This window comes from Drosophila bipectinata, chromosome 3L (genome assembly GCF_030179905.1).
Source record: "Drosophila bipectinata strain 14024-0381.07 chromosome 3L, DbipHiC1v2, whole genome shotgun sequence".
Lineage (NCBI taxonomy): Eukaryota > Metazoa > Arthropoda > Insecta > Diptera > Drosophilidae > Drosophila > Drosophila bipectinata.
In genome coordinates, this window is record NC_091738.1 from 9,429,952 (window position 1) to 9,480,916 (window position 50,965).

General features: G+C 41.2%; 6 protein-coding genes across 6 annotated transcripts; 5 read left to right on the forward strand and 1 right to left on the reverse strand.

Moving 5' to 3' along the window:
* The first annotated feature begins 7,255 nt into the window (after positions 1–7,255).
* Positions 7,256–8,576, forward strand: LOC108120681 (uncharacterized). The gene has a single exon (XM_017234425.3). It carries the CDS (start codon positions 7,374–7,376, stop codon positions 8,490–8,492), a length of 1,119 nt encoding a protein of 372 aa, XP_017089914.2. The 5' UTR covers positions 7,256–7,373; the 3' UTR covers positions 8,493–8,576.
* Positions 8,577–20,159: 11,583 nt separating this feature from the next.
* LOC108120874 (uncharacterized) lies at positions 20,160–20,946 on the forward strand. Its single transcript, XM_017234717.3, has 2 exons — positions 20,160–20,394; positions 20,450–20,946. The coding sequence occupies exons 1-2, from the start codon at positions 20,280–20,282 to the stop codon at positions 20,809–20,811; spliced, it is 477 nt and encodes a 158-aa protein (XP_017090206.2). The 5' UTR covers positions 20,160–20,279; the 3' UTR covers positions 20,812–20,946.
* Positions 20,259–22,207, reverse strand: LOC108120872 (ketohexokinase). The gene is made up of 2 exons (XM_017234715.3): positions 21,820–22,207; positions 20,259–21,764 (listed from the first exon to the last, which is right to left on the reverse strand). The coding sequence occupies exons 1-2, from the start codon at positions 22,138–22,140 to the stop codon at positions 20,967–20,969; spliced, it is 1,119 nt and encodes a 372-aa protein (XP_017090204.2). The 5' UTR covers positions 22,141–22,207; the 3' UTR covers positions 20,259–20,966.
* Positions 22,208–22,319: 112 nt separating this feature from the next.
* On the forward strand, positions 22,320–23,342 carry LOC108120873 (ketohexokinase). Its single transcript, XM_017234716.3, has one exon. The coding sequence runs from the start codon at positions 22,320–22,322 to the stop codon at positions 23,301–23,303; it is 984 nt and encodes a 327-aa protein (XP_017090205.2). The 3' UTR covers positions 23,304–23,342.
* A 22,109-nt stretch (positions 23,343–45,451) lies between these two features.
* On the forward strand, positions 45,452–46,176 carry LOC108120684 (V-type proton ATPase 16 kDa proteolipid subunit c-like). Its single transcript, XM_070280171.1, has 2 exons — positions 45,452–45,603; positions 45,655–46,176. The coding sequence occupies exon 2, from the start codon at positions 45,665–45,667 to the stop codon at positions 46,136–46,138; it is 474 nt and encodes a 157-aa protein (XP_070136272.1). The 5' UTR covers positions 45,452–45,603; positions 45,655–45,664; the 3' UTR covers positions 46,139–46,176.
* An 863-nt stretch (positions 46,177–47,039) lies between these two features.
* On the forward strand, positions 47,040–47,815 carry LOC108120677 (V-type proton ATPase 16 kDa proteolipid subunit c-like). Its single transcript, XM_017234422.3, has one exon. It carries the CDS (start codon positions 47,146–47,148, stop codon positions 47,623–47,625), a length of 480 nt encoding a protein of 159 aa, XP_017089911.2. The 5' UTR covers positions 47,040–47,145; the 3' UTR covers positions 47,626–47,815.
* The last annotated feature ends 3,150 nt before the right edge of the window (positions 47,816–50,965 follow it).

Here is a 50,965-nt window from a genome sequence, read left to right on the forward strand (position 1 = left end):
CACACAGAGAATCAGGGCAGAAACAGGAAGTGGAATCGGAACGTAAAAATCGAATTTCAAATATTTCAGACCGGAATTTAAACATGCAAACTCGAATGGCAAAAAAAAAAAAATGCAAAAAATACGCAAAAAAAAGGGATAAGTCCAACTTGTATGGAAAATAAGAGAAACAGGAAAAAAGGGGCTTATGGCGGATTTATTTGGCAACGCACGTGTCTCCGTAGTCCCCCAAAATCCCAATGTCTGGATGGCCCATGCCATTTCGAACTCTCACCCACTCCCACACATACCCACCTCCGATCAAAAACCAAAAACCCCGAACACACAAACTGAAAAACAAACACTGAGGCACGCAATCCAAATATTACCGTGAGCACTCTCAACTCAAAAGATACAAATTTGCAAAATACACACACATCCTGCAGCGAGGACCTGTTCTGTTATTGGAATGAGGTCTTCAGGTCCTGTTTCTTTTTGTGTTAAGGGCAGATTGAAATCCGGTTAACAGGACTAGCCAATCATTGGACCATCGTCAGCTGCCTGGAATTTATAAATCTTGCCAATATCTTGCCAAAAAAAATAGACTTAATAATGAAGTTTAATCACATTTGTTAGTTCTTTGAACCACAAAGATATTTATTATTATTTCTGAATAAATAAGGTCATTTTTAGTCGTAGAAATATTACTAATTTTGTTGCTACTTTTTAAGCCAAAATAATTTTCTAGTTCCTCACTGGAAATCCTCCCCTCCACCCAAGGCGCTTTCCAGCGTTAGGACCCAGTCGAAAGCCAGCGGCAGGATGCAGCGCGTAAAGGTCAGCCCAAGGACAAACAGCCAGCTAGATGCACAAAATTCTTAGAATTTCTATTAAAATCGATATTTAGTGCCACATAGAGCAGTGATGCAAAGGACGAAAAGTAAATTAAGTTAAAGAGCCATTTTCAAGCTAGATTTTAGACCCCAAGCTGGATCACAAATTAAACTATCTTTTCTAAAATTAAAAACTATCTTGCAGATATATTAGATATATTTAGTGATCAATTTTTTTTTGGCAACACTGGACTTCAATTTTGGGAAATCGGGCGCGGTACGAGTATTTGCATTAAATTATGCGACGAGTTGCGGAAATGTTTGCCATCAAACGAAAACGGAGGGGAAACTAGGGGGCATGAGGGGCCCCAAAAAGGACGAACAGGAGATGTTACATAAAAAACACACTCACCCAGAGAGAGAGAGAGTGCGGGTGAAGAGGAAGGCACCACCGTTAAGTGCGGCGGAAGCAATTTCACTCTTCAGCACAGGGGAAACCAAAAAAGGAAATAAAAGAAAAGCAGCCACGACATCGCCAAAAAACAAAAAAATAAAAAAAAACGGAAAAAAGAATTTAATAGAAATCCTTCAAACATCTGCGAACCGCTCACTTCACTTTACTTTGCCTTGCAAACACCCTCCCCACACACACACACACCATCACGCACAGAAAGCATCCTTTGAATACCCACACACATGCATAGGTAAGCACGTGTGTGTACTCGCGTTTGTAATTGTTTCCTTTTTTGCTTTATGAGTTTTTCATGTATCGCACAATGTGTCACCATCTCATACTTCAAACATAAACACTATAAAAAATAAATAAATAAATATATATTAAAGCTTACCTTTATTTAGATTGGAGGTTTATAAAAATATATAAATAAATAGGCATATTTTCAAAGAAATCTTATTTAATCACATTTTTTTTTTTAATATATTTATTTATATTTTTTTTAGTGATTTACATCTGGCAACAGCAGCCAGCCACTGCATTTTAATCGCCGTCATTAAGGCAGCAGGGCGGGCGCAATTTTCACATTCACTTTTTCCCCATCAGCCCCCATCCTTCCCCCAAAACACATTCGCTTTGCAGTCCTTAAAAAGGACGAACTCGAGGTACCTGCAGTGTTGTGTGTTGTGTTTGCCGGCAAGTGTTTAGCATACAAGCACTGGCAACTTCAAAGTTGTGCAGCCAGTATTAGGGTAGAGCCCAGAAGACGATTAATGGCAGCTCCCTTCTAATGGCTTTTCTTCGCTTGAAATTGAAACTACCATGCCAGAGGTTGCAACATGATATTCTTCAAAAATACATAGTTTTTTTCTCAAAAGTTTATTCAGTGAATTTATCAGAAATCTCATTGTGCGAACGCATAATGTAATATTTATGTAAATACCAGAAAGCGACCTTGGGAGGGTCGCCCGAAATAATTGTGTCCATTTGTATGGCCAAGCTGTTCATCATCTCCGGCGGCCTTTACACCCTTTTTGGGTTGTGGGATATCTATGCCTTGATGACCAGCATCCCGACAGCTGGGCCATCTTCAGCATCCTTAGCATCTCGCACTTTCCGTCCGCTTAGTTCCGGATGGCATTAAAACAAATCGACATTTTTCGGCGAGAGCACAGTTTATGGGGGCAGCAGCCATCGGTAGATATTGTCGTCGTCCCATCGTCCCATCAGTACACTTTGGCATTTCAGGTCCTTCTTCCTGCCAAGTGGAAACCAGAGGCGTTTGCCCTGGCGCTTATTAACATAATGACCACCAAGAAGATGGAACGAACCACGGGTCCTGGGTCATAAGGCCAAAATGGACAGCGCAGGCAGCCAAGCAGCAAGGACCCGGGGAAAAGTTGTCAAATAAAGCAAAGCAGAGCGGCAATATTTTTACTCATTATGCTAATAAGTCCACAAAAAGTGAAGGAAATTGTTGAAGGGACAAATCTCGGGAAATCTGTAGTCAAGATCTTTGGTTTAAGACCAAATAGAAACTTTCTTGAGTAGGGAAGGACATTCGAGGAGCGCCAAGTATGACTTATTTAAAGTTCTACTTTTGAAACCTTTTCTTAAATGTAAAGATTTATTTATGTTTTTGCTTCAAGTATTTTTCTTAATTTGATGTGGTGTATTTGGGAGATTAATGCTCCACCATCTGGATCTGGGATGTGGCAGCTGAACTGTGGCCCCCGTTTGCCGATCCACATGTTTTCACTTAGAGTCTGATTATTTCCACATTCCCCTTCTCGGTTTTCAGGCAGCTGGCTGCACATTTGCATTTGATTCAGTCTCTGGGTTATGCTATCATTTTTTTGGTAGTTTTTGGAGGCTGTTTTAATTAAGCAGTGCATCTGAAATTGGGCGAGAGAAGATTCTTGGATGTATTTGGCAATTATGCGGAACATTTTCAAGAAAACAACGAACCTGGCCCACATTATCAATAAAATTGTAAAGTAATCATTTCTTCACAGTGTCCCCCAAAACTGGGGGGACTTTTATTGTTTTCATTGTCTGCAGCTTCAGTCCCTCCAGTCCCCTAGTATCTAATGGCTTTGGAAAAGAACAAGTGTCTCTATGGGACCTAGACCCCCTCGCTAAAAGAACAGTTCCACCCCTCTTCCCTGGAGACACGAAGCCCTTAGTGTCCCAGTGAATGCAATATGGTAAGCACTTGACTGCATCATTATATTACATCATTGTTCGTACCCCATTAAATTTTCGAGTTCCCACTACTAATGGATCGAACCGAAACGTAAATGAGTCGAGTCACACGAGTGTAGGATATCCGGTAGAAAGTCGAAAAAATTTTTATGAAACTATAAAGTTATTTTATAGATTATGCTGTACATTGGCAGGGAATTTCTAAAATGCCAGGGGGAGTACTTAATTTCATATTCCATGGCCATTTGAAAAATATTTCCATTCTATTAGCATGAGTAAAAATGCCAGAATAACATAAACAAAGTTGCACAGAAACCGCAGTAGTTGGAAAAGTTCAGAGTGCAAATGCTGAAATAACAAATAAATGAATGAAAGTTGTAGGTGCAAGCTAGTTTTTGCTAACTTGCCATGGGAGATTAACTTGCCATGAATTTCAATTAGCCGAAAGGGTTAAAAGTGGGCCAGGCCATGCCATGCCATGCCAGGCCAGGCCAGACCAGGTACTGGAAACTCATTTCGCCAGAACAGACAAAACCAAACAGATTCTAAGCCATTCCGGGGTGTTGCTTTTTCGAAAAAAACTTCCCAGCAGCGAACCGTTGAGATACCGCTTTGCCTTTTGCCATAGAGATAGATATAGAAAATAAATGAACAAACAAGCATACAAACACTACTTGAAATAATAAACCAAGCCAGATAAAGACATTTCTGGGTGAGAGACGAAAAATAGGCAACACAATAAAAACAAAAAACAAATACTTTAAGCCCAAGAACAGCCGACAAGAGCATCCAGTTTTTCTAGCCCAACCTTTTTTTTTAAATCAAAACAAACCAGCGTGGAATGAAGAAATCCACGCTAAACGTAAACAACGCAACGGAGAGGTGTTCAAAAAATATACCTATATCTGTATATATAAAAAAAAAAAATTGTTTAAAAAATAAAGAAGAGAAGAGGGCGAGTGTGTGTAACTCCGGTAGTGGGCCTCACATAAAACAACCTCCGACAACCGACAACCAGTTTGGCCAGTATCCACCGTTCTCGTCCGGCCTCCGGATCTTCGTCTGCAATTTTCAACCATTTACCTTACCTTACCTTACCTCGGCTTACCTTGCTCTTAGCTTAGCACAATAGCCAAAGCCGCACAACTACCAATCTGCATCTCTTTAGCAAACTGTCCCATAAAATGAACTGAGATGTGGGTATCATACTCGTATAGTTAAAAAATGGCTTTTCGAAAGTTTCTCTCTATATAATCTTAAATTATTGCAATGACATCGTTTTATAACTTTTTAAGGTTTTATAATTTTATTGAATACTTTGTAAAAAGCAGTAGTTATCTCAGCTTAGGTATAAAAATTGTAATCATGAGTCCACCTAATTCAGGATCTCATAAGACGCTTTATTCCTATCTTGTAACTTACTTTAAAAGATACATATGTACATATATTGTTTTAATTTAGCAGATACTTTAAATTTTTGGAATTAATAGGTATCATTAACCTATTAAACATGCAGATATTTATTAATATCTTAAGATACTATACATTCTAAAATATATTCCAAACAAGATTGAAATTCATATAAGATCCTGAAACTAAGCTCCTAAAAACCATGAAAACATTGCGTCCAAAACTAATTAAAAAGTATACCCAAAACTTAAGCTCAATTGTTTTTTTTTTCTTTTAAAAACTTAACCATCGTCATAGCTTCAATAAAATTAAATCGATCCGCGGGGAAATGCGGGCGGGCTGTTCCGAAAGAAAACACAAGAATTGCACTTGGGGAGAGCTTCAAGGAGGTGGTTCAATTAAATACGCACGGAATGGCCAATTGGTAACCGATCTGCTCGAATGTCTGCCATTAAGTAGATAAAATGTGGCGCAATGCGAGCCGATTGACAGCTCCGAGGCGATGTGTTGTCAAAGCTGATGGCAGCGTAAATTAAGCACAAACTAATTAAGTGTGATTAAATTGAATTTGAAGCCAGTCGCATTTATTGCCGCTTGGCATTAGACGTTATTGTTTATTTATCTGTCGGATATTAGGTTTACTACCTCAAAATGTGTGGCTCAGATGGATTATGGTTTTAGTTTTGTTCCTAAAACAGTCAAGTCATTGACGTAGATATGCTGCATCTTGATTATCCAGAAAAACTGAATCTAAACTTTCAAAAGTCTGCTGTGGGTCTGACCACCCGCGCCATATGGTCTACTGGCGATTGAGTTTTTGGAAATTTTCCATAGAGGTTTGACGTGGCCCAAACGTTTCACTGGCAAAAAAAAAAAAAAAAAGTAAAAAAGCCTGGCTTTGCCAACAATTATAACAGCTGACTCAGCAGCTGACTGACGAACCCAGACCAGGCCGCAACCCATCTTCAAACTTGGGGGGCTATGCTGTCAAAATCATATGGCAAGACTCTCGAATCTAAATGTCTTTGTAGGTTTTTGTATCTGAGATGGCTTTTTAGCTACTTATCTTGTAGATACTTTTTTAGCTTCAGAGTATTATTCTTAGATTTTTTAAAAAGGAAGACCTATATTTATATTTTGGTAAATAGTCATACTCCAGTTTAGTTAAAAGTCCTCAAATATAACCTATACTTAGTCTGGGTCTCCAGTTTAAATAAAAGATAGAATACCAAAAATATATCTCTAACTTTTTGCCATCACTCTCTGATTTGGTTGAAGTCGGTTGCTGGGGGCACCTAACTCTTGCCCTGCCCCAAAAGCTTTCCCCCCGTGTCATGTCATGTAGAGAGCATAATGGCACCCATACAACATTAGATAGATTGGGTGGTTGAGGGCGGTGGATGGTGGTGCTGGTTGGCGGTGGTGGTGTAATTACCGGTGAACCCAAGCGAACCACAGTGGAGCTCCAGCTCCAAGTTTGAAGCTTCAACCTCCGAGAGCTCTAAGTGATCTCCGGCTGACAGCTGACGCTGGTACCGAGAGCGTTGACTGATTTATGAAGACACTTTTGCAAGTCGCCCAACTTGATTTTCATAAACCGTTACGGCACTGAGTTTTTACATGTCTGACTGGATGACAAAAAAAAAGATACAACGAATATATGAATACCCTACGAAAAAAATGAAGACAAGGAAGTGTAAAGTTTCTGCAAGGCGAAAAAGAGTTCTTCTTTTTAAAATATATTTTCCATAAATTATTGGGATAAGTATACAATAAATATTTATTTAAAAATGTTAAATCTAAGAGGTCTTAGTATATATGCTAATATATATATAAATATATACATATATTTATCCATAATAGAGTGTATTGCCTAGCCTTTATTTGATTAAATTTCCCTCTACCTCTTACACGAATACTTACAGAAGTGTCTTGTTCGCTTTGAGCCATGTTTGTTGCCAAGCGCCGAAATAACTGGCTGGCTCTTTGTCCGTCTGTCCGCAACTTTTTTTGGTCTTGTCTTAATTTTTTTGTATTTTTTTCGTATATAGTTATTTTTTGTTTTTTGGTATTGTGTATAGAGTATGGTATGGTCTGGTCGGTCTGTTTGGCATCGTTCGGTTCGGTACAGATCGGTTTGGTTTGGTAACCATGATCGCTGGATCTTCCAGTGTGTTTTGGCCCAGTTGCTTGTCTGTTGTTTCGAGTGCGGGGTTAATCGCACAAACATAATGGTAATGGTAATAATCATGTCTACTGCTCCAAATCAGCTGATTGCCTCCGTCCGATAATGATGAGTAAGCGCTTTCCCGGCACCGGGTTTTCTTCCCCAATCTCTCCGAGCTTTACAAATCGTTCCATTTCATACAATTCTCAGTAGATAACTGTCAGGTTAGAAACAAATTACAAATACACAAGGACTGGCGGAAAAACATTTGAAAACTAAAATTAATTTGAAAAAGTCATTTTTGAATTACCAAAATCCAATCACCATGCCGCCACACCTCTCAATCCGCTCAAGCCGCTCTGAACAAGCCCAGACCCTCAAGATCATGGGCGACCTTTGTCGTCGGCGATCCCATGCGGGCGATGTGGTTTCCGACGAAGAGGAGGATCCCCGCCGTCGAGGTATCTTACGGAACACCAGCTGCCGGCAGCACCGGGAGCGTCTTCGCTCCACTCGCCAGACCCACATCCTCCAGGGCTTGACCGTTCTGGCAGCGGCCATCATCGTCCTGGCCCTGTTGCTCTTTCTGGCCCTGGAGATGGCCCAGGAATCGGTGGAATCCGACCCAGTGCAGGTGGTAGGGAAGCAGCCGCCGCAGCAGAAGAAGAGCTTCTGGACCGATGTCCTCGGATTTTTGGGTATTAAGCAGCAGCAGCTTGGGGGCCAAAGTAGCTTGGGAAAAGTCTCTTGCAGTCTAAAGGCTCTGGATATGGAGCGGATCTTCCGCCAGGTGGGCCGGCACGTGCTCAACCAGGAGCAGGCCCTGGCCCGGATGGAGAGGGCTCTGTCCGAGAAAAAAGGCTTCCGTTCGGTAGCCCTGGTGGGTCCCCCGGGCGTGGGCAAGACCTTGACCACCACGGTCCTGCGACAGGAGTTCCCCTGGCCGGCTAACGCCCATGCCTACTCGTGGAGCACCGAGATGGCGGACGAGGTGGGCAAGTTTCGGATGCTGCGCCAGTTCGTCGACGGACTCTCCGACTGCGGTGCCAACCTCCTGATCATCGATAACCTGTCCACTTGCGATCACAGCCTGGTGCCCATTTTCAACCGGCTGATCCTGGAGCGCGAGGGCGACTTGAGCAAGCGGCCGTGGGACAATCAAACGGTCCTGGTGGTTTATGTTATCAATGTGAAGCCTGATCAGTACTGGGAGCAGTATGAGCTCCTGCAGCAGCTCGAATCGGACACGACCATTGTCAGTTTCCGGTTCTTTTCCACTGACGATGTGCTCGATTGTCTGGATCGGGAGCTAAAGGTTCAGAAGCTCTTCATGAGCCCCAAAAGGCAGGCATTGATTGTCGAGGATGCGATATCCAATGTTTTCGAAAGGGGCTGCAAGGACATGAGGCTGCAGATCCTTCGAAACGGAGTGCCCGATCCTTAAAATGTTTTCCCAAGTATTATGTTACTATGTTCGTATATATTTTGCAAAATCAGTAATTAGTAAAAAAAAAAGGAATATAAATGAGCCATTATTATAGACTTCTAAAAGGATAGCTTCGAAATCTGGTAGTTCAGAACTTAATCAATATTTTAGGACACTTTTTTTCTTGTTAAGTTTTTTTTGTGAAATATTTGCCTCCACGAAAATGCAATGCAGATAATTATTTAAGTGCGAGACATGCACAAGATGCATAAATAAAAGTACTGCACCCATTTATCAAAAAAAAATCTCGAGGAAAAAAATTCAATAAAAAAAGCAAAGCAAACAAGAACCAAATTGCATTTGTGTAAAGCATGCTTTGTGTTAGCAAGTAGAGTTATTTGCGAGTAGGATTTCTAGGCCATCAAATGAACTCGTTGGTTAAATAAATAGACAAAGAAGAGTATATTATTAAAGGTTTATTAAGGAAACGGTAGATAATGGTAGATAGACAGGGGACTACTTTTAAAGGTGATTCATATTATGAACGACATATATTAGTATTTAGTAGGGCATTGAATATTCTGCTTGCAATCTTAATCTATGCTGATGCAATGCAAAACGCACACGTTTTCGGCGCAGTGCGTTTTGCGTTTGCATCCAACAGATACTCGTGTTTTTTCCTTTTTTCTTTTTTTTTTTTTGTGAGTACGGTAGCAAAAGCCAACAACCGCATCGAGGACAAGTAATGCCGCTGCAATCGCAGAAAATACAAAAAATACAGAAAAAAACAACTAAAACGCTAAACGAAACGCAGCCAGCGGCTTTTGTAGTTCATGAACGGCCAGCGAACTCGGCGCTCAACGTTATTATCAAATAAAATTCGACTTCTCGACGGCTTGTGGCAGGCAGAAGGAGGGGCAGCAGGGGACAGGTGGCAAGTGGCAGGGGATGGGAGGTAGGGAGGGGCACCTGTAATTTTTTTTTGCCACTGCAATTGCCTGGTCACGTAAGCAGCAATTTCAAACCGAGTGGCTCGAGTTGACGTTGCAAGTTACACAAGTCTACGTTTGATTTAGTTTTTTTGGCAATGCGGAAGATTTTTGTTGGGGATCCGGGATTTGGATAGATTTCGAAATGGTTAGGGAAAATATATATATATATATATACTCGTATAACATTCAACATTCACCTTTATTTTCTATTCTATTCCATGATCGATTGCCCCAGTCTTCGAGGCAACTCGATATGGTCACAAGCTAGACATGCGAAAGCGCTCAAAGTGCACAGAATGAATCGCAAATCAAATAAATTAAAGAAATGCAACAAGCCGACATTGTTAGCCTTCGACTGTGAGCTTGAGCTGGCTCTGGTATCGAAGTTGCAACCGAGTTGCATGAGGAGACAAAATAAATTAAAGAAACGCCGACATCGAAGACAGAGCCGTCGACTGGAATCGAAAATGGGATTGGGTCTCTGCCTGGGCACTTGCAAAAAAATTAATATAAATAATTTCCAATATTTTATGTTTAAGAGTTAGTAACTGCTTCTTAAGACTACTTCATAGATAGATAGTTTATCTAATTTATTTATTTTGCAACCAGTTTCTTTCTTGAAATACTAGATATATTTTTGCCAAGTGTGTGGGATACAAACGATGGAAAACAGGACGTCGACGGCGACAACATGAAACGCCAATCGCCAATTGGCAATTCCATAGCAAACACAACTGACCGGGCCAGGAGGGAACGGGCCAAAAACAGGCCTCCACTCGACTCGGCTCAGACCGTGGTAAGTGGAGTGAAGCAAAGTGGCTAGGCTATCATAGAGAAACGTTCTCCACTGGGCTGGGAACAAAATGAATCGGAGAAGGGAAAGTTGCTGCCTCAACCTGACAGCAACGCATCCGTATCCATGAGATACTCTAGCTATTTAGTCGCACAAAATGTTTCTAATCTGTGCCGTTGCTGACGTAGCCGATAAATACGAGAACGAGTGATATCCCACTCTTACAATTCAGGTCCCCAATATCCAATACCCAGTCCCCAACCCATTTCCATTGCCATTCTCATTCTCATCACATCTCAGAGTCAGTACTCCATCTCCAGCTCCGTCTCCGTTCGTGTTGGCTAGATTAAATTTCAATTAACACCGTAGATACACTCGTACGCGTACAACACGCACAACATCAGCAAAATAGCAAAGGCACCAACCAGCATCCACTGGAGCCGGCGTATCAGTTTTTCAATTAGATTTCGCATTAATTAAACGAATACATCGAAGCGGAAGACGTTCCTTCGCGTTCGCTCTGCTCCGCTTGGTTCTTTCAACAAAAATACAGAAAATAGCGATGCCAAAATGATGAGATGAGGCAGGAAAACATCTGGAATCTAAATTAGTTACATGTCTTCCTGAGCTTTTTCCTGGCTTTTCCTGCAAGAAGCAAAAGGAAACCTTACTCAAAGAAAATTAAACTGTAGTTCTGCTTTAATTAAAGGAAGCTATATCAATAAATAGCTTAATAACCTAAAAAAAATTTTTATAAATTAAAAAATTATCCTTATCTGGTTCATGTCACAGAGAATGTATTTTAATTTTTTTCGTGAAATTGTAACTTTAAAAATCCGTCGATAAAATGACAAAAACGAGGAGCCTCCGTGCGGACATTGTCATTGAGGCATAAAAGCCCGGAAAAACGAAAAATGGGAAGTTCTGTTGCTGGTCGGGTTGTCATAAGAAGGACAGAAAAAAAACCCGAAAATCATTAAATTAACATGACAAATGACAAAGAGCTGATAAGGCATCCATGCAAGCATGCATGCACGCCATTCACAACGACATCGTCCTCCTGGATGTGGGTGGTTTTTTTTTTTGGGGGCGATTTCGACGTCCTCGAATGGCAGTCAACACAATAATAAATCCGTAAATATAATGGCCAAGGATACTTTGGTAATTGGGCAAGCTTATGCTTAACGGCGCTTTAATTTATGCCATGTACCCCACGGCGTTGTCCATCCGCTCTGCACCACCGCTCCAACGACGGAGCCCAACCATCTCACCACCGAAAAAAAAGAACCAGAAGACCCACCCACCCACTGACGGACCCTGGGCCGACCATTAACCGCTCGCCAAGTACACGGGTCTAGCTATAAAATGTCGCGGCCGCCGTCACTTGTTTACGATTACGACTGTTTTCTATGTGCAGGCCAACAGTGAAGTCTGAATAAGTGAGACTCTTTTTAATTGGATCGTACTACTTTTGATTTTTTACACATGTCCCTCTATTCAAGAACTTTTTTTAAAGCTCCTGTTAATTATTAAATATTTGTTCATTTTAGTTATGTTCCTCTGTAGTTACAAGTGTTACGTGTGTTAGCTATGGTGTGCAGGCTTAGCTACGTGTATGCGCTAAAAATTTAACACGAGTATGTATAAAATTCACAAAAAAAGCCATACAACAATGGGCTCTGTTAAGTTTTAAGTTAAAAACTTCAAAGAAATTATTAAAATAAAATATAAAAACTAAATATATCATTTATTTTAAATTTAGAACACGAAGCTGAATAAGTTATGATTTTTGTTTCATAAAAATAATAATAAAACCCAAATTGAAAATATTTCCTGCTTCTTTTCCTTCCATTCTTGAAAATCTTTCAAATTTATAAGCATCTCCTTCAAGAAACAAGCCCTCTCTATATAAATTTTATCATTTTCCATAAACTTTCACCACCCACTGTCGCTGTCCTCTGGGGAGGAGTTACTAATGAAAATGGGGAAAGCGGAAACGGAAGTTGATACACATTTTGTTGTTTTGGTGTTTGGTGGGCACTCGTCTTTTTATACCCTTGCAGAGGGTATTATAATTTTGTCCAAAAGTGTGCAACGCAGTGAAGGAGACATCTCCGACCCTATAAAGTATATATATTCTTGATCAGGATCACCTCCTGAGTTGATATGAGCATGTCCGTCTGTCCGTCTGTCCGTCTGTCCGTCTGTCCGTCTGTCCGTCTGTCCGTCTGTCCGTCTGTCTGTTTCTACGCAAACTAGTCTCTCAGTTTTAAAGCTATCGACTTGAAACTTTGCACACACCCTTCTTTCCTTTGCACGCAGTATATAAGTCGGAACGGCCCGGATCGGCCGACTATATCCTATAGCTGCCATATAACTGATAGATCGGAAATGGTATAACTTTGGTGTTTTTAGAGTTAGAGGGCTAAAAATTGACATGAGAGCTATTTTTGGCAAAATAATATGACATGCCAAATTTCATATGGATCGGCCGACTATATCTTATAGCTGCCATATAACTGAACGATCGGAAATGACCCAACTTTCGTGTTTTTGAAGATAGAAAGCTAGAACTTGGTACACATTCTATTTTTGGTCAGTTAATCCGACCTACAAAATTTCATTAGGATCGGCCGACTATATCCTATAGCTGCCATATAACTGAACGATCGGAAATGGTATTTGGTAGAAATATCAACTTTTGTATTTTTGAAGATAGAAGCTTGGGACTTTTTTTCGATTTTTTATTGTAATTGATTGGTTTTATTATGATGTAATCATAAGGATTGGCCAACTATATCCGATGTTTGCAATATATATCCGGTTTTAGCTGCAAGGGTATATCAACTTCGGCTCCGCCCGAAGTTAGCTTTGCTTTCTTGTTATTACAATATTTGCCGGCGTAGTTGCCGCTGCGCTTTTTATGATTGCTTTGCATATCGTAAAATTAAATGAACGAAAAATGTTTACGTATTTCGGACTCTTTATTACGCTGTTACCTATTTTTTTCTCATTTTTTTTGGGCCATGGCGCGCATTCTATTATCGCATACCGGATTTTTGCCGCTAATTTAAATAAAATGGCAAAAACGAGATGGCAGAGAGGAGTAAAAGTTAAGCTGAAAAGTGGAAAGCTGGCGGCCCACGCCCACGCCCATGCCATTGGAATCAATTAAAAGTCACCATCATCCCAGATGAGAGCCCATTAACCCATCCAGCTGTGTCCTGGCGCGTCAATCCCAGGGCCCAGGACATTGTTAACTTTGAGTGGCGGCAATTAACCAAGAGACGATTGCTTTATTACCTCGTCTCGGGCTCCTCAGCTCGTCTCTGCACAGAATCCTGCATCCTTGGCCGGGAATAGATACTTTGTTAGTGCGCTTAGTAGTTTCGTGTTCATACATAAATTATGTTAATACCATCAAACGAGAGTAACTAGCAATAAAAATACCAAATAAAGCCGGGCACACAGTATGCCGTGCACTTGGCGGACACCGTCAGGTGGAAAAGGATGAGGCAGGCGGCAGGAGGCAGGAGAAAGGACAGCCAAATGGGCAAACGCACCGCTTTATGGGGTCGTTAAAAGGTCCAGGGACATAAAATCCATGGAGGAAATTAAGTTCTGCACGGCGGACAAAGTGAATTTCTGATCGACACTTGAAACTGAAATCGTTCAAGGACTTTGTAACCTACTAATATCCTGATGCCTGTCAGCACCAGACCCGATTTTTTCCTTTTTTTTTTATTTATACATATATAATTTAAAGGCAGATTGTGGCACGTAAAGAAATTGTTAAACATTTTAGTGAGATATTTATTTTTAAAAAGAAAACATGTATTAATTATTTTGTTTTGCACCTTTGGTGGGCTAATCCTTAGATTTTAATTTAATTATTCATTTATGTTGAATTTTTTTATGTGTAATTTTTTTTTTGTATTTTTCAATTGCGAATTATGTTGCCTGGGGCAGGGGATCCATGATTGATATCCTTGTTAGCTGGCAGCAGGTTAAAGCTGGGGAAATTTTACTTTACTACATTTAAATGGCTTTCCTTTTAAAAAATTCGCCTTTTTCCACAGCTCAGTCGTTTTTCTTACTTTTTCCTTTTTTCTTTTTTTTTTTTTGCTTAACTCTTCGGCAATACCTTCATCAATCATTTCTCGCGAAAGCAAACACTGTCAGGCCCTGGATCCTGGGTTTCTGGGTTCGGGGTTCTGGGCTCTGAGTTTCGGGGTCCTGTATCCTGAGTCGCTGTTCCTGGTTCCTTTGGGTCTCGGTTAGCGCCTGCAGTGGATTAGGCAACAAAAACATTAACAACAGCAACAACTACAACAACAATAATAAGGACAACAAGGACATCGGCGACAGGCGCGACAGTCGACGTCATCCTATCCCTTCCGGGTTAACAAATGAATTTCGCGCGTTTGCCCCTTGTGACTTGAAAAGATTCCGAACGCACTGAGAAACTGAAAACGGATTGAACAAGAATCCTTGAATCCTTAAAAAAAAAGAAGGGAAAAAAAGAGTAAGGATAAGAGGAAAAAAAAAGAGTGCGGGTAAAAGGGATAACCAATGACTTTTAGCCCACGTGTGCTGCGACGACGACCCTCCATCTGGCCCACTCTCCACCATCGAGTTCATTTTGGCCGGCGAACTGTGAAAAGGCAGCCAAGCACGAAAATAATAACAAATTCCTGCACAAAAGCAAAGTGAACTGAAGTAAAGTGAAATGTTTTTTTATGTAATGAGCGTAATAATCAGAGAAACATGCGAAAGGATCTCCCACGATTTTGTTGATTGATTCCTAGCAAAACAACCGAATAAAAAAAAGCACACACAATCTTATTAAATCCGAACAGCACCCGAATATCAAAGAAAAAATTCAACCAATAGACAATAATAATAAGGGCAGGAAGCCATTGAAGACGGGTTGTTTAGACTCTGAATGATGGATGGGTTAGGCAAACACTTTTTTACTTCAATTAGGGCGCCATTATTTATTAAATTTTATCTATATTTTATTAACTTTAATACAAGGGAAGAGTAAATCTATAGCCCTAATCCTTTGGCCCCTAAAAGGCACTCGTGTGCTGCTGCGCCACCGATAAATAAGAATAATGTGTGGCAACCAGTTAGAGGAAGCCTCCATAATGACCATGAAAGAACAGTTTATGGTTAAATAAAGGCAAAGCGGCAAAACTCCACATTTTCTAGGCTCAGTCACCAGGACCTGCCATGCCAGGCCACCAGGCCGCCAGTCTACCAGGCTTCACATCCTTTCTGCTTTCCTTTCCCAAAACCCAGCCCAGCTCCCACAGCAGGAGACTCTCCTTCTCGGCTCGGTTATGCAAAGTAATGCAAAATTGCGACGGCGGCCAGCGTCAGCAGCGATTCAAATGCAAGTGGTCCACTTACACACACCATGGGGACAGTGTCTTTAAAAAATGTATATTTTAACGACACTAAATATTGTTAGAAATACATAATATAAGTCTATTTATAAAACATAACTTTTAAGGACAAAAATATTACTTTCATTTTGAGTACCTTACTTTTGTATTAGAATCAAGTTTATTATATTTGTTTATAATATTTATTTTTAAAAATCTATAAATTTTTTTAAACCTATTCACTATCTGTAAATCCTTCTGTATACCACTGTTACAACTCGTTTTTTCCAGCTGTGCTCTTGGCTAAAATGCACGGTTCTGTGTTTGTGTGCGCCTGGGCCATGGCTTTTTTTTATTGGCCCAGCTTGATAACGCATATTTTTGGCTTATTTTGCAGCTTACTGCTGCGGCAGCAATTTTGCCAAACTCACTGCGAGTGTGTGTTGGCCTTTACATGTTCTTTTTCTAGGCATGCCCACATATCTGGTAGGGAATATGGTTTTTAAGATTCCCGGTTGACTTATTGGTAACATGCCTTCAAACTTAAATACTAAACATTAGTTAAGTAGGTAAAATACTACCGACTTTATACTTGAATACTACTATTTTAATTTATAAATTTATAAAGTATTCATAGAGTCTTCTATACCCCACCATTCGGCTTTTCACACAATCATTTTTTGTCGCTGCGGTTTGCCCTTCGCTGCCCGTCTGCCGATAATCACGCTATTGCCCCATCAGCCGGAAATGGGCGCGCCGCCATCTTGTGTCTGCGTTGATAGGGATGTGTGTTGGGAGAGTGCATGTGTGTGTGAGTGGATGTGGTTGTGTGAGCCTGGCGAAATATGCGTGCAAGTGGCATAAAGTGGCAGCCGGGCGGGCCATCTCTTGGATCTATGCAGCGTGCACGGACGGGGTTGCCAATCTGCTGCCAAAGTGCACAGCGTATATTGGATTTGCCAATCATAAACTGAAGCCAACTGCATAATCTATGCAGCAATGCAGTCACACAGACACACACTGCCAGCAAAAATGGGGGCGCGGAAGTATGGAAAGTGGATTGAACAATTTTCGAAAATATTCCGAAGCGCAAAAAAAAAAAAATAAAATAAAAATAAAAAGCGTCTTTAACAACTTTGTGGGGTAAGTTTCGAAAACTATATCTTATAATAAATATTAAAATTTATGGCGGCTAGTAAACAGTGAGTCGGATATTTTACAAACTGAAATGCCAACTCAATCTTGCATATCTCCATAACATTTTAGCCGAATGCTTTTATTTCGCTCTTACCATGGCCCAAAATAATAACAATAACTATCTCTCATATCTGCTTAACAGCCAATGTAGTTAAAAAAGCAAATGTTTTTCACAATTGCCACTGCCATTGTCATGACGGTTATATTCCTTGCAGTTGTTGTTTTTTAGAAAATACTCTAAAACGAGGTCTATTGAAATACAAAGAATTACAAGAAAGAAAAACAAAGTATTGACAGAAATGTACTTAATATTCAATAAGGCTTCAAGATTGAAGTTTTTTTTTCTTCGTCTAATTTCTGGAGTATCCTGGCAGAGTATTTTATAATTCTTTCTAAAGAAGTATCCTTACTTTTTGCTCTTGACTTTGCTGCTTGTTTGTGGAATTGTTTTACATTATTTTCTTCCCTTTTTTGCACAGACAGTGCCATGCCGCTTGCCAAAAACAATTCCCACTGAATTTTTACAGCCGAAATAATTTTTAATTTACATAAATGCCGGTCGCTGGTCTCAATGTATCTGTATGCAACTCAGTTTGCTTTTTCATATTTTTTTGTCAGCTTTTTTTGCCGTCTGCACTCAGAAAATACATAGAAAACGAGTCCGGAAAGCAGTTGCAAGCGTCTTCCGCTCGATCTGCCCTTCGTTCTTTTTTTACGAATCAAATGTGGGTGATGCACTACAAGAAAAGGTTACTAATTTACTAATACTATAAAAACAAATATTATTTGGGAAAAAAAAACATGTAAAACAAGTTTGTTGCCTTAACCATTTAATTTAAACTAAATCTTAAATAAATTTGTTTCAAGTACAATCTTTCTCTGAATTTGGCAACAACAAATTTGCAACGCATAATTCTGGCCCGTACTCTTATGGACAGAAAAAGAAAAGGGAAAAACTTGGAGTTGGCGATGTGTTTATGAGGGTGTTAGCCATGGCCAGGATGCACGGCCAGAAGAAGAATTTAGTGAATGAGGACATTGTAGTTTCCTCTCTTCTCGAGACACCATGTCCTTGTCAAGGGGTCGGACATTTATCGATTTGCTGGACAGGGATTATTTGTGCTGTCTGTAGTTATCTCTGGCTCCTTCTCACCGAAAATTATCAACATCGCTCATACGCCGTGTGGCCGGAGCAAAGGAAATGCATGAAAATTGTCACTTATATTCGTGGTAATTGTTGTTGCTGCTGTTGTCCGAAATGATAAATGACTCTGGCTCTCGGCTCTGGGCAATGGGCCCTCTATTCACAACATTTGTCGACCGCCCTGGAAATCGCCCAACGTCTACATAAATGTATATCTATTAGCATTTATCTTGGTCTCGGGACCGGACAAGTTTTCGCCTGACTCAAGAATTAATCATGTGGCAATTATGCTGTGGCAACAGTTCTTCCTCCCCATCACCATTCATTTGCAGACATATATATAAATTATATATCACTGTGGGAGGCAGTACACAAGAAGGCGAACAGCAATCCTTAGCGTGCGCATAAAAACATACATATAGGTAAAAACATATAAAGCCGCAATATTAAAAACTCTCTTGGTGCTTCTGATCTTAATGATTCATACATCAATCGAAAGGTAATTCTCTATTCGGATAATTTTTGTCAGGGCATTTGCCAATAGTAGGCTATCAGAAAAATTGTGGGTTTTCCTCCATTCCCCACTTTGGCTCTTTCCGATGGCCATAGCTCTGACACTTTCAAACCGATCAGGAAACAAAGTAACATTCAGTAATCAGCGAACCCAGAAGCGACTTTCCTCATTCAAAACATTGGTTAAATATCGTTTTCAAAATTTTCGAATTTTTTCCAAGGGGCTCCCCTATAAAATTGTCGGTTTTCCTAATTTCAGTACTTTTGCCCCTTCCGATGGCCATAGCTCTGCTAATTTGTATCCGATCAGAAAACAAAGTACCATTCAGTAATCAGCGAACCCAGAAGCGACTTTCCTCATTCAAAACATTGGTTAAATATCGTTTTCAAAGTTTTCGAATTTTTCCAAGGGGCTCACCTATAAAATGGTGGGTTTTTCTCATTTCTCCACTTTTGCCCCTTCTGATGCCCATAGCTCTGCCAATTTATATCCGATCAGGAAACAAAGTACCATTCAGTAATCAGCGAACCCAGAAGCGACTTTCCTCATTCAAAACATTGCTTAAATATCGTTTTCAAAATTTTCGAATTTTTTCCAAGGGGCTCCCCTATAAAATTGTGGGTTTTCCTAATTTCAGTACTTTTGCCCCTTCCGATGGCCATAGCTCTGCCAATTTGTATCCGATCAGGAAACAAAGTACCATTCAGTAATCAGCGAACCCAGAAGCGACTTTCCTCATTCAAAACATTGGTTAAATATCGATTTCAAAATTTTCGAATTTTTTCCAAGGGGCTCCCCTATAAAATTGTGGGTTTTCCTAATTTTAGTACTTTTGCCCCTTCCGTTAACCATAGCCCTGCCAATTTGTATCCGATCAGGAAACAAAGTACCATTCAGTAATCAGCGAACCCAGAGGCGACTTTCCTCATTCAAAACATTGGTTAAATATCGATTTCAAAATTTTTTTTGAATTTTTTCCAAGGGGCTCCCTTATAAAATTGTGCGTTTTTCTCATTTCTCCACTTTTGCCCCTTCTGATGCCCATAGCTCTGCCAATTTGTATCCGATCAGGAAACAAAGTACCATTCAGAAATCAGCGAACCCAGAAGCGACTTTCCTCATTCAAAACATTGGTTAAATATCGTTTTCAAAGTTTTCGAATTTTTCCAAGGGGCTCACCTATAAAATGGTGGGTTTTCCTAATTTCAGTACTTTTGCCCCTTCCGATGGCCATAGCTCTGCCAATTTATATCCGATCAGGAAACAAAGTACCATTCAGTAATCAGCGAATCCAGAAGCGTTTCCTCATTTAAAATATTGCTTAAATATCAACAATTTTATAGGGGAGCCCCTTGAAAAAAATTCGAAAATTTTGAAAACGATATTTAAGCAATTTTTTGAACAAGGAAAATCGATTCTGGGTTTGCTGATTAAAAAATGGTGCCTTATTTCCTGATCGGATACAAATATGCAGCGCCATCGATCGATGGCCATCGGAAGGAGGAAAAGTGGCAAAACTGGGGAAACCCACAATTTTGTAGGAGTACGTTGTAAGAAAAACTAAAAAAATAACACCGACTTGTGCTATATTAAAATATTTAGAGAATAGAGATCGCTCTACGATTTTAAATATAGCCTTTATATGTCAGGCTTCACTTTCTGAACACCAAACGGACCATTAACACCGTTTTTCTTGTCAAAATTTTTCATTATAACAAAATTACCCATAGTCGTGGCTGATTTCAAAAGGCAGACGCCCAAAATTGAATCCCAAAATGTCCTTTGTTCGATATCCGCAATTCTTCGTGCGCATATCCTCTCGAGATGGTAGGCGAAAGGTAATGAAAGTATTTGAAAATCCTCTATACATCAACGAGATTCTCTCGGCTGGTAAGTTATACATTTTACATATTATTAAAACTAAAACTATAATAAATACATCCAGCTGGGAAATTTGGAATCGTTGGTAGTTATTTAATTAGTGCCGAGGATAATGCAGTTATTGCCGATGTGGACACTCTACTCTATTTCATTCGAAAGGGTCATACTATTATTGTGGCCGATAACTCTGAGACCATCGATCACATAACTCTCGAGGAAATAGGGGAGAGTCACACCGACGATGAAAATCATGCTTCAACTGGCCTGGAGGAGGCCAAGAAGGAACTATTTTGCCAAATCAAGAGATTCTCAGCCCAGTTTGTGAATGTGGTGAGTGCCTTCACCGATTTCGTCATGGAACTGAGCAAGATGGAGGACCCAAAATCAGCCGCTTTTCAGGCAGGACTCTTAAACATGGGGAACTAGTTTGGCCTTGATATGGGATCAGCCCTATTTGGAAAACTTAACTCATAAATTATTTTTGGCATAAAAACAAATCATTTTGGAATAAATTTTTAACAGCATCTTTAAGAAAAATTAAACTATAGAATTTATATATATTTTTTTTAAAACATTAACTTTTAGGCTCCCTTCCGAACTGAAGTCAAACTGGAGGCATCTGCGGGGCCTACAAACACAGAGGGTCGGAAAAGATACTTCTTGCACAGCCGTTGCTGTTCTCCTCCTATGTTATCCTCATCTTCGCTAGACGCGTCCTTACCTTCCATGACAACAGGCAACCTTAGGGAATCGGGGTTCAATTGGGTAATACAAGTAAAGCCATTGTGGGCCAACTTATAGCTGGCCACCGCATTGGCGAAAGCAACGGCAGCGGCGAGATGCCTCTGCCGGATAAAGGTGGCATAGATGAAGGCGGCTGTGAAGCAGTCACTGTCCCCCACCCGGTCCAGAATCCTTTTCGGCTTTATGGCGGGTAGCTCAAAGTAATCTCCATCGGTGTTCATGCATCCTGCGCCCAGACTGCTCCAAGGCACCACGAAACAAGGACGACGCACGTTAATACTACGCGGCATTCGAAGGCAATTGTTTAGGCTCTTGCACGATTCATGGGGCGTGGTCCAGCCCTGCTGCTCACACACGTACTTGGTGACCAGGACGTAGTCGCACATTGAAATCAAATCGACCATGTCTGAGAAGTCCTTGTAGATCTGCAGGGATACCATAACGCGGTCCCTTTTTTCGCGTCCATTGTTGTATTTCAGGACTAGGTTGATCATGTCGCAAGTGTCCCGAGGATTGCGACCTTCGAAGTTCACCCAGCCATACTGGTCCAGATCCAACATTTGAAAATCCTTAGCATTCACATAGGCGAAGGGCTTATCGCAGTAGGAAATGGTGACGCGTTTGTTTATGCTCTCCTGCCAAGCAAAATTATTCATTAATTAATATCATAAAGTCTGTATTTGTTGTTACCTGTATAATAGTTGAGAAAGGTGGTGGTTCGTCGGTGAAGTGACAGTTATCTATGCCTATGCCCGCCTTTTCCAAATCATCGAGGACCATGCGATAGGTGGGCAGGCGGGACAGGACCCCAAAGAAGTCCACATTGGCGCCCATTAATCGGAGCACAGTGGCGACATTGCTAGAGCGCCCGCTACGATGGAAGGTACCAGCCCTGAGGCGAAAGGCCTCCGTGTCGGTGTCCCACTTATCCACTGTAGCCACATAGTCCACCTCCGTGCAACCCACACAGAGTACGGTCCGCACAGAGCTCAGGGCACACCATTTGCTCATTTTTCCAGATTATTTCGGGATTGGATTTTACGCAGATTTTTTCCTAATTTTGTGTAGTTGCCAAAAGTTTCTAAAATTACTGATTTTACTTTATTGTCACATTAGTTTTTGTATTTTAATGGAATTAAATTAAACAGATACATTTGGCGATTAAAAATAAAAGAAAAAATTTAACAAAAATGGAGAAATCCAAGGAATATGGAAGCAAACTAAGCTGGGCAGCCGGAAAGAAGCTAGTTCTGTGCGTCGGAGCCACCTGCATGGACTATATACTCTTCACCGACTCCTTTCCCAAACTAAACGAAATTATAAAAGCTAAGAAGGGGTACTGGCAACGTGGTGGCTGTGCCTCAAATAATTGCACCATTCTGCGGATACTCGGCGTCAAGTGCGAGTTCTTTGGAATGCTCAGCACCTTGGATCTGTATCAAGTCCTGGTGGACGACATGGAATCCCGCGGTATAATCATCAAAAACTGCCCATCCTGCAAAATGGATCCGGACTTCTCTACAGTATTTTTCTCCAAAAAACTAAAAACCCGGAATATCATAGCTTACAACAACAAGGCCTTTCCCAATGTCACCATTGAGGACTTCCGGAAACTGGACTTGAGCAAGTACGGCTGGATACACCTGCATTGTATTCACTTTGAAAGTACCATGGCCATGGTCAAGGACGTGGTGGCTTACAACGAGGCCAATCCGACCGAGAAGATCACAATCTCGCTGACCATGGACGAGCCCCTGAGCGCGATGTGGCCCCTGCTGGACTATTGCGATTACGCCTTCTTCTCCAAGCGACTGTCCCCGTACAGCGGCTGGGATAGCCCCAAGGAGGCCTGTATCCACATCGACGAACAGCTGCGCATGCGCTGGGGCCTTAACCTTCGTCGTCCCTACGTTATTGTCCTCTGGGGATCCTTGGGCGGCGGCGTTATGGACAAGTCCGGGAACTATACCCACTTTGCGCCTTATACGCCAATGAAAGTGGTGGACGCCCTGGGCGCTGGGGACTGCTTCGTGTCTGGCTTCATCTATGCCATGTACATCCGGGATCGCCCACTGCCGGTGGCCATGGACTTTGCCACCCGGGTTGCGGGCCACAAATGCACCCACACAGGCTTTGATCACATAGCCAATATTCTACTTCCTCCTGTTTTGTGAATTCTTTTTCGGTTAATAAAAGGTACATTTTTCCAAGGACTTGGGCCTGAGAATATATACATTTCGAATAAATGAAAAGCAAACATCCAGTTTCCTGCAAAAATATTGCTTCACAAAAAAGTAAATTCAACAAGAATCCATAAATTCTGGTATACAGCTATGGATGGCATATATGCAGATATATATAAAAGGAAAATAATTCGCAGGATAATAGCAGGGAAACAGGGAAGCAGGGAAGGAGGAAATTGCTGCTTTAACCTTAAACCGTTAAATCCGACCATTCATTACGTATGCGCACCGTTGGCCAAAGATAATAATTACCTTGCCAGACGCTCAACCAAAGTGAATCGGTAATAAATTATCGGATATACGAATATATCTACACCCTTTCTGCCCCACTCCACTGCCATGAAGCCAGCACACAGACTTTGTCACTTTGTGTGCCCATTTCCCAATCGATGGCCAAAAACGAAAGGACCTGCAATGTCATTACATTTTGGTTGCTGAAAAGGGTTTATGTGTACCTTTTGTCGGTTTGCTCTGACAATTTGAAATATTGCCAGATTATTTAAATAAATGACAATTGCTTTTGGCCACTAAATGGGTCAATACAAATGCCAGCATCGGGTCAGATCAGGTGGATGGAGACGGAGGGACAGGCCGGACCAGAAACCAATCCGATAAATTAAATCTACCCAAATGGATTATTATTCGCTTGTGCTGGCACAGATTATGCAAATGTGCTTCAAGCCAAATTCATAATTAGAAACGGCAGAAAAAATGGCATATACCGGGGGGCCCGGCCAGGGAGGTTTGTGGAATTTGAATGAAAATCAATAAAGCCGCTGATTTTTGAAATTTGTTATCGCACAGCTTAGTGCACGGAAAAATGGGTCTTTGACGGGCCTCTGAAGGCAAAAAAATAATAATAATACCCCAAAATAATTCATAAATATTCAAATGAAAAGCCTCCTCCCCCCCGATGCCAAAGTCAAATCGAATTAAGTATAAATTTATACATAAAATCCAAGGCTTTGGACCAAGGAGCGCCAAGTGGTCAAAACGGGCAACTGGCCGCCGTCAACTTCACTTTTGCCGCTTGATTGAAACTCATTTATCATCATAAATTAGGAGGAGTGGGGTTGCAGGCAGGATGCTGGATGTCTGAGAGCTGGGGGAGTAGGCGGGACAGCTGAGATTCATCATACCACCGCTGTGGACTGTAATCTGGCTCAGATTGAAAATTAATGAGGTCATCAGGCGACTCTGCCTCCTGCATACCCAAATAGAAATGCCAACAAAATTGTAAGCAGTCTTTTTTTTTATAAAAGTATATATATATTTTTTTTATGTGCTTTTTTACTGTCACTTTTTTGGTTGGCTTTTGTTGCTATTTAGAAATTTACTTTGCATGAGGACTTCCAAGTCCTCCACCCTCGAGCTGGGCTTCTTCATCCCCGAAAACGCTAATGAGTCACTTTTTAAGTCACTGAAGATGTCAAAACTTCTGCCACTTCTGGGCTTGACAATTAAATGTATTTTGCATTAATGAAAGCCTAAATTTGTGGTCACTTGAGAATGTTTAAACTTTAAAGGAAATTCAAAGTATATTTTTATTAAGAAATTCACATTCTTTTGATTCCATTTATTTACCTTAAATATAGAATTTCATTTTAGCAAAATAAAAGGTCGTCGGACTAATTTATTCATAAGCCTCTGATTGTGTATTGACACTCGAGAAGGACCTGAGACCTGATCCGCGCCAGGAGGAGCCTTTTTGTGCAGCTTCCGGTTTATTGGGCAATTACGCAAGCAGTGCTTTGATTATGCTGCAGCCCGCAATTGTTTTGACATTTAATCAAAGCGAGGAACAAAGCGAGTCCTCTTTTGTGTGGGGACTGAGGATTGGCGATTGGGGATGTCCTCCCGTTATCCTGCCAGCTATCCTGCCATTCAGCCATTCAGGCATTCAGGCAGCCAGGCAGGATGCCCACCATCGTGCTGCTATCCTGCCATCCGGGTGCTCTGATAAGCTCGACTGGACACTTTGGTAATTGAGTGACTTGTCCGATGTGGGATGGCGGTTCAATGTCCGCTTAATCCACCCCTCGAAGCCCTCGATGGTCCTCGCTATACCACCAGCCGGGTAGATCAAAGCAGGTCCTGCTCCTGTTTTCGTTTATTTTGCCAGCATGCTCTCTGGTCGCACAAAATGCTTTCATTTCCTTCTGAATTTCTGGCCAAAGGGAACCGGGATGACAGCAATAAGAAAAAAAAAATAAGAAACACAACTACAATGCCGGCCACATCCTTCGATTATGTCAAACAAAAAGCCAGCAATTTGGATTTAAACAGCGACCTTGTGGCAGAGTGGGTGAGGCAGTGGGGCCGAGGGGATATGGGTATATGGCTTTTGTATGGTCGGTACTTCAATTTACTTGCCACATTTCCGCCAAAGACTTGCCCAACTTTTCTCATTTCGGTTACAGTGTTGTTGTTATTGTCCTTCCATTTCTATTTCAATTGCTAACAAAAAACCAAAAAAAAAAAGAAGAGATATAAGAAGAAACATAAAAATACCAAGAAAACTGACTTCCGTTTCCGTTGACGGAGCTTAACATTGCAGCCAAAAACTTGTGCGTATAGCCTGATTTGCGACAAGTTTCCTGATTATACTTAACAATAGTTTGTTTAAGAATTATAAGTAACAAAAAATGACCACTCCATAACTCCGAAAGGAAACAGTAACCCTAAAACCCTAAGAAAATATTTTCTTTTTAAAAGAGAGATAAACATCAAGAGAGGTAATAAAATTTAACAAAGTTTCATTAAAAGTATATATGGAATCCCCCTGTAATATACACTCCAAACTACAAATATCTGTTCGGGGTTTTGGGTTCTTGGCCTTTGGCAACCAATGCCTAACCAATTCCTGGAGAAACCATAAGAAAAGTTTTTGTTTTTTCACTGGGAACTTGTTTATATGCTATTTAATTTGGTTTTCAAGAGGCAATCCGGGCGAAACTTTAGCGTTTATTCGAGTGAACAGTTCGCATACTGATTGTGAATCGAAAGTTCCCATGACGGTCGGTGGGTCGGTCAGGTCAGGTCAGAAAGTCAACAAGATATCAAATCCTAATTTGCATACAAGATGGCCAAGTTAACCGAGCGAAACAGTGTGTGTCCTGACTCCTCTTTGAAGGACTGATTCATTTGCCATGGTTGCGGCATTGGGCAACGCTGCGTATGCGTAATTAATGTAGCAGAGGTTCCTCTGACCCGATCCCCTTAACTCTTGGCTTTTCCGCATTCCTGGCTTCTTGGCCCCGTGTCTGTCTGTGTGTGTCCAGGAATTCGGTTAAAGTTTGTAACTTCATTTAAATTTTCTTGGTTTCGGGCTATTTGTTTATTTGATTAGTGCTCCAGTGCGCTGGAAGAGTAAAGTTTTAATTACACATGCACATGAGATCGAGTACAGAGATAGAGTCATCAAATTAAAGTTTGCCGTTTATACCAGTTACCATATTAGGAATACTACATGGTACTGCTATTATAGATAATGCCGCGCAGTGGGGGGCATTAAAATAAAGTGTTGCAGTTTGTATCGAGGTAACTCGGCTATCCCTCCGGCTATCGGGAAATGCGTTTTGTCAGCCAAGCTGGATGGGTAATGCCATCCATTTGATTATGGCTAATGGGAAGTGAAGCGACCCTCATAGTCACTCAATGGTACCCCCAGGATAATGATGACCCGGGTTACGGTTACGGATACGGATATGCACAGCGGTTACCTGGGATGTTATTGCAGACAATTGCATGCTATTGACATTTCAATTGTCTCTCATTATTGCCAGGACCGAGGACAAAGGACTGCCAAAGGGACCGACCCTCATTTAAATTACAAAAAGCAGAAAAAAACGCAAATGAAGACAAAACAATGGCTAGGGATACAGCCAAGAGAAAAGAGCCAACGAAGAGGGGCAAGAGGGTAACACACGCATGCAATGAAAGCAAAAATTTGCATAATAATAGCAATTGCACACGCTTCAGGTATTAAGACACTCCGCCCCGAACCCTCACCACCATCCCAAAAGCCACTCTCGTCGATTCTCTAAAAAACAAAATGCTAAACAAGAAAAGCTAAACAGAAACCTGAATGGGGAAAAGCAAAATGTAAAGAATCCAATTTTCACTTAATTTTCTACAACGTTAGAGTTTCTTTCCCGGAATTTTTCCCAAGTTGGTGAGACCTGCGGTGGTCGCAGCTTCTCCCTAAGATACGAATAGGATATATACAATATATCCCCTCCGAGTGTCATGACAACCATTTTCACTCCTATAAAAATAAATATGTACCGTAGAAGAATGAAAAAAAAAAATAGTCCAAAGTGCCCGAAGCAATTTTCATTTCGTTTGTTATTTTGTTTCAAAGTATCAATTTGTGTATCATTAAAATAATTTGATTTCCACTCGACATGAAGGCGAGCCCGAGGTAAGGGTTCTTGGGTACGAACCGACCTAATTGTGTCCGCATTCCGCCTGCGGAAGAAGGATTCTTTTCTTCCGTTCCCATACTGATCCGATCCATTTCATTCCGGGTCCTCGCCCCTGTCCCTATCGGCCGCCTGGCTGCATGTCCTGGAGCCCTAATTTAGCCTCGACCCACGTAACTCGAGAAATCTAATACGGCAACTCAATTGAGGGGCAACACATCTTATGTTTCGTCCCTTTTTCTGTGCCAGGGACTTTATTCCGTAAGCTCATTATGTTGTATTTTTATTTTAAAATCGGAAAAGTAAAAAAGGCCTAGAATCTTTGACAAGATTTTTAAAGAATTTTTATTTAAAGGTGGGACTTGAATCAATTATTTTATGTAGAGGAGAATCCCTAAAGAATCAATTTGTTTTTACCCCTGACTAATTTCAAAATTAAATTCCAAATCCAAATAATTAATAATTCCAAATAATTGTCATTCAAATGCTTTGTGAAATTCTGTGAATAATAATTCGCATTATGGCTTGAGAGACAAATGCCACTCATAAATTTGTCACAGGACTCAAACTAAGGGTTACACGCATTGCAAATTTCCATTGTCCTGGCGGCGGCGCATCCTTCTGCGAATAAAGAACACAAATTGCCGAGCCGCAGGCACCCAGCGAGCCAAAGAATCGAAAAGGATATGCAACTGTGCCGGCGGCAGCTGCCCGGAATCGGGACGGCAGGATGTTTACAGTCGCAGCCTGGCAATGTGGCCGCAAATAACTTGTCAGCATTGAGGCATTCATTAAGGCAATCAACCACTCACTACGGATCGGATCGTAGCTCGCAATACGAGCTCGCAGGACACCCTCCAGCAGTGTGTATGTAGATGTGTGGCATGTGGCGCGGCCGACAGGCGGAAAGAATTTTCAGCCGCTGCCCGCACAAGGATGCAATACCGTTAAGCACTTGAAAAAATTCTGGGAACTTTATTAATATTATTTAATATTTTTGTAATGAATCATAAAGAATTAAGAGCAAGGGTATCAACATTTTTTAGAAATAACAATAATAAGTATTATACTCTGAGTTTTCTCTCGGTGTATCTTGTTGGTAATTGTGAATGCATGCAACGCTGAAACCATGCCACACTGCATGTGGCACATGCCAGAGCCCGTCGTTCCATTGACGATATCCATATGATTTAGATGCCGCAGCCGTCGAAGAAGCACCGACAAGGACGTGCCACCCGCCACCCGTTGTCCGTAGTTCGCTGCATCCTATATCCGGCTTCCTTCGTGCTGCATCCTGCATCCTACAGCTGTGGCTTCATGCTGCATATTCATAAATAAACTGACTCACTTGGACATTGATTTGGTTTTGGAATTGGTTTTAAAAATGGGTTTTGAAAGGTCGTGCTGATGATGGTGGTTTTGGGTTTTGATTTAAATAGTGTAGCATATAGCATATCAATTATATTATTTATTTCTCCTTATTATTCTTATTATTCCTTGTTATCCAGACTATAGATCTTGCCAAAATTGTCCAAGTGTTAGGTTTAGTTTCCGATACCCACCGACATCTGGATGAAAAAAATGAAGAGTCGGCACCAAAAACGAAAATAAGTTGATTCCAAAGATGATATTTTTTTGAAATGACTCGAATGATCCATTTCCAAAATTCCTAAGGAGATCTATGGTATTGAAAACAAGGACCAGTCCAGTGCCGAGACTCATGAAGAACGTTAGCCACAGAAAGTATCTATGCTTGTAGTAGCCGATGCAACTGCCGGTGGAGTTGTAGTCTTGGTCCAGCCTTAACATGCCGCGGTTGCAATTCTTACAGAGCCACGACCGCGGGGGCTCCAACATTTCGCAGATTTCGCAGGGGCGCTGAAGGTGAGCCTCCTCTTCCAGGTTATCCATGGTGTTCTCGATCACACGGCAGGCCCATGTATTGCTCAATATTTTGTACATAATCCAGGTACATACTAGAGCGAATATTTTTTGGCCAATCGGATCCAATATGGTTGGTACTATGTAGAACACATCGTATATGTAGAAGAAAGAGGATACCACGAGAACTGTGGATATTGAAAGGATTTCGCAGATGCGAGATATAGTTTGTTGTAAGGGCCACATTGTTAACGGATATCGTTTGTTCTATAAACAATTTCAAAGTGATATATATCCAAGAGCAAACTTTGTTCGAACTTGAAATGTATCAGGAACTTGATCCCATAAAAACCCAATAAGTTAGAGTGCTTAGAACTCAACATAATCTTATTTCATTCCAATTATGCTCCCCAAAAAGATACAGACCGTATTGTAAATGTCCTTTTCCGCATATGAGTCACACATGACTAACACAAAAAACCCAAAGAAGTTTTCAACTTTTCAGCGAATGTGGCAAGATGGGGTTGCCAAGGTTGGGGGCATCCTCAGCGCCACAGATTTGCACCCAGTGGAGTGGAAGTTATGAACTAAGTAGATCAGCTCGAATGCTCAGTGGCTCATGCTGGATGTTTTATGTGTCACACTATTCAAGCTCATTACATTCACTTTCAAGTCGAAACTATTATGCCCCACACATGGTCTTGGGGACTCTGACAGACAAACAGTCAGACAGACAGACAGAGAAACAAACAAGCCAAGAACTTGGGCGGGTAAACATGTTTTCTTTCGCAGGGGACAGGACAGGGTCACCCACAATGAACTACTAGTGTACACCATTTTCTATCAAACTCAAACAAAACATAAAGAATAAAATTATGCACACTTGACGACAAAAATCAACATCAACCGACAACGAACGTATATTACATGGGGGGGCTGTTCTGGGGGATAGATGTGGATGGATGATGGCCTATTGGCTTGTTTATAGCCAAAATTTGGATATTTGTGGGAGGTATTTTGAAAATTATTGTATTTTCTTACTATTATATCTTTTTTAGGCAACCTTAAAGGGTAATTTCTTCAGAAGTTATAATATTTTCTCAAAAATAAAAATCGTTATCATATTAGACCCTTTTTCACAAAATATTATAGCCATATTTTCAGAACATTTATCTATTATACTTAGCTTTTTTTTGGAAGCTCTTATATCAGCTCTATTGGAGGCAGGGAGGAGCGTCGACATATTGACAGTGAGCTGACAGTTCGTCAAGGGGACCAGTTACCATAGATGATGGCTGCCAGTGAAATAATAGAGACCGCGACCACAACCGCGTAGAAGAATTCTTGGTTAACTGACAGACTTACAAGCTAAGTAAATGACGGACTGACTGACTAAATGACTGACTGACGGACTAACTGACTGACTGATGTTCTGGCATTGGCGACGTATGGCCTAATGTGGCCACCAATATCAACATCGGCTTATTATTAACAAGACCTACAAACTTTTATTTTTTTTCGGGGTTTTTGTTTCTGGGAGGTATATTAAAATTGATTACTGCAGCCCAGCCCAGCCCAGAATAGAGCCAGAATTAGAAGCAAAACCAGACAGGACCTAGTAAGTCCTGGGACCGCACCCGAACTAAAAACATCCAGACGGGACATACATATGAAGACCAGTGACGTGACAGCAGCCCATTTACTGGCGACAAGTTGGCCATTTGGGTTATGTGGTGCGTAGGAAATTACTGGGTTGTCCTGCACCGCAAACGCCGAAAATCATTTGGCCGCCCAGGATACCCAGGACACACTAATATATAATACGTATTTAGACAGAATGATGGACATATGTGTGTATGTTTGGCGGAGGATTGATGAGTTGGTGTTCAGTAATGATTCATGTAGTTAATAAACTGGAAAAAATATATCTAGCGTTCTCTAGAATAGTTTCTAAGGGCTATTTAATATTTTAAAATAAAACTGTAAGTGTAACTATGATTTGTTGGCATTTTCCATTACCAGTTCCGGCTCTAATTTATTACCAACTCTCCATGTGGCCAATCTGTTTGCTAGTTGTTGTTAGTTACTTGTGTTTTGGCCATTTCTTTGGGGGTGCCACCTAATTTTCGCCAAAGCTTTGCCAAAGCAATTCTCTGGTATATCTAGCAACTTTGACAGTTGCTCGCAGCGCCCACAAAAACAGACCAGAAAATAACCGAAAAAGTTGCGTAAACTTCAAGTGCAGCAAAATGAGAAAAGGAACCAAAAGGACTATACTCGGGTAAGGACTCGGGACTCGGGACTAGGGGACTGAACCAACATCATGGGCAATGTCTGTTGGAATTGCCAAGTAAGTATTCCTGAGCCAACACAATTCAATTTAACTTTTTCATTCCTTTTGCCGTGCTCTGTTATTTTTATTTATTTATTTATATGGCCAAGTAAGTAGAGGGAGGAGTAGTGAGTCGAAGGATGTAGAATGTGGCAAATGGGAGGTTGGGAGTTGAATTGTGCAAGTGTGATATGTGGATGTTATGGCAATTTCCACCAGACTCAGAGTCAGACCCATAGTCAGAGTCAGAGTCAGAGTCCCTTTCAAAATTAAAATGTTCCTTATGCACGAGAGATTTCTGATGGAACGAAATGAAATGAAAGCTAACGGCCTGGAAGTCAACCAACCTGCGAGAGACGACAATGCTTCTTTCTGGGTGGTTCTGGGAGTCGTGTCAGGGTATCCCGGGTATGAATACTATATAAATACACACACATATATCCCCCCACTCTCACACTCTCACACCCAAAGCCGTTTCCCAACCAAACCCCACCCACAATGGTTACATGTTTCTGTTTTTTTTTCCTTTCCCCGAAGTATGGGTTATATGTCGGAAGCACTGGAAGTGTAGCAAGCTCACTGGTTACTATGACTCTCCATGGTGGGAGGTTGAGGAAATATAAACCCCGGGACTAGCCCAGTCAACACAAAAATTAATTAACATTGAATGTGTATATTAGCCTGAATCATGCGCCAAAGGAATCTCGAAAGCCCCTCATTTGATTAAGCCAATTATGACCAAGTTATATATTCAAATAGGTAACATTCTATTCCCAAACAAAGGCTTTACTTAACCCACTTAAATATTTCATAGAGAATTGTTTTAAAAACTTAATTCCAAGAAAACCTGACAACACACTTAAATATAAATCCATTTCTCAATCCCGCTAATAGATTGATTATTTTTCTAGTTATCATTTCCGTTTTTGGCCAAACCCAGTTTGCGGTCTCGTTTGGCCAAATTACTCCTGACCAGAAACCGAGCACCGAGAATAATTCACGCCAAACTGGAACATCTTTCGTGTCGGAGTCCTGGCTGGCAATTGCATTTTGGTGGTGGACCGCAGAGCAGCACGGAACTTTAAGCAAATCCACATGTCCGACATGGAATGCACGAGCAGCAGAACACGGGCCAACAACATCTTGCAAGATTGGCCAAAAAGAACTGGCCAAAAGCCCAGATGGAAGATGGCTCTGTCTCTATTCATTCCCCCGACTGGCAGGCGGGTGGGCCATAAATCTCTGAAAACTAGCGCCCAGTGGGTCGGTGGGTCGACTGGCGAGGGCACGAGAAGGAAACACGAAATCACATTCGCAAAAAATAATTAATATTTATTACCCGAGAATGAAGTATTATCAAATTGCATAATTGCTGTGTTTCTCATTCGACACGACAGCCGGACAGGAGGCGTTGGACTCTGAGCCAGAGAGGAGTGGTCCGTTACTGGGGTTCCTTCGCCAATCCTGTCCTGGCCACCCGCACAGCCACTGCTAGTAATCCAAGCACAAGCCCCAGGACCTGCCTCTAAAATGTGTGCAATATATTTCTGCACTTGAAGAAAATAAAAGGGGATTTAAGGAATTTAAGAAAAGAGTATTGGGTATCTTGAAGATCCAGTTGAATGAGTTTGAATCTAAAAACTAGTCTCTAACTTAAAGAGTGGTCTTTATTTGAATCTATTAATATTTTCTTTTATTCGAACTTATTTTTCTCAGTGCCTGACTCCGTCTTGGACTTGTTCTTGGTCTTTGAAGCGGACCTGGCTACTTGCGCGCAAATTGCTACTCTCGTCCACTTCTCCGTCCGACAAACTTTTTGATATATGAATTAAGTTTCCTTCGAATCCTGGGATGTGTGTTCGAGTGAGTGTGCAACGGCTGTGCGGCGTTGAGACATTTTGGATTTACGTTGTAATTACAGGATTTTGGATTTCTTCTTTTGGCCAAAGAGAGTGAGTCAAAGTCAGAACCAGAACCAGAGCCATAGCCCACTGCCCACAGGGCCCAGAGAGTCAACTGGCAGGCCCCCGGGTCGCTTGAAGGTTATTTATTATGACATGTTATTTAGGTTTCATTTCAAAAACTTGATTGGACACTTTAGACTGCCGTTGCTGTTGCTGTTGCAGCGGAAACATTGCGTGCCCATGTGTTGTTCCCCCAAAAGTAGGAAAAAAATGAAAAGAATGAAAAGCACGGCAACGTACCCAAAAGAACCTGAACCCAAGAAAATAACCGCAGGAATAAAACCGATGGAAGATTGGCCAGGGTATGGTTTTTTGTGTTTTTTGTTCTGGGCTTGGGTTTGGGTTTGGGTTTGGGTTGTGGGTTTGGTAAAGGCTTCGTCTCCGGCTATCGTGTGCGCTGGGTGTGAAGTTTCAAGCGGCCATTGCACACGCGATTCACCGCGGGGTCAACGGTTAAGCCCCCGAACCCAAGACTCCCGACCCAAGGAGCCCAGACCCCCCACCACCACCCAAGTCCGGAGTCCGGATGGGCTGCGTAAAAATATTGTGTAATCCAATTTTATCGCTCGTACCATTCTTATTACACATTTTGCTAATGTCTTTCACTTGGTTGCATCTGCATTGTGACTCGATGATCTAGATAGCCAAAAGCTGGAAAAAATATATATATTTTTTATATGAGTTTCCTTGCTCTGCCCTTGGTCTTCCTCCCCAAAGTCCTGGTCTGGGCTATTGTCACCCGCGCTATTGATTTCGTATAAAATGATGGGGAAGGATTCTTAAAAGTCATACTGTTTTCTCAAGATTAGTCCGAGGAAGTTTATAGGATATAATATTGGGGGATAGTTATTAAAGTGGTTTTCTATTAAAGTAAGTTTATGTTTTAGAGACTTTCTGACTACTTAAGACCTCTCAACTAGAAAGAGCTCTCATCAAGTCGCAACATTTAATGACAAGAAGATCTTAAACTACTTCTTGGATACCCATGACAAAACAGTTCAAATCACGATGATGTGCATGATTTACGGGGTTTTTTTTTGGAAGACAATGTGAGAAAAGAAAACCAAGATACGAACGTGAATTCATTTAAATAATTAAAGCATGATTCCAGCGTATATCCAGCTAGGTTCTGACCTTAACAGCCGGCGAGTTAATAGCTCTCAAATTATAGCAACTTGTATAATAGTAATTGTTTTCTTACTATTATATCTTTTTTAGGCAACCTTAAAGGGTAATTTCTTCAGAAGTTATAATATTTTCTCAAAAATAAAAATCGTTATCATATTAGACCCTTTTTCACAAAATATTATAGCCATATTTTCAGAACATTTATCTATTATACTTAGCTTTTTTTTGGAAGCTCTTATATCAGCTCTATTGGAGGCAGGGAGGAGCGTCGACATATTGACAGTGAGCTGACAGTTCGTCAAGGGGACCAGTTACCATAGATGATGGCTGCCAGTGAAATAATAGAGACCGCGACCACAACCGCGTAGAAGAATTCTTGGTTAACTGACAGACTTACAAGCTAAGTAAATGACGGACTGACTGACTAAATGACTGACTGACGGACTAACTGACTGACTGATGTTCTGGCATTGGCGACGTATGGCCTAATGTGGCCACCAATATCAACATCGGCTTATTATTAACAAGACCTACAAACTTTTATTTTTTTTCGGGGTTTTTGTTTCTGGGAGGTATATTAAAATTGATTACTGCAGCCCAGCCCAGCCCAGAATAGAGCCAGAATTAGAAGCAAAACCAGACAGGACCTAGTAAGTCCTGGGACCGCACCCGAACTAAAAACATCCAGACGGGACATACATATGAAGACCAGTGACGTGACAGCAGCCCATTTACTGGCGACAAGTTGGCCATTTGGGTTATGTGGTGCGTAGGAAATTACTGGGTTGTCCTGCACCGCAAACGCCGAAAATCATTTGGCCGCCCAGGATACCCAGGACACACTAATATATAATACGTATTTAGACAGAATGATGGACATATGTGTGTATGTTTGGCGGAGGATTGATGAGTTGGTGTTCAGTAATGATTCATGTAGTTAATAAACTGGAAAAAATATATCTAGCGTTCTCTAGAATAGTTTCTAAGGGCTATTTAATATTTTAAAATAAAACTGTAAGTGTAACTATGATTTGTTGGCATTTTCCATTACCAGTTCCGGCTCTAATTTATTACCAACTCTCCATGTGGCCAATCTGTTTGCTAGTTGTTGTTAGTTACTTGTGTTTTGGCCATTTCTTTGGGGGTGCCACCTAATTTTCGCCAAAGCTTTGCCAAAGCAATTCTCTGGTATATCTAGCAACTTTGACAGTTGCTCGCAGCGCCCACAAAAACAGACCAGAAAATAACCGAAAAAGTTGCGTAAACTTCAAGTGCAGCAAAATGAGAAAAGGAACCAAAAGGACTATACTCGGGTAAGGACTCGGGACTCGGGACTAGGGGACTGAACCAACATCATGGGCAATGTCTGTTGGAATTGCCAAGTAAGTATTCCTGAGCCAACACAATTCAATTTAACTTTTTCATTCCTTTTGCCGTGCTCTGTTATTTTTATTTATTTATTTATATGGCCAAGTAAGTAGAGGGAGGAGTAGTGAGTCGAAGGATGTAGAATGTGGCAAATGGGAGGTTGGGAGTTGAATTGTGCAAGTGTGATATGTGGATGTTATGGCAATTTCCACCAGACTCAGAGTCAGACCCATAGTCAGAGTCAGAGTCAGAGTCCCTTTCAAAATTAAAATGTTCCTTATGCACGAGAGATTTCTGATGGAACGAAATGAAATGAAAGCTAACGGCCTGGAAGTCAACCAACCTGCGAGAGACGACAATGCTTCTTTCTGGGTGGTTCTGGGAGTCGTGTCAGGGTATCCCGGGTATGAATACTATATAAATACACACACATATATCCCCCCACTCTCACACTCTCACACCCAAAGCCGTTTCCCAACCAAACCCCACCCACAATGGTTACATGTTTCTGTTTTTTTTTCCTTTCCCCGAAGTATGGGTTATATGTCGGAAGCACTGGAAGTGTAGCAAGCTCACTGGTTACTATGACTCTCCATGGTGGGAGGTTGAGGAAATATAAACCCCGGGACTAGCCCAGTCAACACAAAAATTAATTAACATTGAATGTGTATATTAGCCTGAATCATGCGCCAAAGGAATCTCGAAAGCCCCTCATTTGATTAAGCCAATTATGACCAAGTTATATATTCAAATAGGTAACATTCTATTCCCAAACAAAGGCTTTACTTAACCCACTTAAATATTTCATAGAGAATTGTTTTAAAAACTTAATTCCAAGAAAACCTGACAACACACTTAAATATAAATCCATTTCTCAATCCCGCTAATAGATTGATTATTTTTCTAGTTATCATTTCCGTTTTTGGCCAAACCCAGTTTGCGGTCTCGTTTGGCCAAATTACTCCTGACCAGAAACCGAGCACCGAGAATAATTCACGCCAAACTGGAACATCTTTCGTGTCGGAGTCCTGGCTGGCAATTGCATTTTGGTGGTGGACCGCAGAGCAGCACGGAACTTTAAGCAAATCCACATGTCCGACATGGAATGCACGAGCAGCAGAACACGGGCCAACAACATCTTGCAAGATTGGCCAAAAAGAACTGGCCAAAAGCCCAGATGGAAGATGGCTCTGTCTCTATTCATTCCCCCGACTGGCAGGCGGGTGGGCCATAAATCTCTGAAAACTAGCGCCCAGTGGGTCGGTGGGTCGACTGGCGAGGGCACGAGAAGGAAACACGAAATCACATTCGCAAAAAATAATTAATATTTATTACCCGAGAATGAAGTATTATCAAATTGCATAATTGCTGTGTTTCTCATTCGACACGACAGCCGGACAGGAGGCGTTGGACTCTGAGCCAGAGAGGAGTGGTCCGTTACTGGGGTTCCTTCGCCAATCCTGTCCTGGCCACCCGCACAGCCACTGCTAGTAATCCAAGCACAAGCCCCAGGACCTGCCTCTAAAATGTGTGCAATATATTTCTGCACTTGAAGAAAATAAAAGGGGATTTAAGGAATTTAAGAAAAGAGTATTGGGTATCTTGAAGATCCAGTTGAATGAGTTTGAATCTAAAAACTAGTCTCTAACTTAAAGAGTGGTCTTTATTTGAATCTATTAATATTTTCTTTTATTCGAACTTATTTTTCTCAGTGCCTGACTCCGTCTTGGACTTGTTCTTGGTCTTTGAAGCGGACCTGGCTACTTGCGCGCAAATTGCTACTCTCGTCCACTTCTCCGTCCGACAAACTTTTTGATATATGAATTAAGTTTCCTTCGAATCCTGGGATGTGTGTTCGAGTGAGTGTGCAACGGCTGTGCGGCGTTGAGACATTTTGGATTTACGTTGTAATTACAGGATTTTGGATTTCTTCTTTTGGCCAAAGAGAGTGAGTCAAAGTCAGAACCAGAACCAGAGCCATAGCCCACTGCCCACAGGGCCCAGAGAGTCAACTGGCAGGCCCCCGGGTCGCTTGAAGGTTATTTATTATGACATGTTATTTAGGTTTCATTTCAAAAACTTGATTGGACACTTTAGACTGCCGTTGCTGTTGCTGTTGCAGCGGAAACATTGCGTGCCCATGTGTTGTTCCCCCAAAAGTAGGAAAAAAATGAAAAGAATGAAAAGCACGGCAACGTACCCAAAAGAACCTGAACCCAAGAAAATAACCGCAGGAATAAAACCGATGGAAGATTGGCCAGGGTATGGTTTTTTGTGTTTTTTGTTCTGGGCTTGGGTTTGGGTTTGGGTTTGGGTTGTGGGTTTGGTAAAGGCTTCGTCTCCGGCTATCGTGTGCGCTGGGTGTGAAGTTTCAAGCGGCCATTGCACACGCGATTCACCGCGGGGTCAACGGTTAAGCCCCCGAACCCAAGACTCCCGACCCAAGGAGCCCAGACCCCCCACCACCACCCAAGTCCGGAGTCCGGATGGGCTGCGTAAAAATATTGTGTAATCCAATTTTATCGCTCGTACCATTCTTATTACACATTTTGCTAATGTCTTTCACTTGGTTGCATCTGCATTGTGACTCGATGATCTAGATAGCCAAAAGCTGGAAAAAATATATATATTTTTTATATGAGTTTCCTTGCTCTGCCCTTGGTCTTCCTCCCCAAAGTCCTGGTCTGGGCTATTGTCACCCGCGCTATTGATTTCGTATAAAATGATGGGGAAGGATTCTTAAAAGTCATACTGTTTTCTCAAGATTAGTCCGAGGAAGTTTATAGGATATAATATTGGGGGATAGTTATTAAAGTGGTTTTCTATTAAAGTAAGTTTATGTTTTAGAGACTTTCTGACTACTTAAGACCTCTCAACTAGAAAGAGCTCTCATCAAGTCGCAACATTTAATGACAAGAAGATCTTAAACTACTTCTTGGATACCCATGACAAAACAGTTCAAATCACGATGATGTGCATGATTTACGGGGTTTTTTTTTGGAAGACAATGTGAGAAAAGAAAACCAAGATACGAACGTGAATTCATTTAAATAATTAAAGCATGATTCCAGCGTATATCCAGCTAGGTTCTGACCTTAACAGCCGGCGAGTTAATAGCTCTCAAATTATAGCAACTTGTATGACGGGCAGGAAAAAAAAAATAAATAAGAACGGAATAACGAAAAAGAGGAATAATTAAAATGAAAGAAATTAATTTGTTCCACTTCAGCCCCCGCCTAACAATGATAAGACAGTTTTTTTTTGTGTTGCCTTTTTTTTTTTGCCCAATGGCCAGATTGTCTGATCCGTGGCCCAAACCCTAACACGCACACACGCACATTCGAAGACGTGGCCCAAGAATACCGACAGAGGCAGAGACCAGGGCCCGAAGAGGGTTCCAAAGACATTGCCAAACCGCATGAGACGCACGTTCAAGGAGAATCCGGCGGTTTTTCTCTCAAATGCCGGTCAGCAGAATCGGACAAAAGAAAACTCACACACACACACCAGCTCATGAATATAAAAGAAAACTAGAGCTAATTTATCTAATGCATACACTGAGAGAAGGGAAAAGGTAAAGATAAGGGGTATACCATTATATAAGGGAGAGAAACTTTTATATTTCCGATTTTCCTAGACTTAAGATACTTTATATTTAAGTAATATACTTTATAAATATTTTTATTAATTAAATACAACATTTTTTCATGTGCACCTGTCGCCAGTGAACCATGCGGGTGACGAGCCAAAAAAACCCGGGCCTGGCCAAGTGAAAGAGAGGTAGAGTAATGGTCGATCAGTTTCACCTGCATAGATATAAAGAAAGAGACAGGGCTATAGGGACAAGGAAAGAGTGCAGTTCAGTCACTTTCACCGCTGCCCCACCCCCCGGGCTTACCCTAATCAATGTCATCAGCTTCACGCTTCCATATTTCAGGCTTGTCGACAGCGGTCGGTGGAGATAAGCCGGTAACCTCATGCCGGTAGCCATCCAGTTTCGGCCACCTGTGTTGGCCATAATCCCAGTCCGAGTCCAACTCCGGCCATAAAGTGTCTAAATTATTAGCTCATTTCGATCCTCATCGCTGTCGCTCTTATCACTTGACCATCATGGAAATGTCCTGAAATGAAAAGGAAAACTATGTCCACACACCCCGCCACTCTCACCAGATGTCAAGGGTCGTTCATAATTAGGGTTCTGATCAAAAAGGTGGCGTTATTTAACATAAACTAATAATAAATTCATTTAAACTAGACTACCTTACACTGAATCCTGAACTTGTTTAAAAAACTCATTAGGTTAATGCCTTTTTAAGAACTCCAATAATCGGGAGAACTGTTCTATAAATTGGTTTATTTTTAAAAGTAAAACCCAAGAATAACAAAGGACTCGTCATAACATAAAAATGGCCATCCCAAAAATGGCCAGACTCTCCCCGAAAAAAAATTGGATGGCAAAAACAAGAAGGCTACAAAGGCGTAAAAAAAAGCCAAGAAATATAAAAAATAAAGGACTAGCAAACTAACTAGGACCTGCCCAAAAGACAAGAAGAATAAATACAATAAAATGGTAACATTATTTTGCCATAGAAAAAATCGTGAATAGATTTCGTAAGGACTCGGGAGAACTTCTCCCCGGGCGATAAAGTCAGTTCCGTTCCTCTAATTCCAAAACTCCAAATTCCAGTTTGTGTGTCAGTGATGCGTCGTTAAACTGTAAAAGACCGTAAAAAAGCGTATAATAAAAAAATGAGTGAGTGAGTAGTAGAGTCAGTCGCCAAGGCAAACATACTGCCCTGTTACCAAAACCGCCACCGATTTCCCGCCACAAATGAAAGAGCTAGGGGGAAGAAGCTAGGGGAGCCGGCGAGTAAATCATTTTACAATGGCCCCCCGGGCCATAGGACATAGGCCAGAGGGCAGAAGCCGTAGGCCGCCAACGGCTTTATGGCTCTCATGAAGGACAATCAAGTAATAGCCGGCGATTTTTACGATGACACAGAACTACATAATAAAAGATATATCAGCCAATGTCCGCTACCATCCACATACATATACATATATCCGTCAGCTCCGGAATTCAACAAGCTTGGCCGGACTAATGCCTAAATCGTTACATTTGGCACGCCAATGCCGGCGATGCATGTCGGCAATCACTCTTCCGCCTGTTGGTCCTGTTCGTCCTCTGACAATTTCAATTTTCCGTCTCCTTTCTCCGGCTTAACTTCATATATATTTTGTTTTTCCAATTTTTTTTATATATATTTTTCCTGTCAGCATATCAAAATTGACGCACAACACGCGAGGCGAATAACCCTATTGTCTCGGTCTCAGTCCTCTGGCATTATGCATAGAATAAGTCTTCAAAATCACACGCCCATTAAAATTACTTTGGAAAGTATTATATAGAGGATGTATTTAAGTTTTAGTAGATCTGATTAATTTAAGGACATTTATTTCCGTAGGCATTTTAAACTTCCTTTGAATTGCCCAAAAAAAAAAGCCATCACCCCCTGACTTTGTTTCTCTAATTAATATTGATTATTTCTGCTAATTACCTTAATGAGCTTAGAATACTCAAGTAGAATCCTGAAAGAGTTGAAACACCCAAGAAGAAAAACAAAACAATACTTAATCTACTTTCGGGGAATCGCTTCAATTTTGAATGAACTTTTCAATTTGTCACTTGGCTGGGCAGGAAGGACTCTGGCTTTAATGTTCGTTCGGTTTTCGGGGAAAAACCTTTGCCCGACTTGATTGACAGTAATGACATTTTCACGATTCGCCAGGCGGAAAACACTGTAAAGCTGCTAGATGGCACGACACCAGCAACACCACCAACAACAGCCACCCAACAACCCGACAGTCCATCGACCGTCAACCGTCAACCGACAACCGAGAACCGTCAGTGCGACAGACGTGGCAGTCAATAATAAAAATTGCATGTTGAAAACACATTTGGGATCCCAAAAGTCACACACATTCATTCTGTTGCTCGGCGTTGTCTCCATCGCAGCGGAAGCAACATGAAGGTGGTCCTCCGAGCTCCTGGTCGGTTGACACCCCGATTCCCAGCCCAATGGAATTGAGGAACCCTTTTTCACAGGCCAGGTGGGCTGGGTGGAGCTGTAGCTGGCCTGGGGCTTTGGGGGTTTCCAGTTAATTTATTTTTGGTTAATTTCTTTCGTTAGTTATGTTAGTGCCGCCTGCTTTCCCCGGTAATAGCCATGGCTCTCGCATTTATTGCACATTGGCAGGAACGTTGTGATTTACTTAACTACAGTGAGCGAAAAATCGGGACAAGGATTTTCTGAGGCCCTAATTGCTGTTGGGTTTTTTTTAGGGATATTAGTCAGGTGAGCTTAGCCTACATACCTCATCTTAATGAAAAATCTATAATTGTCAGGAATTCGCCCCTTTCCTTCTAAAATAAAGTACCAACTCCCAGCTGGGGAGCGAAATCTTAAAAGTCAACCCATAAAATATAGAACAAACAATATAAAAAAACGCTTTAGAGTCCCCAGAAAAAGGAGGAGGCGAAAAAATAACAGAAAATATATATTAGCAATAATTCGAAACATAAATTTTTTTATTGCCTCTCGCAATCATTTAATCATCTCGAGTCATCAGTTTTCTCCGGCTTGAAAATGTGTGGCAGGGGGCTGGAGATGGGGTGTTGTAGTGTGTGGCACTGTGGCATGGATGGTGGCAGGATGACGTGAAGTTCGCCCGCTGAAGGAGAAGACCAGAAGACCCCAGGCAGTGGCAGTGGCACTGGCAGAGCGAATTTTGTTGCGCTTCCCCATCGACCATTTGACACATGTGTCACTTGCAACCGTTCCGCTTGCTAGCTGAGTGGCACAGTGGCAGTAATGGCAAGTCAGCTTTTCCGCAAAAAAAAATCTAGCTTCCTGCGGAAAATTCTAGAGGGAAAATGGAAAGAAAAGCAAAATAAAAAGCTTAAAAAAAAGGTTTTTAATACATAGGCTTTAATATGATATTTTAAAATTATAATCCACTTAAAAGCTATATCTTTGGGAGGTTAAAACATAAACAATTCTCCTGTTTTTTTTTGCCATTCAGCAACAACTAAATAAATCCAAAATTTAATTAAAAAATGTCAAAATCAAATATGTTTTTTTGCTGTCAAAATTTTAGCATAATACTTGCATATTTTTTTTCAACAGCACCAAAATATTAACAACACTAGCTGTGGCAGTGGCAGAGTGGCGAATGGGAGTCGTCCGGGTATGGGCCTGTGAGTGCCACAGTGGAGTGTCGCTGAGCCTTCGGTTGACAGCTGTCAGTGTCAGTTTACATAATTTATAGATTTCAGCGCATAAAAAAGTCATAAAATTTACAATGTTGCTTTCAACAAAAACACATTCGGGCGATTCTTCTTCTGATGCCTTATTTTTATGAGGCAAGACATCAATTTTTCGCACACAACACAGTCTAGCCTGCCTATAGCCACTACTATAGGGGTACAATACTATACTAAACAAACACTACTATATGGGGGGACACTCTCTCAACCATTTGTATTTCTCAATTTTTCGATTCCTCAAAAGCAGAAGCCGTAAGGAAAAAGACTGTTTGTATTGCCATTGCCGTTCGGCATTGGCATTCGAAATACTTTTGATTTATTTGTATTTATGTGATTCCTTTCCCATATTCAGCTCCAGCGATAAATTCTCGCACTCAACAAAATACATAAACGATTTATAGTGGCACAAAGCGGTCCAAACAATAACTAGCAAAACGCAGCAAGAAAAGTTGGTAGCAGTAGTAGAGGCACACCGGCGGCATTGAAAGCGACGACCCTAAAAAAAAAAACGAAAAGAAAGGATATCGATGCTAATCCCTCTAGGAAGCATAAATCTTTAATGGAAAACCTTTTGCACCATGGCGACTTGATGTTTATTAAGCCGGCAGTCGGCACAAAATATTAAAATAAATATATAGTACAATATAAACTTTGTACACCAAGAGTAGCATGTCGAATCATTAAAAATTATAGAAAGATTTCGAATTTATAAAATATATCATATTAGTTTATTAAACACCATCTGATAAAATTTTCCATTGCGTACATAATTTATAAGAGGGGAAACCAAATTGATATGTAAAATACGAGTACTAAAATACCAAGTCCTTTGGCTGGTCCATTGAGACCGCGGCCCGCGTCCGGTTCACCAGTAATACGCCAGGCCTCTGGGCTTTGGCAATCCTTAATGAACTCCGTAATGCCATCCACGGTGTATTCGCCGACATGATGTAGCCCGTTCTCCTCATACGACTTGAACATAAACACCTCCGATCTTTTTATTTTATCGCAAAAATCATATTTAACTGGATTCGCCTTGCAATCATATTGCGCCACGCAGAAATAATTTTTTTTGGCGTATAGATCTCCGTGGTTATTCGACACATCCGTCAAGATTTTGTGCAACGCATCGTCTGGTTCTTTATAATACATGACAAGCATATACTCGGGACGTCTTTCGTGGAGATAGGTCTTTGTTTTTATCTCGAACACTGTGCCCTTCTCACATACAATGTCGTCAGCTCGCAATGATCCAGGTAACATCATGATTACAATGGTGACTGCAGCCAGTCCAAAATTATAAAAATTTGCGAAAGGCATTTTTGATACGGAGTTTTCGAAATGAGAAAATAGTAGATGGTGTTATTGAAGCTTAAAACCTCATTTTACTCTGAACGATACAAGTTGATTGAATAATCATGGGGCTTTATTCTTTAGGAAAAGTATACGGGTTGCTTTGTTAAAGATTTTTTCTCCAAGATTTTGTAACCAAAAACCAAGGGCCTACTTGTGTGAGGTTTTTGTATTTATTGAAGGTGTATACCCTCTTTTAAAGACTTCTAAGCCTCCAATTATGATTAAGATGATAGGTTGAATATATATCATATCATAATTTTTTGACTAGAAAGTTTTCTTCCAAAAAAAAGGCATAGAGGCCCTCAGATGGTTGAACACCTAATACCAAAATATTTTAAATAAAGACGGCGATGAGTCAAAAGTATCCCCTGTTAGTCACAATTGCCTGAATGCTGTCAAGATTAAAGGAAACCTTTGACTAGTATTTCTTCTACTCAGAGAATTGAATTCCGTAAGGTGATCCCTTTATTTCCCTAAGAACTTACCTCTAACCATTTCACAGAAGCACCGAAATGTCAGAACCTGTGAAGAAGGATTCGCCCGAGTATTCGTACTTCTTTGGAGCTATGGGAGCGGCCTCTGCGATCATATTCTCCGCCCTGGGAGCTGCCTATGGAACGGCCAAGTCCGGCACGGGAATAGCGGCCATGGCCGTAATGCGACCGGAGCTGATCATGAAGTCCATCATTCCGGTGGTAATGGCCGGCATTATAGCCATCTACGGACTGGTGGTATCCGTCCTGATTGCCGGATCGCTTTCGGATAATTACACCACTCGCAAGGGCTATATCCATTTGGCTGCCGGACTGTCTGTGGGATTTGCCGGACTGGCGGCGGGCTTTGCCATTGGCATTGTTGGAGATGCCGGAGTGCGAGGAACTGCCCAGCAGCCCCGCCTCTTCGTCGGCATGATCCTGATCCTGATTTTCGCCGAGGTACTGGGTCTGTACGGCCTGATTGTGGCCATTTACTTGTACACCAAGTAAAGACTTTTACTTTTAAAATATAACATTTTAACGGTGGAGAGGAGGAAGTTTTCATTTTTAATCAAAAGGGAGGGAGCTTAGCCGGGAACTCACCTGCTCCGCATTTCTGAAGCCATCAGGAGTCCCACGATTATAAAACAGACGCCTGTGACAAATCTTTGCCAACTTAACAATCACATCACACGAACGCAAAGCCAGCGACAAAGTTACAAGTTACAAGCTCCCAGGAGGAGTCGGAGGAGTATGCTGGATATACATACATATACATATATATATTCAAAATGCAAAGTACCCAAGTCCTGGGCCACAAATAAAAACGAGAGTGCGGTTGGGGAGGAGGCGAAGGGAGCAATTGAAGCCCCACAAACAATTCCGACTGCTCCCCCAGATACTTCAACGGTGGCAACAAATTTCCATTTTGAAGGAAATCTGCGCAAGGGGCTGCGAAAATAACATAGCTCCAAGGTGGAGTGGGGTTGGGTGGTATGCTGTGGTGTGGTGTGGTGGCTTGGGTGGTTGCTTTTTAAAAGTGTCGCCGCTCCTTTTTAAGCTCGGCATTCGATTCGGGCTCATATTTTCCAATTTGTTTAATTGAAACAAGTGGAGGGTAACGAAAAGAGCGTCGAAAGCAATGGGGAAAACCACTCAAAGTGTATAAGCAACCGCAGCTTCGATTTTCAATACCGAAAATGGCCCTCTGATGATTAGGGAGGGATTCAGGTCCGGGTCCTAGGTCATTGTTGGGGTTATAAATTTGAGAAGAGAACCGGAAACCGCAGCCTAACACTTTTATAAAATTTGGTAATATATTTTTATAAGGGTAACCTTTTAAATGGGTCTTACATAGATGCAGGGGCATTTCTTAGTCTCAAGTACTATCTTAGTCTACCGAGGAAATATATGTCATTTTTGTATGTCAAAAGAAAAACACATAATTATTAGTAAAGAACAAAACTTGTCAGATCTATTACCTTCGATTCTCTGAGCTGACTTCCTGATCCTCAAAAATGGACGCTGAAGCGGAACACAGTACCCCATCCTATGCCATCTTCTTAGGAGCCATGGGCGCCGCCTGCGCCATTATTTTCCCAACACTGGGTGCTGCCTATGGAACTGCTGCATCCGGCGTTGGCATTTCCGTTATGGCGATCAGCAGACCGGATCTGATCATGAAGTCCATCATCCCAGTGGTAATGGCGGGAATTATTGCCATTTACGGCCTAGTGGTTGCCGTACTGATTGCCGGTGCCATTACAGACGAATATACTCTGCAGATGAGTCATGTTCATATTGGAGCCGGTCTGTCAGTGGGTTTTCCCGGTCTGGCGGCCGGAATAGCCATTGGAATTGCCGGCGATGCTGGGGTCCGTGGAAATGCTCAGCAGCCGAAGCTGTTTATTGGAATGATTTTAATCTTGATCTTTGCCGAGGTCCTGGCGCTATACGGACTTATTGTAGCCATTTACTTGTATACCAAAAATCCATAAAGAAACTGTTACAAAGGTCAACAAAAAAGCTTAAAAATGGTATGAGAGTTTCTTCGTAAAAGAAAATATCTATAGGAAGCGGGAGTATTTCTTATCGAAATCCTGAAATGTTGGAAGTGAAACATAATCTTATAAGCTTGTTAAGAAGAAATTAATGCAAGGATTAATAATAATATGAATTAAATATAAAATTTATAAATATATCTGTATTTAATGTATTTATTTATTTTTTTTTAACTATCGAATTAATGACCTATGATTCATTCCATTTAATACTCCACACTCCCTCCAATGTCACCTTGCCCCAAAAACACTTTTCTGCCAAAATCCCCGCAAAAAGCAAGCTTTATTTCAAGTCCACGATTTCCCAGATAATGGATTCGCATTCTGTTTCTCAATTTCCTGATAATTGAAGCAAGCAAAATAAACATATATGTATATTCTCCAGTCAGCAATCAAATAAATAAGAAGACGAAATAAAAACCACCACATTTCAATCGAAAAGGTGTCGAAATTTCTGAACGACGCCAGGTCGTGAACGGGTGTGTTATTTTTACATATTTACATTTTTGCGAAATAAAATTGTGTGCCTACTTATTGTATTTGGCACGTGTGTCATTTTTGGCAGCTCCGGAGTGTGTTTGCATAATAAATATGATAACACAGAAATATCGATTCGATTTAACCGCAAATCCCTTGAGCCCGGGACTTCCACATCGAAAGTAATAAACGAAAATTTGCAATTTACTTACGGATTCGGATTCGAGGATTTATGGTTCACCTTCCTGAAGATAATTGTTTTCACTTCCGCAGCCATTCGATGAACTTTTAATGCTGAAATAACAGTAAAATGCGAAAAGAGGGCGGTCTCTGGTGGTTTTTGTAAGAGGTGGGTGGGACTAAGCCTGCCCCACCCTATATAGGGTGGCTATAGGCCTCCTCCTCCTCCCAGCCAGACTGACAAAGTGCTTAGCGAAATGGGTTTATTAAGTGCAAACACTTTGTACAAATGGCAGGCAAACATAAATAAATATGTATTTAATGTGTGGGCGGAATGGAAATGAGGTGGAGGAGTCTCTACCCGGAATGAAATCCCAGGCCTCCTCACACCAGCTTCTTTTTCTTGTCAATTTGCATAAATGATAGTTTCTTATCAACAAAATGGGAAAGGACTTTTCAGGAATAAAACTCAATTATTTTTAATAGTTTTAAGGGAAGCTCTTTCGGTAGGTACAAGTATCGCCTATCATATAGCCATATTAAGATTCATTAATTATCCTTAATATAATCGAATAGAAAGAAATAAAACTCAATTTGATGATCAAAAATAATGGTGTAGGAAACTGTATCATTCCGATACAAATGTCGTGTGACCTCCGACCTCCCATCCAAATCAAATATAAATCAAGAAGTGGTTTGTCAGTTCCGCAAACTTGCCAAACGAACTTGTCCTGTCATACATCAAAAGTACATCAATAAATATACATAGAGAGAGAGACTTTTGGGTTTTTCAAGCCATCCATCCCATCGATAGTCGGGGGAGCCATTTGTAAGCTGGCTTTCTGGACTGCTGGCTGGTTATGCTCGAGGGACGTTGGCCATTTGGCCGATTTGTTATTGCCGAAAATGCGGCCAACATTAAAACCGCACACATCAATTGTGGGCGACGGGCCACGAGCCACAGGCCATTGGAGTTTAATTTTAATGCCCCTGACAGATTCTCCCATTTGCTCCTTCAGTTTCCGAATCTTTATTCATTCAGTCAGCCATCACCATTATGATCAGCTTCATATGATATTCGACCTTAATTTAGTTTATCTAATTTTGCCAAAGAATATTGAATAATTCTCCTTTTTTTATGTCCAGTAATATCCATTGTCGAGATTCCCTATGATTAGCTGGATGTTATTGAATCCATTGTAAGCCGGCGACTGAAGCACATCTTGAAGTTTAATCTTTTGTAGATTTTCGTGAAGCCAAGGGTAACCATATTTCGGCTTTTGTCCATCCCGGGACTTAATTTCATTTTCTTATTTCTGTGGCTGAGTATCCAATGATTTGGAAACAATTTATATATTGTGTGTGTTCTCTGGATGGGGAGGGAGAGAGGGGGGTTATATTATGCTGTGCGACAAGGACATTTATTTCTTGCTGATTTCATTTTCGGATTCCGACAAAACCCCCGACCCCATTACCGCTCTCAATAAATACGAAATAAACACTAAATGTGTAGTTGGTTGCCTTCGACTTTCTCCCTTTTTCCTCTTTCTATTTCTATTTACTTTTTTTCTTGCTTTTCTTATTTTTTCCTTTTCCTTTTTTTTTTTTTTGCTGATTGAAGCTTTTCCTGTTGGCAACACCTCAGAGGGCTGACTTTCGTCCTTTGCCCGTGGCATGTTTGTCCTCTGCGTTTCCGTTTACACGCCCACCACACCATCACACCATCATACCACCCAGCCAGATCCGCCGCCACCTCCATTCATCAGCGCGTGCTTGTGCTATGTTGTTTCCTTTGCATTGAATTATTTTTCTGCTGTCTCTTCACTGACCTCCAACCTCCTACCTTCGACTTCCTCCGATATCTTCCCCCCATATCTGTCGCGATTTTGGGGCGTGTTGAGGCGATGTGTTAAATATCTGCCAAATGAAATCGCGATGGCAACAGCAGGTGGGCGACTGGACACTGGACACATATTATTTTGATTTAAAGATTGCTTTTCCAAGAAGGACAATATCTACAAGACAAGGTTCGATACAGGAAGGTAAAGCTTTAAAAATCTATAAATTATTATTACAACAATACAATTTCAATATCCTTTGTTAAATCCAAAAACTTTCAACTCTTTTATGGCAAAGGTCGCATATCTCCACAATGGAAAAGGTCATCCCAGCAATTGCCAAACTCAGCAAAAAAAAAGGGTTTAAGGTGCAAGGTCATCTGAAATCGACAGCCATAAAGTGATTTATAGTTTTGTAAGTTGGACTTTTTTAATGAATTTCTTTCAGAAGTAATCTCCCTTTAAACTGAAAAGGATATCAAATGTGGAAGACGTGAAATTATCGAAAATTGTGAGAATATGTGAAATGGATAACCCCACGATTCGCAGTCTGTCAAAGTCAATCCGGAGACGATTCGCTGAAAATCAAATTTATTTGCTAACCGCACTGAAATTATGAGACAGCAGCAGTGGCAGCAGCAGGATCTGTTTCAGATGAAGGACCAGAACGATAGAGTCCTGGCACATGTGCGTTTTATTGCATTTACTGGCGGGGCAGATGTATGCGTTCCAATTGCTAGAAGACCCTCCTTCCGAAAACCCAATCCCCCCACCACTATAAC

Coding starts and splice junctions, on each gene's coding strand:
- LOC108120681 (XM_017234425.3), top strand. CDS start 7,374: ATGCCGCCACACCTCTCAATCCGCTCAAGCCGCTCTGAACAAGCCCAG.
- LOC108120874 (XM_017234717.3), top strand. CDS start 20,280: ATGTCCTTTGTTCGATATCCGCAATTCTTCGTGCGCATATCCTCTCGA. Junction 20,395..20,449: donor CAACGAGATTCTCTCGGCTG/GTAAGTTATACA, acceptor AAATACATCCAG/CTGGGAAATTTGGAATCGTT.
- LOC108120872 (XM_017234715.3), bottom strand. CDS start 22,140: ATGAGCAAATGGTGTGCCCTGAGCTCTGTGCGGACCGTACTCTGTGTG. Junction 21,765..21,819: donor CTTTCTCAACTATTATACAG/GTAACAACAAAT, acceptor TTTGCTTGGCAG/GAGAGCATAAACAAACGCGT.
- LOC108120873 (XM_017234716.3), top strand. CDS start 22,320: ATGGAGAAATCCAAGGAATATGGAAGCAAACTAAGCTGGGCAGCCGGA.
- LOC108120684 (XM_070280171.1), top strand. CDS start 45,665: ATGTCAGAACCTGTGAAGAAGGATTCGCCCGAGTATTCGTACTTCTTT.
- LOC108120677 (XM_017234422.3), top strand. CDS start 47,146: ATGGACGCTGAAGCGGAACACAGTACCCCATCCTATGCCATCTTCTTA.